The sequence below is a fragment of the Aotus nancymaae genome, unplaced genomic scaffold (genome assembly GCF_030222135.1).
Source record: "Aotus nancymaae isolate 86718 unplaced genomic scaffold, 86718_ANA_hifiasm-v0.15.2.pri h1tg000069l, whole genome shotgun sequence".
NCBI lineage: Eukaryota > Metazoa > Chordata > Mammalia > Primates > Aotidae > Aotus > Aotus nancymaae.
Window position 1 is genome coordinate 1221052 of NW_026988484.1, and position 65956 is coordinate 1287007.

General features: G+C 44.3%; 2 protein-coding genes across 2 annotated transcripts; one reads left to right on the plus strand and one right to left on the minus strand.

Annotated features, from left to right (window-relative positions):
- Positions 1 to 2034: 2034 nt before the first annotated feature.
- DUXA (double homeobox A) lies at positions 2035 to 14594 on the minus strand. Its single transcript, XM_021673481.2, has 7 exons — positions 14574 to 14594; positions 14141 to 14192; positions 9141 to 9295; positions 7687 to 7798; positions 7075 to 7220; positions 2912 to 3014; positions 2035 to 2105 (listed from the first exon to the last, which is right to left on the minus strand). Exons 1-7 carry the CDS (start codon positions 14592 to 14594, stop codon positions 2035 to 2037), a joined length of 660 nt encoding a protein of 219 aa, XP_021529156.2.
- Positions 14595 to 27643: 13049 nt separating this feature from the next.
- Positions 27644 to 51135, plus strand: ZNF264 (zinc finger protein 264). Its single transcript, XM_012465349.2, has 4 exons — positions 27644 to 27724; positions 29603 to 29729; positions 42773 to 42868; positions 48163 to 51135. Exons 1-4 carry the CDS (start codon positions 27692 to 27694, stop codon positions 49788 to 49790), a joined length of 1884 nt encoding a protein of 627 aa, XP_012320772.2. The 5' UTR covers positions 27644 to 27691; the 3' UTR covers positions 49791 to 51135.
- The last annotated feature ends 14821 nt before the right edge of the window (positions 51136 to 65956 follow it).

Sequence of the window (65956 nt, forward strand, 5' to 3'; positions counted from 1 at the left end):
TCCCACCTCAGCCTCCCAAGTATCTGGTGTAAGGTCTGTTCTCGCCAAGTTTAAAGAGAAGAAACTGAGGCCAGCACAAGAAGATCTGATGTGAAGGAATTTAGTCAGGCTCCCGGACAAGGTTCTGCGGTCCTACAGGAGGGGCCAGAGAAGTCGCCTGGACTTCTCTCAGACGTGGGGTTTTTATAGGGAGTGGAGGCGTTTGATTGGCTGTGCCCAAGGTGAGTGGGGCAAAATGGTGGGGAGTGGGCCCGGATGGAACAAAATGGCAGGGGGTGGGGCCCAGATAGGACAAAATGGTGAGGAGTGGGGCCTGGATGGGACAAAATGCTATCAGGTAGGTCCTGGTGGGGCTTTTTTCCCGGGCTCCCGGTGGGGAGGGGGCGGTGTGTCCGAGCTCCCAGCAAGGGAAGGAGGTATGTCCGAGCTCCCCGTGAGGAAGGGGGGTGCGTCTGAGCCCCCCGCGAGGGAAGGGGGTGTGTCTGAGCTCTCCGCGAGGGAGCGGGTGTGTCCGAGGTCTCGGCAATGCAACCAGCCTTACATCTGGGACCACAGGTGCACACCACCATGCCTGGCTAATTCATTTTTATATTTTGCAGAGATGGGGGCCTTGCTATGTTGCCCAGAGTAGTCTCAAACTCTTGCCATAAGCTCCCAAAGTGCTGGGATGACCGGCCTGAGCCACCGTGCCTGGCATACTAACCAGCTGCCCTGGCAAGTCCCCTGATTCTCCTCTTATTTCAATATCAAGTGCCCTCAAACATGGCTTCACGCATTCGACAAACTTTTTTTTTCTTTTTCGACAAACATTTATTGAGCACCTGCTGTGGGCCACACACTGGCAATGAAGCAAAGGTATATTACTTCCCTGTTTACTGCTGTATTAACTCACCAAAAACTTTGTGCCTTAAAACACACACTTATTATCTTATAGTTCTGGCATGCAGAAGTCCTGAAATCAAGGCATTGGCAGGGCTGCTTTCTCCTCCGGAGCGTCTAGAGGAAAACCCTTGCATCTTCCACTAGTGGCCCCCAATGCCGGGACGTGCCGATATTCACTGTATACAAGGCAGGGGGTCAGGATAAGGAAAGTGACTCATCTGACATGATTGACAGGGTCAAGCAAATCACGTGCTTACAGCGCAGGGGGCCCCTCCCTCTCAGGCAGCCGCTGCAAGGACGGGAGGCACAAATGCAGCATCTTTCTATGCACTTATCAGAAAGATCAAAGGCTTTAGGATTCTTCTATTCTTACTTCTCACGATTCCTAAGGAGCACTGGGTGGGAAAGCAGAACATGAGAGTGGACAAGGATGGTGACCACTGGAGCACAGCACCACAGAGAGGCATTTAAGTCCCTGGATGTCTGAGCAGGCCTGGCTAATGTCAGGCCTTCCTCAAGAGCTGGGCAGAGCAGTGTTCTCTGAACTCCCCCAGTGAAAGGGAAACTCCCCTTTGTGGCCTGCTAAGTAACGGGGCGCCTTCCCAGGCGCTGGCGTTATTGCAAGGCCCGACTGCTAAGTAACGGTGCCTTCCCAGGCGCTGGAGTCACCGCAAGGCTCTCAGTGTTGCTTCAGGATCACTTCTCCCAATGTCCGTTCAGTTCCTAATTATATTTCATCCGATTATGTCTATACTATAAGACTAAAATGATTCTATGCTATAAAACTAAAGCAAACATTAATAATAGAGAATTATGATTTAATAAGATTGATTATATAATTGATTATGTGACTGTTTCCAAATCTATCTGGTGACATTGCTATAACTAAGTAAGCAGTGAATATATTTGGTTTCATTGCTATGACTAAGTAATCAGTTATTTATTTATTTTTTATTTTATTTATTATTTATTTCCTCTTTTTTTAATTGACAGTGGATTTTGCATCAAGACGTGAGTAACCAGTTGTTTATGATACTGGGACAAGATTGTGCCTTCAGTCTCTTGCCTGGCACCTGGGTAACTTTCTTCCCCCAGACTGCGAGAGATTTGAGGCCCGACTGATAATAGAAAGTACGCTGAAGTTGACCGTGTTCACCATGTTCTGGCTCTAGAGGAATGAGAGTCGCTAGGGAAGTTGGTGCCATTTTGTGTGTCTTCTGCACCTAAGGAGGAAAAATATAAGAGGTCAGTTTATATTCACAAACACGGAAGTCAACCTTTTCCCACCTTTTCTTTTTCTTTTTCTTTTTCTTTTCTCTTTTTTTTTGAGACGGAGTTTCTCTCTTGTCACCCAGGCTGGAGTGCAATGGCACGATCTCGGCTCACCGCAACCTCCACCTCCTGGGTTCAGGCAATTCTCCTGCCTCAGCCTCCTGAGTAGCTGGGATTACAGGCAAGCGCCACCATGCCCAGCTGATTTTTTGTATTTTTAGTAGAGACGGGGTTTCACCATGTTGACCAGGATGGTCTCAGTCTCTTGACCTCGTGATCCACCCGCCTCAGCCTCCCAAAGTGCTGGGATTACAGGCGTGAGCCACCGCGCCCGGCCCTTTCCCGCCTTTTCAATCCAACATGGAACCTACTACTTCCATGGAAAGCCATGCCCCCTCTGCCCCTGGCGGGACACATCTGAGGATTCATTCCTCCACTCACTCAATCACACCTTCAACAGAAGTTTATGGAGTGTTTCCTTTGTACCAGGTACTGGGGATACATCAGTGAACAAAATTTGTATCCATGGGGTTGCTGGACTCCAGCTGGAAAGTGGGCAGTGGAATTCTTTAGAAAGTCCACAGACCTGGGAAGAGTCTCCAGGGACTGTGACCAACCCCGTGATACTGTGGCGCATGTGGGTGGGAAGATCTCCCGCCTCCCAGGAGGAGCTGTTGACTCCACCATGACGAAGCACTGGCACTGACCATCCACGAGCTCCTCTTGGGAGCCAAAGGGGAAACAGCTGGCTCGTTACCTTGCAGTCCCTCAGAAATCTTGCCCCGGTCTTCTGGTTCTAAGGACACAACTTCCCCTTTTCTCCGGAGATGAAATCTAGATCTTCGATTTTGGAACCAAATCTAAGTGGGTAAGACAAATAAATTTAAACAAAGAATGTTGTGTAAAACTCATCTTTGCTTTCTTCTCTTTTTTCTTTTTTTTTTTTTTTTTGAGACCGGGGTCTCTCTCAGAGTAGCTAATCCTATAGCTGTGCATCATTACACTAGGCTGATTTTTAAGTTTTTTGTAGAGACAAGGTTTCACCACGTGGCCCAGGCTGATCTTGAACTTCCGGGCTCAAGCAATCCTCTGAAGTAGCTGGGACTAGGCACACTCAACTGTGCCCAACCCAAGATTATTACTACATTTTACGACATTCGTGAGAGTCTATAAGGCCTGAAGAGAATATCCAAAATTCTGAAACTCACATCCAGTCCCTTTGTGATAGGTTTTATATCCTGAAAGCTCCCAGGTCCACCTCAGAAATACTGGTCTTTCCCTAAAGTGACGTCCTATATTGCAGCTCTTCCCTCTGCCTGGAATCTTTTCTCTCTCTCTTTTTCTTCACCTCAGAAATGCCATTTTACTTCCAAGACCCACAATAGAGAATGTCTAGGACGATATTCTTCATCTCACAAGACAAACTTAGTTTCTGTTTCTTCTCTGTGTCTACAAATTATACACATATGCGTGTAAAATTTATGCATATATACTCACATATATAGTGTAACTTGAAATATCAGTTCATATATACTTATATGCACACATTCACCAAACCCCTTATCTTCCAACAGCTACTATTTTTTTTTAAACAAAACCTCACTGTCACCCAAGCTGGAGTGCAGTGATATGATCATAGTTCACTGCAGCCTCAACCTCCTGGGCTCAAGTGATCCTCCTGCCTCAGCCTCTGGTATAGCTGGGACCACAGGCATGTGCCAGCACACCCAGCTAATTTTTACTTTTTTTTGTAGAGTTGTGATCTCCCCGATCCTTCTGCCTCAGCTTCCAAAAATGCTGAGCCACCAAACCCAGCCACAACTCTTAATAGTGTTACAATGGCAGTTAAGTTTCAACATTGGTTTCAGAGGAGACAAACATTCAAACCGCAGCAACCACTACCTAGTACAATACCTGGCACACAGAAGACGCTCCACTACCTAGTACAATGCCTGGCACATAGAAGATGCTCCACTACCTAGTACAACACCTGGCACACAGATGATGCTCCGCTACCTAGTACAATACCTGGCACACAGAAGACGCTCCGCTACCTAGTACAACACCTGGCACACAGAAGACGCTCCGCTACCTAGTACAACACCTGGCACACAGATGATGCTCTGCTACCTTGTACAATACCTGGCACATAGAAAACACTCCGCTACCTAGTACAACACCTGGCACACAGAAGATGCTCCACTATCTAGTACAACACCTGGCACATAGAAGATGCTCCACTACCTAGTACAATACCTGGCACACAGAAGATGCTCCGCTACCTAGTACAACACCTGGCACACAGAAGATGCTCCGCTACCTAGTACAACACCTGGCACACAGAAGATGCTCCGCTACCTAGTACAATACCTGGCACACAGAAGATGCTCCGCTACCTAGTACAATACCTGGCACACAGAAGATGCTCTGCTACCTAGTACAATACCTGGCACACAGAAGATGCTCCGCTACCTAGTACAACACCTGGCACACAGAAGATGCTCCGCTACCTAGTACAATACCTGGCACATAGAAGATGCTCTGCTACCTAGTACAATACCTGGCACACAGAAGATGCTCCGCTACCTAGTACAACACCTGGCACACAGAAGATGCTCCGCTACCTAGTACAACACCTGGCACACAGAAGATGCTCCGCTACCTAGTACAACACCTGGCACACAGAAGATGCTCCGCTACCTAGTACAACACCTGGCACACAGAAGATGCTCCGCTACCTAGTACAACACCTGGCACACAGAAGATGCTCCGCTACCTAGTACAACACCTGGCACACAGAAGATGCTCCGCTACCTAGTACAACACCTGGCACACAGAAGATGCTCCGCTACCTAGTACAACACCTGGCACATAGAAGATGCTCCGCTACCTAGTACAACACCTGGCACACAGAAGATGCTCCGCTACCTAGTACAACACCTGGCACACAGAAGATGCTCCGCTACCTAGTACAACACCTGGCACACAGAAGATGCTCCACTACCTAGTACAATACCTGGCACACAGAAGATGCTCCGCTACCTAGTACAACACCTGGCACACAGAAGATGCTCCGCTACCTAGTACAATACCTGGCACATAGAAGATGCTCTGCTACCTAGTACAATACCTGGCACACAGAAGATGCTCCGCTACCTAGTACAACACCTGGCACACAGAAGATGCTCCGCTACCTAGTACAACACCTGGCACACAGAAGATGCTCCGCTACCTAGTACAACACCTGGCACACAGAAGATGCTCCGCTACCTAGTACAACACCTGGCACACAGAAGATGCTCCGCTACCTAGTACAACACCTGGCACACAGAAGATGCTCCGCTACCTAGTACAACACCTGGCACACAGAAGATGCTCCGCTACCTAGTACAACACCTGGCACACAGAAGATGCTCCGCTACCTAGTACAACACCTGGCACATAGAAGATGCTCCGCTACCTAGTACAACACCTGGCACACAGAAGATGCTCCGCTACCTAGTACAACACCTGGCACACAGAAGATGCTCCGCTACCTAGTACAATACCTGGCACACAGAAGACGCTCCGCTACCTAGTACAATACCTGGCACACAGAAGATGCTCTGCTACCTAGTACAATACCTGGCACACAGAAGATGCTCCACTACCTAGTACAATACCTGGCACACAGAAGGTGCTCCAAATAATGCAAAATGAAACAAAAAGAGGACGAAAAATGAAAATTAAAGAAGGGAGGTAAAAGGAAAGGACCATCAGAACCACTAGTATGCACTACTGTCCTACTTACAGGATGGGACACTGGTTTAAATGCACACACACTCTGCACAGCAGCAGTCTGACACAATTTTATTCCATTTTCGGATGCATCAGGAATGAATCCTTGGGCAGACTGGAACATTTCTCTGAGTTAAACGTTAAATGTCTAAAGTGAACCTTATAATTTTTTTTCAAGATAGAGTCTCAATCTGTCACCCAGGCTGTAGTGCAGTGGCACAATCTCGGCTCACTGCAACCTCCGCCTCCCGGGTTCAAGTGATTCTCCTGCCTCAGCTTCCCAAGCAGCTGAGACTACAGGTGTTTGCCACCATGCCTGGCTAATGTTTGTATTTTTCTAGAGATGGGGTTTCACCATGTTGGCCAGGCTGGTCTTGAACTCCTGACCTCAGGTGATCTACCCACCTCAGCCTCCCAAAGTGCTGGGATTACAGGCGTGAGCCACAGCACCCGGGCTGGACCTCATAGTTCTAACCTCAGGGAATAATTCAAAGATCTGAAGGATACAGCAGACATAAAGTCTTTAATCAAATAGGCCAGGCGCAGGGCTCAACCCTGTAATCCCAACACTTTGGGAGGCCTAGGCAGGCGGATCACCTGAGGCCAGGACTTCAAGATCAGCCTGGGCAACATGGTGAAACCCATCTCTACTAAAAATACAAAAAAAAAAAAAATTAACCAGGCATGGTGGCACGCACCTGTAATCCTAGCTATTCAGGCAGCCAAAACACAAAAACCACTTGAACCCAGGAGGTCGAGGCAGCCGTGAGCCAAGATTTCACCACGCACTCCAGCCTGGGTAATAGAGTGAGACCCTGTCTTGGGGGGAAAGAAAAGGCTTCAGCCAAATGCCTGGCTTATATGAAGTGATAACGAGTATTCACTTACTCAACAAATTCTCACTGGGTGTCAAATGCTACACACTGTTCAGGGCCCAAGGAATACCACATGGTTCAGGACAGACGGAAAATACCAGAAGGGGATGTGAGACTGAACCCTGTGGACACCTGGGAGGGAACAGCTGGTGACAGACCCTGAAATGTTCCCAGCATGATGAGGAGCTGCCTGAGGCCCAGGTGGCTTCCCTTCCTGTGTACCCAGGTCCCTAGGAGATGGGACAGCCAAATACTTCTTATCACTCACTTGGACTCTTGACTCTGGAACACCAATTTCCTTAGCAAGTTGTTCTCTGTAATCAATCCCAGGGTACGGGTTTTTCATAAATGCCTCGATGAGAGTGCGTAATTGAGAGGTGCTGTAGATGGTACGACACCGTCTGGCTTCTCTACCTAGGGAAGGCATGAAAAGATTGACGGGGGCGGTCAAGGAATTTCAAGGGTCAGTTCACATATTCAAACACAGAATCACACTTGTCACTCTCCATCTCATTTCAATCCCGCTGACTCTTCCTGAGAGTCCCAGCTACTCAAAAGGCTGAGGCAGAAAAATCACTTGAATCAGGGAGGCGGAGGTTGCAGTGAGCTGAGATCACACCACTGCACTCCAGGCTGAGCGACAGAGTAAGACTCTGTCTCAAAAAAAAAAAGAAAGAAAGAAAGAAAGTAGGCAAGAGAAACACTCAGAAGGTCCAGGAAGAGGGCAGGGGAGAACTTCTAGGGAATGACGAACGCTTTGCCTCATAAGACCCTGAATAGGATGTCATCAGGGAATAGAGATTCTTTTCCCAATCAAAGTATCAGTTGGCTCTACCGCAGAGAAGCTTGGCTGGGAAACAGAAGCGAGAGGGTTATTTACTTTGAAACTCCGTATCGGGTTGGTCTTGCCCATGGCTCTGGTTTGATTCTAAAGTCTCAGGTCCCGGCCTTTTCTGGAATCCGAACCTAGCTCTTCGATTCTGAAACCAAATCTAAGTGAGGAAAAGAAAAGGAGAGAATTACCTGTTAATTTCAGATCCATCACTGCCTGTTCCCCAAGTGAGCAATTCTTATTGGTTGGCCCTAAGCCCAGAATTATTACTCATTTCTGTCACAAAGTCTTATTTTTTTTTTTTGAGATGGAGTCTCACTCTGGCCCAGACTGGAGTGTAGTGGCACAATCTTGGCTCACTGCAACTTCCACCTCCCGAGTTCAAGCCATTCTCCTGCCTCAGCCTCCCAAGGACTGGGATTATAGGCATGTGCCATCAAGCCCGGCTAATTTGTGTATTTTTCGTAGAAATGGGGTTTCACCATGTTTGTCTGGCCAGTCTCAAACTCCTGACCTCAGGCTCGGTCCACCCGGCTCACCTTCCCAAGCACTGGGATTAAAAGCATGAACTACCACACCTGGCCCATCTACCAAGTCTTAGGACAGGACTTGGCATTCACACCCAGGGCAACATAGTGTGACAACATGGTCCCTACTAAAAAGAAAAAATAATAACCAGCCGAGCGCAGTGGCTCACATCTGTAATCCCAGCACTTTGGGAGGCCGAGGTGGGCAGATCACGAGGTCAGGAGTTCAAGACCAGCCTGACCAACATAGTGAAACCCCGTCTCTCCTCTATTAAAAATACACAAATTAGCTGGTCGTGGTGGCGGGCATTTGTAGTCCCAGCTACTTGGGAGGCTGAGGCATGAGAATCACTTGAACCTGGGAGGAGGACGTTGCAGTGAGCCGAGATCACACCAGTGCACTCCACTCTGGGCGACACGGCAAGACTCTGCCTCAAAAAATAAAAAATAAAAGTAAAAAATTAGCTGTGGTGGCACGTGCCTATAGTTTCAGCTATTTGGGAGGCTGAGGGAGGGTTGCTTGAGCCCGGGATTTCAAGGCTCCAGTGAGCCGTGATTGTGCCACTGCATCCAGCTTGGGTGAGACAGCAAGACTCTGTCTCGAAAAGATGAAAACAAAAAATAAAAGATTTGGCACTCAGCACCTTCACAATCTGCTCCCAACATGATTTGCTCTAGTTATTAATATTTAATTGGTAAATAGCTGCTATAATTATTACATGTTTAAAAACCAGCTCAAAATCTCCTCTTTGAAGGTAGGCCTACACACGTCCTCCGGCTTCCTGTGAGCTCGGTCATCCTCAGTATCCACATCTGTGAAGTGAGGCTAAGAGCAGCACCTCTGTGGGTTTATTGAGGGTCGGTCGGGACACTCCCACAAAGCTCTTAGCACACAGGTACATAGTATGGGCTCTATTAATGGTTCTCCCTCCTACCTTCTACTTCCATTCCTGGAGATACAGAACTTTAACTTACCTGGATTCTGGACTCTTCTGTGTTGATTTCTAAAGCAAGTTTTTGTTTGGTAGCATAACCTGGGTAAGGCTTTTGATTGAAGGTATCGATGAGGATTTTCAATTGATCTTCTGTGAATTTGGTGCGACTGCGCCTATGATTTGCTCCTACCATCTCTGTAGGAAGATTACAAAAGAAGCAGCATTTAATAGGTTGATTTATTACATTCAAACTTCAGGTTCAAGCTAGTCTCTCGTTTCCTCTTCCCAAATCCACTGGAACTCATTGGGGGAGAACTACCCTCACACAGTCGTGGAGCTCTTGAACACACAATGGCGATTCTGCGGCTTCTTTAGCTTATCTGAATGCCATGACTAAAAAGTCAGGATCCTCTGTTTTGAAAAACCATTAAAAACCAATGTATATGTCATGAAGCTGCCAATTTTTTTAAAAATCAGTGTGTTCTGTTCATATGGATTAGAAACAATATAAATCAATAATGCATGTGATATATCGTTATGGTGATGAAACCACAGAAATGAAGAGTTTGTGATGCAAGGACCATTTTAACCCCTTTCCGTTTTTCAGGTCAAAATTCCTTGGTGCATATGTGTTATTTCTTCAGGCAGATTCTCACTCTTTTGCCCAGGCTGGAGTGCAGTGGCACAATCATGGCTCACTGCAGCTTTTACCTTCCCAGCCTCAGGTGATCCTCCTACCTCAGCCTCCCAAGTAGCTGGGACTGCAGGTGCACACCACCACACCCAGCTAATTTTTCTACTTTTTGATAGTCTCGTCACATTGTCCAGGTTGTTCTCAAACTCCTGGGCTCAAGCGATCCCCCAGCCTTGGCCTCCCAAAGTGCTGAGATTACAGGTATGAGCCATTACCCCTGGTTGGAACATACTTTTTAATTTGACCTCCATTGCTCAATAGCAATCACAGGCAAACAGTGTCAGTTTCCAAGATATTTTTTAAAACACCACAGGGAGGACAAAATTAACTGGAAAAGGAATTTCATATTTTCAGTAGAATCTTCCAACAGGAAAAAATACTGCATCACATAATTTTCCGGATAGGACATCTCCTTGAAATAACCAAATCTGGAAAGCATTTTGGAACATACCATTTTGTAAAGGAATTAGACTTAGTGAATTGAGATAAGAAGTTACTAGAGATGTTACAGGTTCTGTTAAAAGCCCAACAGCTGTTTCGTTTGATCTTTGAATGCTTGCCCTTATCTTCAGTTTCAAATCCCCAGGGCCATTGTTTGTTATTGTTGCCATTTGAGAAGGAGTTTCGCTCTTGTTGCCCAGGCTGGAGTGCAACGGCGTGGTCTCGACTCAGGGTAACCTCCACCTCCCAGGTTCGAGTGATTCTCCTGCCTCAGCCTCCTGAGTAGCTGGGATGACAGGTGCCCGCCACCATGCCCGGCTAATTTTTGTATTTTTAGTAGAGATGGGGTTTTGCCACGTGGGCCGGGCTGGACTGGATGATCCACCCGCCTCGGCCTCCCAAAGTGCTGGGATTACAGGCATGAGCCATCACGCCTGGCCAATTTCTTAAACTTTTTTAAAGGGTGGTTGCCACATGGAGTCTGAAAACATGTCAGTGAACTTTTCTTACTGTGTTCTACTAAAATACATTTTTGTCTCTCATACTTTTTTCAAGTTTCCAACACATTATCTTACATTTTGAGTGGATCTTTTACCTATGCATGATTTTGTAGCCTCTTGCATTGATCATTTAAAATAACAGTTTAGGCTGGGCATGGGTGGCGTCACACCTATAATCCCATCACCTTGAAAGGCCAAGGCAGGTGGATTCCTTGAGTCCAAGAGTTCGAGACTATCCTGGGCAACACAGTGAGACCCCACCTCTATAAAAAAATAAAAAAAATTAGTCTGGCATGGCAACTACATTCCCAGCTATTTGGGAGGCTGGGGTGGGAGGATTGCTCGAGTTTTGGAGGAAGAGGTTGCAGTGAGCCAAGATCACACCACTGCACTTCAAAAAAAAAAAATTTTTTTTTAAAAAGAAAGAAATTTTTGTAATGAAGAAAATACACAAAATCAAAGAAATAAAAAGTTGGGTTATTGAAAAGATAAACAAAATTGACAATATTTTAGCCAGACTTAAAAAAGAAAGAGAGAGAATGGAATAGGACGGGGGGAAAAAAGAGAAGTCCTAAATAAATGAAATTAGAGATGAAAAGCAGACATTAAAACTAATACCACAGAAATTTAAGGGATTGTTAGAGGCTACTATGAGTAACTATATGACAATAAATTGGAAAATCTAGAATAAATGGATCGATTTCTAGACACATACAATCTACCAAGATTGGACCATGAAGAAATCCAAAACCTGAACAGACAAATAACAAATAACAAAATTGAACCCATTAAAAAAAAACTCTCAGCAAAGAAAAGTCTGAGACCCAATGGCGTCAGTGCCGAATTTTACCAGACATTTAACGAAGCACTAATACCAAGCCTACTCAAACTATTCCAAAAAATAGAAGAGAAGAGAATACTTCCAAATTCATTCTACAAGGCCAGTATCACCCTGATACTACAGTTCCTGGAAAGAGCTCTGGGGCTCCACAGACCATACCTTGAAAACAAGTGCCCTAAAATCAATCTTCTATTCTTCCATATATTTGTAAGTAACACCACCCCTCTCAAAAGATCACTTCATAAGATTTACATAGACCTGCCCTGATGCCTTCAGAAATTGATCCTGTCTACTTTTGTAATTAACTTCAGAAAGCCACTCCTGAAAAAAAAATCCATTTTGCTTTTCCTCAGCTTTTACATTTCTGGAGTAGAAAAATCTAGAGGTTTTTTTTTTTTTTTTTTTTTTTTTTTTTTGGTCATTCTTTGACTGAATTCTGATTTCTGACCCTTCACCCTTCTCCACACATCAAGCATTCACTTCAGGGAATGGCTAGGTAAGTCCTGGTAGAATTAACTAGAATATTTTCATCTAATTTTTCATTTGTTTCAAAAGTATTGAACACCTATTAAAAGCCGGACCCTATTCTAGGCAGCATAAACACAACAGTTAAGATACACTTGGCCGGGCGCGGTGGCTCAAGCCTGTAATCCCAGCACTTTGGGAGGCCGAGGCGGGTGGATCACGAGGTCAAGAGATCGAGACCATCCTGGTCAACATGGTGAAACCCCGTCTCTACTAAAAATACAAAAAATTAGCTGGGCATGGTGGCGCGTGCCTGTAATCCCAGCTACTCAAAAGGCTGAGGCGGGAGAATTGCCTGAACCCAGGAGGCGGAGGTTGCGGTGAGCCGAGATCGCGCCATTGCACTCCAGCCTGGGTATCAAGAGTGAAACTCCATCTCAAAAAAAAAAAAAAAAAGATACACTTGACGTTAAGAGGAGCTGAAGGATATCAAGCAAATGAGTAAAAGGGGCAGTGTATCAGATAGTGAGTATTTCCATGGCAAACGATGAAGTGGGAAGAGCAGAGAGTTCGGGGTGAGATCGCAGTTTTAAGTGCAGTAGTTAGGGATGGGCTCACGAGAAAGCATAACATGAACAAAGACTCGAGGCAGATTAGAGAGTGAGCGATGCTGATGTTTGAGAGACACGTTGCAGAAAGAGGGGACAGGCCCTGGGCTGGGACGCTGGCTCTCTTATTTCACATAAGGCAAGGAGGCCAGAACGTCTGGAGATAAAAGAAGAAAAAGGAAGCAGATGAGGTCACAGACCATCCCGGGCTCCAAGTTATCTAGGGCACAATAGGGCCAGGTGCCTTTTACTCTGAGTGATGTGGGAAGTCATTGAGGGTTTTGAGCAGATAAGTAAAATAATTTATTTTATTTTATCTTATTTTATTTTGAGACAGAGTCTTGCTCTGTTGCCCAGGCTGGGGTGCAGTGGCATGATCTCAGCTCACTGCAACCTCCACCTCCTGGGTTCAAGCAATTCTCCTGCCTCAGCCTCCTGAGTAGCTGGGATTACAGGCACGTGCCACCATGCCTGGCTAATTCTGGTCTCAAACTCCTGACCTCATGATCTGCCCACCTCGGCCTCCTCAAATGCTGGGATTACAGGTGGGAGCCACCTCGCCTGGCCAACATGATTCAATTAACAATTTAACAACATCACATGAGGTATAGGGCTGAAAATAGATTGGTGGAAGCAGAGAGGTCAGTTAGAAGACTGCAATATACAGTGAAATAAGCACAAAAAAGAAAAAGAAAGAAAGACTGCAATAATCTTATGCAATTGACCTATAATCTAATGACATGGATTAGATATCTAATCCAATGGATTTATAATCTAACAAGATGGACTAATAATCTGATGAGAGAAACCAACAATCTGATGACATGGACCAAGAAATGGTCAAATTCCTTAAATATTTGAATGTTAAAGCCATCAGAATGTTCAGCCTGAGTAGATAATGTTATGAGGGAAAAAACGGAATCAGGGTGTTTTCTAGACGTGAGGCACGACCTGGCACCTCCTGAGCTGGAGAAAACAATGGGAGGAATGGTTTAGATGTGAACATCGAGAGTTCAGCTTGGAACACGTTGAGTCGGGGATGCCTGTTAGAGACAAGTAGGCAATTAGATGAAGTCCAAAGTTGAGGAGAAGAGTTCAAAAGTTCTGCAGAGAGAAATCTGGAAAGAGCTTTGATTCCAAGGATATTCTGAGCTCTAAACTTTGTGATATCTCCCATGGCTGCTTTTTCGGTGTCTGTCTCACGCTCCTTTTTCTCGTTTCTGTTCCTTTCTCCTCTCTTCCTTCTTGAAGCTCAAATATGTCTTCTTTAGTTCCTGAATATCTGTACCTTTCTGAAATTCCTAATGCTCAGATGCTGAAAACAGCCTATTTTCATAATATCACGTCAGAGAAAATGGTTTTCCCTTATCCAGATGCAGTTGTTTTAAAGTTTAAGAATGGAACTCTCACAACTGCTAACAAGACCACTACTTTTTAGCCCTACTTTTCCCCCAAACCAACAAGAGCTCAGTCAAGCACAGGGGAACTTACTGTGTGCAGAGGTGTCTTCGGCCACACTGGAAGAGTCCTGGAGGCTGAGCCACTGTCTGGGAGAAGAGCTGAGAGGAGGCTGGCTTTTACATGTTGAGCCAGGCTGCCCCGCCCACTTTTTAAAACCATTTACATGATTCTCTAATTCCACCCTTAGTAATTGTATCACTCCTTAGAAACTCCTTAGAGGCCAGGCGCAGTGGCTCACGCCTGTAATCCTAGCACTTTGGGAGGACAAGGTGGGTGGATCACCCGAGGTCGGGAGTTCAAGACCTGCCTGGTCATCATGGTGAAACTCCATCTTTAAAAAAAAAACTCCTTAGAAACATGTACCCTCCATCTGAAAAGGACTAGATAGGACTCCTTTTCAATAATTACCAATCCCTGCACCTAAGCCATCACAAGAAGAACGTTTTGCTCCATGCCAACTCACATACAGAGAGTCATGCTCCATGGCTCCCCCAACTCCCTTTGGGAAGACAATTTATCTCAAGTCACTGGAACCTGAACGGGGAGACAAGCTTGCAATAGTTCCCAGTTTTTTAAAAAAGAATATTTTTGAGTACTATTCTGCTTACATATATTTTGTAATGCTTGTTGAAGACATATGTTCTTTTTTAAATGAGGTTTGTGTGCTCTCCACCTATCTGTTGACATAGTAGCCTTTCCTTAATAATTTAAGTGTTATTTCTAATTAGTATCAAATAAGAGTGACGCTAGTGAGACAGGAACAAAATTGAAGGGGATGCTAAAAATTCTGTGATCAAGATAAATAATATTTGAATGCAATGTATTTTTAAATAATGTAAAAAGTCCATCTTGACAAAACATAAATATTGTAAATAAAAAGATCCTACCCTGCACGTGCATGACCCTGCAAGTTATGCAAGTGACGGTACCTGTGCATTGAAAAAGACATCTCACCATTGACCAGTCATTGATCAGTCATTGATCAGTCTTGAGAGAAGTTGACTGGTGGTTTTCACTGTTTGTAGCTGTAATCTACAATACTACAGAATGAAAGGGAATGTTTTATTACATACGTATACTCGTGTACTTTTAAAAATGTTATTAAGAGCACATACAGAAGTGATATGAATTTCATTTATTGATATATTTGACCATCCACAAACAAAATTTGGCCAGATGTCAAGCCATTTTTGATAAACAATTTTGAACCAGGAAAATAACATGAAATAATGTTTGAGGAAAATTTTACACTTTATTTAAATAAAACAATGATAAATTGTTTTCTTTTTCTATATGACATTTTGTCACAACATTTTTTACACCAAATTTGTTTGGAAATCTAGAGCACAATTTTCCACTGTTTATATTGATGTTATTTTGATATAAATTATATGCACATCTACTTGAACATTACATATTACAGTTATAAATGTGTTTTAAGTTAATTGATACAAATTGAATATTCACAAGGAGTTATAATATATTATATAATATTAATAAATACTATAATATTATGTAATACATAACATATTATCTGTTATATATTAACATATATGATATAACATATATATTATATATAACATATACATTATATATGTTATATATTACATAATATATTTACTCCAATTAAATATTGTATTTACTTTTTAGCTTTATTGAGGTACAGTTGACAAAAATGATACATATTTTAAATACGCAATTTGAATTTTGATATACACATATAATTACCATAATCAAATCAAGCTGATTGATGTATTTGCCACCTCAAATCACACCCTTTGTGTGTGTGCATTACATTATTTTTACTCCAATTAAATATTTTATTTACCTTTTAGCTTTATTGAGATACAGTTGACAAAAACGATATTTTTTTGTTTGTTTTTGAGACTGAGTCTCGATCTGTCACCCAGGCTGGAATGCAATGGCCAATCTTGGCTCACTGCAACCTCCACCTCCTGGGTTCAAGTGACTCTCCTGCCTCAGTCTCCTGAGTAGCTAGGATTACAGGCACCTCCCACCACGCCCAACTAATTTTTGTATTTTTAGTAGAGACGCAGTTTCACCATTTTGGTCAGGCTAGTCTCAAACTCCTAAGCTCGTGATCCACCCACCTCGGCCCCCCAAAGTGTTGAGATTATAGGAGTGATCCACTGTGCCTAGCCAAAAATGATATGTATATTTTAAATATATTATTTGAATTTTGATATGCACATATAATATGATTACCATAATCAAATCAAGCTGATTAACGTATTTACCACCTGAAATTATATCCTTTGTGTTTGTGTGCATATGTGTGTGGTCAGAACACTTTTTTTTTTCTTTTGAGACAGAGCTTCACTCTTGTTGCCCAGGCTGGAGTGCAATGGCATGATCTTGGCTCACCGCAACCTCCACCCGCTAAGTTCAAGCCATTCTCCTGCTTCAGCCTCCCAAGTAGCTGGGATTATAGGCATACGCCACCATGCCCAGCTAATTTTTTATATTTTTGTTAGAGAGTGTTTCTCCATGTTGGTCAGGCTGGTCTCGAACTCCCGATCTCAGATGATCCGGCCGCCTCAGCCTCCCAAAGTGCTGGGATTACGAGTGTGAGCCACTGCGCCCAGCCAGAACACTTTTTAAAAAAACATCCTTGGTCAGGTGCGGTGGCTCACGCCTGTAATCCCAGCACTTTGGGAGGCCAAGGCACGTTGATCACTAGGTCAGAAGTTCGAGACCAGCCTGAGCAAGACAGTGAAACCCCGTCTCTACTAAATATACAAACTTTTTTAAAAAAATACAAAAATTAGCCAGGCACGTTGGTGGGCACCTGTAATCCCAGCTACTCGGGAGGCTGAGTCAGGAGAACCGCTTGAACCCGGGAGGCGGAGGTTGCAGTGAGTCGAAATCACACCATTGCACTCTAGCCCCAACAGAGCAACAATCCATCTCAAAAAATAAAAATAAAAAAATTATATCTCCCCCATGCAGAATAATACTTAAGATCTATCCTTGTAGCAAAAAAAAAAAAAAACCTCAGCAACTATCAAGTAGTATGGTTTGTTTCTGAACATCCCATTTTAAGATCTTTTTTTTAGTTTGTTAACTATGGCACATAATGTCACTATGTACATATGTCAAGCACCATCACCATGTACATTAAATCCCCTAAACTTATTTATCTTGCAAAACTAAAACTTTGTACCTCTTGAGCAACATTTCCCCATTTCCCCTTCACCCAAGCCCCTGGCAACCACCATTCTACCCTCTGCTTCTGTTAGCTTGAGTATTTTGAATTTTGTTTTTTGTTTTTCTGTGGGTTTTCTTGGAGGCAGAGTCTTGCTCTGTCACCCAGGCTGGAGTGCAGTGGCTCAACCTTGGCTCACCGCAACCTCCACCTCCTGGGTTCAAGCAATTCTCCTGCCTCAGCCTCCTGACCAGCTGGGACTACAGGTGCAAGTCACCATGGCTGGCTAATTTTAATATTTTTAGTAGAGATGGGGTTTCACCATGTTGGTCAGGCTGGTCTCGAACTCCTGACCTCAGGTGATCTGCCCGCCTCAGCCTCCCAAAATGCTGGGATTACAGGCGTGAGCCATCATGACCGGCCGAGAGCAGTTTCTTATAAAAATCTTTTGAATTCAGCTGTAAAAATGGCAACCCGCCCAGGACCCCTCTCCTCTGCGGAGTGCTTTCTTCTTTAGCTTCTTAAACTTTTATGCTTTGTGTCCACACTCAATTTTCTTGGTCATGAGACGATGAGCTTAGATAACACCTTAAACAATGAGACCAGTGACCCTGACCTGTTTCAGTTTATTTAAAATATTTTTCTTACTTTTTACTTATTTATTTACTTTGACAGGGTCTTGCTCTGTTACCCAGGCTGCAGTGCAGTGGTGCAACCATGGCTCACTGTCGCCTCCAACTCCTGGGCTCAAGCGATTCTACCCCTTAGGCCTCCAAAAATGCTCTGAGAATAAATGCATGAGCCACCATGCCCAGCCAACAAATTTTCATTCATTATAAATCTTATAGCTGGAAATAATATCTTATTGCATTTTTTTTTTAAGACAGGATTTCACCATGTTGGTCAGGCTGGTCTTGAACTCCCGGCCTCAGGTGATCCACCTGCCTTGGCCTCCAAAGTGCTTGGATTACAGGCATGAGCCACCACACCCGGCTTGCTTTATTTTTAATTTGAGTACTAGTGTGTTTGAACAACTTTAATCAAATGTATTTGCCATATTTTATTTTTCTTATCTTTCCAATTCTTTGCTTCTTTCTTAGGTAGAACATTTCTTTGAGGCTTAAATATCATGCTGCATTTGTCTTATGTCCTGCAAGTGTTTTCTTAATTCAGTATTTTAAAATAATATTTTGTTTTATGTTTCGTGTATCTTTATAGCATTCTTCTAAATTGGATCTATGTTTATTTTAATTGTCTAACTGGTTAAAGTACTGACAGCGGGGAGTGCACTTCGTGAAAATGGAGAACAAGATGTGATGCCTTTTAGTAAATGTTTACCAAACGACACAGGTAGGATTCCACTTCCAACCATATATCCAGAATCTTTAAAATTGTACATAAAAATGCAGGTGAAGTCGTGCAGAAGGGAGGCCAGCAATGCGCAGGTGGAGCCTCTGGGGGAAGAATCAGAAGTCATTCTGCATCCTAAATTTCTGACCTGACCTTTCTGCAGGGCAGGTATCTGACTTGTGCTACACCATCAACAATACAAAGAAACCTTGACGAGCTTTTATTTCTTTTTATTTTATTTTATTTTTTTTGAGACGGAGTTTCGCTCTTGTTACCCAGGCTGGAGTGCAGTGGCGCGATCTCGTCTCACCGCAACCTCCACCTCCTGGGTTCAGGCAATTCTCCTGCCTCAGCCTCCCGAGTAGCTGGGATTACAGGCACGCGCCACCATGCCCAGCTAATTTTTTGTATTTTTAGTAGAGACGGGGTTTCACCATGTTGACCAGGATGGTCTCGATCTCTTGACCTCGTGATCCACCCGCCTCGGCCTCCCAAAGTGCTGGGATTACAGGCGTGAGCCACCGCGCCCGGCCCTATTTCTTTTTATTTTTATGTTTCACTCCAGTTTTCAATTTCATGATCTCAAAACCCGGGATGTCATCTCCAGTACCACTTTTCAGCCTCACCTCTGTGCAGCTTTGCAGGTGTATAGATCTTCCTGGGAGGGTGGGGCCTGAAGCCTGCTGGAAGCAGGTGCTCTGAGCTGCCACGTCCACCCTTTTACCCACTGGGGTGCAGCCAAGGGAAATCCGTTAGGGCGGGGCACGCTGAGGGGGCGGGGCGCTGAGGGGGCGGGGCGCTCCAAGGGGGCGGGGTTTCACCACCTTGGCCAGGCTGGTCTTGAACTCTTGACCTCAGGTGAGCTGCCTGCTTCAACCTTCCAAAGTGTTGAGATTACAGGCATGAGCCACCATGCACGGCCCATCCCATCCTTTTTAAGTTAGTTAATTATTTTAGAAGCCACATGGACTCAAGGATTCTTATCTGCTGCATTATAATCCATTTCTATCATTGTATTGGTGCTCACATTAGCCAGTGTTAGCCTCTCCAAACTCAAGTAGGCTTAACTTTCTAACTTCTATCACAGAGCTCCTAAAACCCTTGGAATTTCCTGTGTGTTGAAATGTCTTTTATTTGTAATGACTTTTTGATCAGATCTCAGTTTATACCAATGAGATGGCTTAGGATGGAGCCCCTAGACATCCCCAAGATGAAGCTGGTTACCAGAAAGATTAGGGAGTTGAAACTTTCAGCCCCACTTACCAACCTCTGTGAAGGGGAAAGGGTGGGGTAGCTTGACATGAAGCTCTATAAAAACTCTTGGACAACAAGATTTTCGCTTTCCAGATTGCTGAATGTAGGGCTGATGGCCCCACAGGGTCGTGGGGTGTCCCTTATGCTGTGCTGAGGTGCAGGATCCAAGAAATAAAGAGACAGGACACAGAAGTACAAGGAAAACGCAGCTGGGCTCGAGGGGCCACGCCACCTATGAGTGGAGTGAGGCAAGGCCCCGAATGTCTAGAAGCGTGAGTATTTATCGTGTGTAGGTTAGTGGGCAGGGCAGTAAGTGAAATCATCTTTAAGGATAGTGATAGGGTTGTGAGCAATAAAACAAGAGGTCCACCCCCATTAGATCACCTGGGCCAGGAGGTGGACAGTGCGCAGCAAGGGGTCCATTCCCATTAGGTCATTGAGGCAAGGGCCATGAGCAATAAGGGTTCAACCCCCATTAGGTCACCGAGGCTTGAAGGTGGGTCGTGTGCAGTGAAGAGGGTGTAGTGTGCAATACTTCTATCTATGGGCAAACTAATTCTAAGAAGATTTATGGGGGGATGCTTTAAGTCACACAGTAGTGACAGAGCTGTCAGGGTTACCGCTACCTACTGGCAGCTTCCAGTGAGTTCTGTAGGAAGATGCTTTTCGAGCAGCACAGTAACAAGAGCTGATAAAGTTCACAGTCACCAAGGTGTGATTGCCGGTCTGAGGGCAGCCTTCCATAAGAACTGGAGTAGGCTGGGCGCGGTGGCTCACGCCTGTAATCCCAGCACTTTGGGAGGCCGAGGCGGGTGGATCATGAGGTCAAGAGATCGAGACCATCCTGGTCAGCATGGTGAAACCCCGTCTCTACTAAAAATACAAAAAAATTAGCTGGGCATGGTGGTGCGTGCCTGTAATCCCAGCTACTCAGGAGGCTGAGGCAGGAGAATTGCCTGAACCCAGGAGGCAGAGGTTGCAGTGAGCCGAGATCGTGCCATTGCACTCCAGCCTGGGTAACAAGAGCGAAACTCTGTCTCAAAAAAAAAAAAAAGAAGAAGAAGAACTGGACGCAAGATCCTACAACTCCTTTATCGGGAGGAGTGGCTCTTGCCCCAAGCCTGCCATACAGTGAGTATCTTTACAATACTGAACACTCCCGCCTAGGCCATGGATTCTTGTCCTGGTATAACTGTTTTTCCCTTAAATCATGCTCTGCACTGTGTCTGCTCTAGGCATTCCTCCGATTATAAGCTGCTTATTTCTTAATTCATGCTCTGTACTATGTCTACTCTAGGCATTCCTCCGATTTTGAACTAAGATATAATTATACATATATGTAGGGAAATATTCTTTAGGCACTCATACTATGAACTATTATATGATTATATAGAGAGGATTATATAAAGGGAAATAACTGGGTAGTAACATTATAAACTGAGATAACCTTCAAGCCCTAATTCTATAAACTAATATACGATTATATAAAGGGTTATATAAAAGGAAATAAGTGAGTAGTAACACTATAAACTGAGATAATCTTCAGGCCTTAATTGTGCCAGGGTTCTGCTTAGCTCTCCTTCCTCGGTGACTATGGGGTTACCCACAGCTGAACACATTGAATGTGCCTGGCGAAGGCATAGAAGCTCCACACCTCTTCTCACATACCTTGCCCTATGTATCTTTTCTATCTGGCTGTTCATTTGTATCCTTTGTGATGTATTTTATTGTAAAACAGTAAACATAAGCAAACTGTTTCTCTGAGTTCTGTGATTCATTCTAGAAATGAGTTCCAGGGGGTTGTGGGAACCCCAATTCTAATGTAGTTGGTCAAAAGCACAGGCCACAACCTGGTGATTGTGATTGGCATCTGAAGTGAAGGGCAATTTTATGGGACTTAGTCCTCAACCTGTGGGATCTGACACTTCTTTCAAGTAGATAGTGTCAGATTTGATTCATAGGACACCTAGTGATGTCTCCTGGAGAATTGGGATGGATGAAAACTCCACTCATTTGGTCACACAAGTGTTCTGTTTTGAGTGAGTTGAAAGAAAATAACAGTTTGCTTTTTCCTTTAGACGTGGTGTCAGAAATGGGATGTTGAGTGATTGTGTAAGAGTGGGAACACTTATAAACATTTGGAAATTAAAATAGTGCCTTTTTTTTTTAAGATGGGGTTTCACCATGATGGCCAGGCTGGTCTTGAACTCCTGACCTCAGGTGATCCACCCACCTCGGCCTCCCAAAGTGCTAGGATTACAGGTGTGAGCCACCACACCTGGCCAAAATAGTTCCTTTTTATTTGCATTTTTAGATTTTAAAAAATAATTATGGAGCTGCAGAAATTATAAAAAATAGTGCAGAGTTCTGTGTATTCATCATCCAGCTTATTCAAATGATGACATCTTTATATAATACAAAGTCAAAACCAGGAAATTGACATTGCTACAATCTGTAGTTCTTATTTAGATTTAACCAGTTCTCTACATCTCTCTTTTGCATGTATATATGTACTTCTATGGCAATTTTAATTTTTTAAATGAAGCTGTAAAGGGAGACTTAGACAGTAGTATCATGTCCATTATTAGGAGCAAGGGAAGGAACAGTACATCAATTAGTCAAAGGGCAAACAAAAGCCAAGTTTGATGATCAGGGAAAACTCTGCATCCCCAAATGCTTGTTGAATAAAATGAAGGTCTACCAGTCAAAACACCACAATAAACCAGAAGCTGGAAAAAGGATGATGATATGGTTTGGCTGTGTCCCCACCAAGTCTTACCTTGAATTTTAATAATCCCCATGTGGCAAGGGCAGGGCCAGGTGGAGAAAATTGAATCATGGGGATGGTTTCCCCCATACTGTTCTCATGATAGTGAGTGAGTTCTCATGAGATCTGATGGTTTTATAATGGGCTTCCCCCTTCACTTGGCTCTCACTTCTCACGCCTGCTACCATGTAAGATGTGCCTGTTTCACCTTCCGCCTTGATGGTAAGTTTCCTGAGGCTTCCCTAGCCACGCAGAACTGTGAGTCAAACCTCTTTTCTTTACAAATTACCCAGTCTCGAGTATGTCTTCATAGCAGCATAGAAACAGACTAATATAGATGCCATGCTCCTCTAATACCAATGTTGCTCTGTGCATGTGTCTTTGTCTATGTGAGAAAGAACTGAAACTGTTCCTGTAGTTTGGATGAGTTTGGAGGGCTGATACAATAAAAGTGATCTTACAGATGAGAGTAATGGATTTAGAAAAAGAAAGTTGTTTCTAGTGTACAGGTTGAATTAGAGGGGAAGAAGTCAATAAATAAGGTTTTAGCCTGGCACAGTGGGTCACGCCTATAATCCCAGAACTTTAGGAGAACAAGACAGGTGGATTGCCTGAGTTTAGGAGTTTCAGACCAGCCTAGGCAACATGGCAGAACCCTGTCTCTACAAAAAATACAAAAAAAAAAAAAATTAGGCAGGTGTGGTGGCAGGCACCTGTAGTTTCCAGCTACTCTGGAGGCTGAGGTGGGAGGATCGCTTGAGCTTGGGAGGTAGAGGCTGCAGTGAGCCATGATCATGCTACTGCATTCCAGCTTGGGCAACAAAAAACAAGAAAAAGAAAGAGGGTTTTAGGATACCATTATAGTAGCCTAGAGCCCTAAACTCTGATCTGCTTCCCCTTACCTAATCCTTTCTTCTTACTTTCCTTTAACCCAGAGTTTCTCAGTCTTGGCACTGTTGATATTGTGGGATGCATAATTTTTGGTTGCAGTGGGAAATCCTGTGCAATTTAAGAACTTTAACAGCATCACTGGCCTCTTTTTAGTACATACCAGTGAAGCAGGATAGGTAGTCAAGGAGTGACCATGTCCTCAGGACACGGCAACCATGGTGTCCATACAATCATACAATGAACACAATACGCCTCAGCATTCAAATTGTAGTTAACTGCATTCAAACAAAGCTATCACAGAGACTGACCCTCCCACTCACAAAACTTGAGAAAAGTACATTTGTCATATGTCATAGAAATAACCAAATTTCCTTGTCCGTTTTTTAAAACTACGGTTGTCCTAAGACTTCTGTCACCCACAATTATTTGGCTTTGATTCTTCTCCAAAAAGTGGCTTACAGTCAGCTACACAGTTCAGGGCTTCTTTGGGAGACTTCATAAAAAGGACTCTTGAATGCAAGTTTCTGGTAACTTTGGAGATTTTTCTATTGGCCTAGAGTGAAAACTTCTAGGACTTTAATTAGAAGGCTGATCTATTCATAAAATACATAATTATGTACATATATATTTATCCAATATGTAGCAGAGCAGGAGTTGATTTCATGGACTGTACTATTATAAATAAAAAATATTTTATTACATAGTATATTAAGCAACGTTAGAAGTCACTGATGATTTTTTTTTCTCCATTAACTGTGGAGCCAAGAGGATAAAAAGTATCTTTCATGAGTTAAGGATTCATGCAGTTGAGAAACGGAATTAGGGAGAAATGGAATAAACAGATACTCACCCACACCATCACCCAACCCACACCCACACACAGATTTATTCCAAGGACAGAATTTATTATTTTTGTTTGTTTGAAACATTGCTGATTCTTTTTGTTTTTGAGTCAGGAGAACTTTTTTTTGAAATCTACTTTCTGTCTCTATGAAACTTTTTTCTTTCGAGCTATTTATAGACTTCAACAATTGAGTATACACTTGTAAACAGAATTTGAGGACTATTTCTCTCTCTGCCTGATTTCTCCAGAATTCAGAAACTATTTGTGAATATTCTTAATTCATGGCAATGTGGTTGTTTGCATATGTTCAATAAGAATCTGCTTTCTAGCTAGGTGTGGTGGCACACACCTGTAGTCCCAGCTACTTGGGAGGCTGAGGCAGAAGGATCACTTGAGCACAGGAGTTTGAGGCTGTAGTGAGCTATAATCATGCCACTGCACTCCAGTCTGGGTAAAAGAGCAAGACTCTATCTCTTATTTTTAAAAATCCACGTTCTTTTATAACACAATTGCAGGCACTGGGTATTTTCCCAGGGCTTGACTGGAATGGTATGTTCTTAAGTATGAGCAGACTGCTTTGAGGAATTAAGACTGACTTTGTGGAGCTAATGGGAGCCTTTGGAAGGACTGGCCTCGTATCTTGTGTACACAGTTCCTTTGCAGGGTTCCTGGCCTGTAGTAAATACGGTGCCATATTCTGATAGGCCCAGGAACCTCAAGGTGTTTTGGAGCCTTAAGAAAAGGGGGTTTCACCTAATTCATGCAGGTATCTGCAGGTGCAGACGAACCTTTGGCTGGGCTTGAGGGGTCTTTGGAGGTCAAGTCTGAGAGATTCCTTGTGAGGGGTTCCAGCAAGGCCAATTTAGGAAGAACTGTATAAACAGTGATTCTTGCTGCACTTTGTTTGGGTAAGTATAGTGGGACAGAAGCTTGTTTTGCAGATAGGTTGTTCCTACTATGATTTGCCTTTGATGGAAGTCAGGGACTGGAGAGAGAAAAACTGTGTTTCCAAAGAAAACTACAGTGCTGCCAGGTGTGGTGGCTCACTTTGGGAGCACTTTGGGAGGCTGAGGCAGGTGGATCACGAGGTCAGGAGTTTGAGACCAGCCTGGCCAACGTGGTGAAACTCCGTTTCTACTAAAAATACAAAAATTAGCTGGGTGTGGGGATAGGCACCTGTAATCCCAGCTACTAAAGAGGCTGAGGCATGAGAATCACTGGAAACCGGAAAGCAGAGGTTGCAGTGGGCCGAGATTGCACCACTGCACTCCAGCCTGGGCGAAAGAGCAAAACCCCATCAAAGAAAAGGAAGGAAAGGGAAAGGGAAACAGAAGGAAAGGAGGAAGGAAGGAAAGAAAAATATAGTGTTAGATTAACCTTTGGGTTAGTCTGAGCGGCCACATGGTCATCTATAGTATGGAGCTGCCCACAATAGCCCTCCTCAGCATAAAGCAGCCAGAAAGATCAAGTCCAGATTCCCCATGATTGAGGAATTGATAAACAGAAAGAGGGAACTGAAACCAACTCCAATGTCCAAAAAAAACCTGATATTTATGGTTTCTTTTGAATAAACACATTATAGACATTGAGCCTCCCATTCCTAAAACTAGAGACACTTAGAGTTGCCTAATCTGATTTCCTTTCTCAGGAAACCAAGCATCAGGCCTCCCAGATAGTATCAAGAAGTTGAAACTTACTGGATTACCATATCTGGAAAATGAGATGCTGTACCCCTTACCCATCATGATCGCCTAATTAACCGTCTGCTGCTTGTTGACCCATTCCTCTTCCTGACCCCTTCCTAATTCCTGTTTTCTCACACATAGTTACACTTCTTCCCAATGTATAAACCCCTAGTTTCGGTCAGTTGAGGAAAGGGATTTGGAATTAATCTCCCATTCTCCTCAACTGCAACACCAAATAAAGCTTTCATCCCTGGCAACACTCATTGTCTCACTGATTGGCCTTCTGTGCAGCAAGCACCTAGATGTAGTCTGGCCTTTCCGATAATATTGTCATTAACCACTTAATGATGTAGACTTGGTCACCCGCTCATGCTCTGTCTATTCTCTTCTCCATCTACATTTATTGCCTTGATGGTCTCACTCAGTATCATGACTTGAAATAAGTGTAAGATAACAACTCCTAAATTCATATATCAATGTCAAACCTTCTTCCAACACTCAGTCGTAAGTTGAATTGCCTGTGACAGAGATACTTTGTGGTTTTACAGACATTTCAAACTAACCATCCTGAGTCTACGAGCCTCCTCCACTTGCAGGCTCCCCACCTCAGAAGTGGGCAAATCCACGTTTTGTGTGGTCTGGGCCAACTACAGGATTCCCCGCATCGCGTGGAGGCTGCGCTGGTCCAAAGAAGGCCCCAAACAGGGCTGTTTGCACACACATGTCGGGGCAGGGCTTCCAGACGGTCACCAGGCTATTTTTGTGTGGCTTCCAAGAAAATGATCCGGGGAGGAGGCATCTGAAAGAGGGCCAGTCGCCAAGCGAGCTGAGGACCCGGTTCTGCGCCTTTGCCTGTGCCCCGACCAGAACGAAAGTCCCTGTCTCCGGAGCTCCGATCTTCCCGAGGGAAGGAAGCAGGCTAACCCTCTGTCCCTCGGTTCCCTCCCTCCATCCTTCCCCTCGAGTCGTGCCCACCGCAAAGAGGCGGGTCTGGAGCGTCTCCTCGGGTCCTCGAGGGCCTTTTCCTGGGCGGACAACTTGAGCCTTGAAGCGCTCCTCCCCCGGTTGAACACATCAGGAAACCTACAGTCCCTAGAAGTCTGTGAATTTAGCTTGCAGCGGGAGCTGGGCCAATGGTGGCCCAGGACGGGGACGTTTCCGGCGACGCACATCGGTGGGGGCGAGACTTCCGGGTTTTTCGCGGCGGACGCCATTTTTCTCTGCGCTTGTGTCCGGACTGGTCCGGAGCCGCTGAGGACCCCGGCCAGGGCCGCTTTCCAGGGCCCTAGTCAGGACCGGGGAGGGGAGGAGAGTAGGAATCCCCGCCGCACCTTTGTACGAGCTTGACCGAGCCTCAGCGGGCTTGTTCCTGGGTCGCCGTCAAGCCGCGGTCTCTCCTCCCCCGCCCTTCAGCCCTGCAGTCGCCAGGGGCTGCGCGCTGGGTCTGGATCGCCTTTACCACCGAGGAGGCGGCGCCCTGGGTCTGGGACGCCTTGGCCACCGAGGAGGCGGCCCCGAGCGCGGCTAGAAGCCGCGGGCAACCGGCCAGGGCCGGGCACAGGTGGGGTCCGCCGAGCCGCCCGAGGCTTTTCTGTCCCAGCTCTGCGGCCCAGGGGGTGACGTGATGGCGGCAGCGGTGCTGACGGACCGGGCTCAGGTGAGTGGACGGTGGCTTCGCCGTTGCCGCTCCCTTGCCAGCCCAGAGGCGGTTCCCGTAGTGGGTGGGAGCCCAGGTAGTCCCTGCATTTGTCTTCGCAGTAGTCGTTCGCTTTGGTGTGTAGAGCTGGTTCGCCACTTAATTTATACCTGGTCCTAAGGGGTGTTGGGCCTCCTGGAAGGAGCTTTGGAGGTTGTCGAGCTGGGACTCCCATCATCCTTGGCCTGCAGGCGTCCACTCTGGTGGACCAGGTCTCATTCTAGCAGGAAATTGGGGATCTGAGTGGGGAAGTGGAGGGCAGGGCAACAACAGACCGACTAAAGTGCGTGGACAGCGACAAGGTATATTGTATGTTTAAGGAGGCCCAGGAGGGCCTGTGAGGTTGCCCTGGTTTTCTGCGGCTGCTGAGACAAGGAGGGAAAGAGTGTGTGGTCTTTTCCTGGATGTTCCACCCATTCGCAGCTAATATAGACATTGTGGCCAGTCAGAGGCCCTTATTCTCATGGCTACAGCCTGCATTATCCTTGGCCACTCGTGTTCCGTGGGCTCAGAGTATGCTGGCGTCAAGAGAGAAGTTATGTCGGAACTTCCTTGGCGGGGGGCGGGGGGCGGGGAGAGTGAGTTGGGAGACCCGGGGAGATCCCAGAGGGCATGGGAAGCTGGTCTGGGGCCTGTCGTTCCCCAAGTAGATGCAAACCCCTCCAGTGCCTCTCATGTGGGGTCAGTGAGGAATGCTGTGCTTTCTGTGCCCGTGTTCACAGATAGCTGTTTTGTTTTGTTTTGTTTTGTTTTGTTTTGTTTTGTTTTGTTTTGTTTTGTTTTGTTTTGTTTGTTTTGTTTTGTGACAGGGTCTCCCTCTGTCGCTCAGGCTGGAATGCAGTGTCGCAATCTTGCTTCACTGTAGTCTCTGCCTCCTGGGTTCAAGCAATTCTGTCCCAGCTTCCCAAGTAATTGGGATTACAGGCATGTACCACCACACCTGGCGAATTTTTGTATTTTTAGTAGAGATGGGATTTCATCATATTGGCCATGCTGGTATCGAAGTCCTGGACTCAAATGGTCCGCCCATCTCAACCTCCCAGAGTGCTGAGGTTACAGGCATGAGCCATCATGCCTGGCCCACAGATAGGTTTTCAGGGCTAATTGAAATGGATTTAAAGGCAGAAATGAGTGGAAATGCTTTATAACTTCATTGCATTAGATTTGCTTTGATGAAGTGTTGGAGTTACACTGTTAAGTCACTGACTGTGAAGGTAATGATGGTGTTGATTGCAGGGGCTGTGGAAGGATTAATAAAAATCCCAAAGCACACTGAGTATTGGATAATTTCTCTTTAAATTTAACAGCTGTTACTAGTGGGAAGTATTATTGTATTGATCCAGAAATCAAGGCTCAGAGAAGTGAAATGATGTTTTTGAGGTAACAGCTGTCAAGTGTCAGTTTCACATGTTTGGAGCTGGGGACTTCTAGTCACTTTAACACAGGATGTGAAGCATTCGACATGGGGCAGGCACCTAGCTGGACCAGTGAGACTCAGGTATTGCTGTTGTAACCATAATTGCTATTATTACCATTTCCTCATTTCCCTGTCGTTTTACAACCCTTAGTATCTGTATCTCACAGTCCACAAGTTGTTTCCATTGTCCTGTGTCATTCTCTAGTGGCTCCTAAATAGGAGACTTCTCTCCTTTACTCTGGTATTATCCTCAAAGCTTGAGGATAATACCTTCCCTCTTGAGCCCAGCACAGAGCTAGGCCCTCAGGAGGTGCTCTGTGCTTCAGGCCTCCATCTCTCTGCACCTTTTCCAGTGGAGCACAAGCTGTGATCACATTCAGCAGCTGAAAGGCCAATACTACTACTTCTATTTGACTTTCCAGGTTTCTGTGACCTTTGATGATGTGGCTGTGACTTTCACCAAGGAGGAGTGGGGGCAGCTGGACCTAGGTCAGCGGACCCTGTATCAGGAGGTGATGCTGGAAAACTGTGGACTCCTGGTGTCTCTGGGTAAGGCCTTCCCTCTCCACGATGCAAGGGACCTGCCACCTCCTTTATTTCACCTTCTGATTCCAGGCCTGGCTGCACAAGAAGGCCTCTGGAACCTACCTTGCCTCTTTCCCACAGCTTTAGTCATTTTCTATACTCACCTCTTCCTGTCTGGTCTCCCTGTATCTCTTTGGGCTAAAGACAGAGTACTCTTTGGCTCCCAGCCGAAGGAGAAGAAGGTGGTAGAAGGAAGTCGGGTGTTTTGCAGAACCCAAAGGTAGAATTTCCAGTTGTGCTTCATGAGGGGCTGGTGTAGGAACTGACAACCACCACAATGGTATCCTGGCTTCTCTGTCTGGGTCTGCTCATGTCACTGTCTATTCTCTATGGCTTTTTCTGCCTTAGTGAGTTCAAGACAAGAATGACCACCTGTATTAGGGTTCTCTAGAGGGACAGAACAAATAGACATATATAAAAAAGGGAGTTTATTAAGTAATATTAACTCACATGATCACAAGGTCCCACATAGGTCGTCTGCAAGCTGAGAAGAGAGCCTGTCCGAGTCCCAAAGCTGAAGAACTTGGAGTCCGATGATGGAGGGCAGGAAGCATCCAGCATGGGAGAAAGATGTAGGCTGGTAGGCTAAGCCAGTCTAGTCGTTCATGTTTTTCATGTTTATTTTCTGGCTGTGCCAGCAGCTGATTAGATGGTGCCCACCCAGATTAAGGGTGGATGTGCCTTTCCAGCCTACTGACTCAAATGTTAATCTCCTTTGGCAACCCTCACAGACAAACCCAGGATCCATACGTTGCATCCTTCAATCCAATCAAGTTGACGCAGTGTTAACCATCAAGTCCAAAGCTTGTCAACTTGAACCCATACACATCTCCTGAGATCATACATAATCTTCAAATAAAGACAATAATAAGGTCATAATTATGCCTAACATGATACAACTATTCTTACAACTGGAAACACACCAGTCTTCAACCTAAGTGCTATTACATAAAGGTAACAATACTTAAATGCTGATATGAAGTCAATAAATCTTATATTGCATGATAAATGAAATAAAATGCAGATGTTTTCTTAGTACAAGTGTATACATCTCAAACATGTTTTTAACAAAAGAAGGAGGAAATATGGCAATTGTAGTCCTCATTTCTGCAGCTGGCCATGTGGTTGTAATTGGTATTGATGACTACCTTCTTTTACCCATTCTGTGTTCACTTTGCTGTCAGCAAGCACCTCAGCAGGTCGTTTTTTTTTTTTTTTTCCTGGTAGAGTGACCCAAACCTTCATTCCTGAAGGGTCTGGACCATTTTTAGTCTTGCCTGGATTGGGCTGTTTTGATTCCCCATTGACCTTAATCACAGGGCATGAATCCTGGCTATGGGAAAAACAGTACCATATATTGGATGCTAATTCAGAGCATACATGGCCTACTGGAGAACTTTGCCCCAGCACTGCAAGGTATTGTCAGCTAGTTGGTATTGTAATTGTGACTTCAAAAGGCCATTCCACCATTCTATCCAGTGAATTCTGTGAGCATGAGCCCACTGCTGCACTTCCTTAGCCATAAGATGAGTGCCTTGGTCAGAGACAATGCTGTGTGGAATACCATGATGGTGGATAAGGCATTCCATGAGTCCATGAATGGTAGTCTTGGCAGAAGCATTGTGTGCAGGATAGGCAAACCCATATCCAGAGTAAGTATCTATTCTAGTGAGGACAAACCTCTGCCCTTTTTGTGATGGAGGAGGTCCAGTGTAATCAGCCTGCTGCCAGGTAGCTGGCTAATCACCCTGAGGAATGGTGCCATATTGAGGGGCTCAGTGTTGGTCCCTGTTGCTGGCAAATTGGGCACTCAGCAGTGGCCACAGCCAGGTCAGCCTTGATGAGTGGAAGTCCATGTTGCTGAGCCCCTTCATAACCTCAGTCCCTGCCACCGTGGCCATTTCGTTCGTGGGCCCATTGGGTAATGACCAGGGTGGCTGGGGAAAGAGGCTGAGTGGTGTCTACAGAATGGGTCATCCTATCCACTTAATTATTAAAATCCTCCTCTGCTGAGACCATCTGTTGGTGAGCACTCACATGGAATACCATCCACATCCCTCTTCCCAGATTTCTTTGTCACCAACTTTCCAATCATGCTTCTTCCAAGTCCCTTACCATCCAGCCAAATCGTTGGCTGCAGCCCATGAAACAGTATATAATTGCACATCTGGCCATTTCTCCCATGCAAAGTACACCAGCCAGGTGCACTGCTTGAAGTTCTACCCACTGGGAAGATTTCCCTTCAAGGCTGCCCTTCAGAGATGTCCTAGAAAGGGGCTGAAGTGCTACAGCTGTCCACTTTGAGGTGGTGCCTGCATATCATGCAGAACCATCTGTGAACCAGGCCCTCGTCTTTTCTTTCTCTGTCAACTGATCATAGGGAACTGCCCAGCTGATCATTGGTGCAGGCTAGGGGAGGGAAGGCGGGGTGGCAGGAGTGTAGTCCATGGGCATTTGAGCCACTGCCTCATGTAACTTACTTGTGCCTTTAGGACCTGCTCAAGCTCAGTCACATATGATACCACTTTCATCTGTTGATGGAATGCTGCTGTGCATGACCCACTTTATGGCTAGCTGGGCCAGAAAGCATCCAGTTCATGATAGGCAGTTCAGATCACATGGTGACTTGATTACCCATATTGTAACAGGCCAAGAGTTGTCTCTCAAAAGGAGAGTAGTTATCTCTGCAGAAGCTGGCAGGGCCTTGTTCCAGAATCCTAGAGGCCTCTGCTGTGACTTGCCTGTGGTCCTGCCAAAGGCTCCAAACAGCATCCCTGTCTGCCACTGATACCTCAAGCACCATTGGATCTGCTGGGTCATTTGGCCCAAGTGGCAGAGCAGCTTGCACAGAGGCCTGGACCTGTCTCAGAGCCTTCTCCTGTTCTGGACCCCACTGAAAACTGGCAGCCTTTCAGATCTCTCAATAAATGTGCCAGAGTAACACACCGAAATGAGGAATGTATTGCCTCCAAAATCCAAATAGGGCCACTAGACATTTTGCCTCTTTCTTGATTATAGAAAGGACCAAATGCAGCAATATGTTCTTCACCTTAGAAGGCATATCTCAACAGGCCATACACCACTGGACCCTTATAAATTTTACTGAGGTAGAAGGTCCTTGATTTTTTGTTAGATTTAGTTCCCATCCTCTGGCACACAAATGTCTGACGAGTAAGTCCAGTGTGTTTGCTACTTCTTGATCACTGAATCCAATCAGCTTAATGTCATCGATGTAATGGACTAGTGTGATATCTTGTGGAAGCAAAAAGCAATCAAGTTCTCTCTGAATAAGATTATGACACAAGGATGGAGAGTTGATATGCCCCTAAGGTAGGACAGTGTAGGTATATTGCTGGCCTTGCCAGCTGAAGGCCTGTTGCTTCTGGTGGGACAGGAATGGAGAACAAGGCATTTGCCAAGTCAATGGCTGCACACCGGGTACCAGGAGACATGTTGGTTTGCTCAAGCAATGAAACCACATCTGGGACAGCAGCTGCAGTTGGAATCACCACTAGGTTAAGCTTACAATAATCCACTGTCATTCTCCAAGATCCATCTGTCTTCTGCACAGGCCAAATGGGAGAGTTGAATGGGGGTGTGGTAGGAACCACCACCCCTGTGTCTTTAAAGTCCTTGATGCTGGCACTAATGGCATTTCCTCCAGGCATGTGATAGTGGTTTTGATTTACTATTTTTCTAGGTAGAGGCAGCTCTAAAGGCTTCTATTTGGCCTTTCCTACCATAGTTGCCCTCACCCTACCAGTCGGAGCCAGTGTGGGGGTTCTGCCAGCTGCTAGGTTTGTCTATGCCAATTATGCATTCTGGCACTGGGGAAATGACCACAGTTTGAGTCCGGGGACCCACTGAACCCACTGTAAGTCGGACCTGAGCTAAAACTCCTGACCTCCATAAGCCCCTACTTTAATTTGAGGACCACCTGGAATCAGCATCAGCTCAGTCCCTGTGTCCAGTAGTCCCTGAAATGTCTGATCATTTCCCTTTCCCCAGTGCACAGTTACCCTGGTAGAAAGCCAGAGGTCCTGGGGAAGGATGGGAGAAAGATTAACAGCGTAAATTGTCAGTAGTATAGTGGGATCCTTCCTCAGGGGACCTGACCTCCCCTTCATTCAAGGTGTTCTGGGTCTGTAAACTGGCCCAAGTCTGGAAATTGATTGAGGGGCCATGATTCTCTGCTTTTGTAATTCAGATTAGTCTTTCGTCCATTTGACCTGGAAGTTCTCTGCTTATGTAAATTAAGTAGGAATGCAGTAGGCTTCCTGTCAGTTTGACTTCTAGGAACACTGTGATTAATTAGCCAATGCCAGAGCTCTACATGAGTCAGACTATTCTGATTGCTGCTTTGCCTGCTGTCCATTATGATAGCTATGCCCACCTTGTCTTTGTTGGCTGAGTGCTGCCACTTGGCCCCTGCCCCTCGGAATCCAATTATTTTCATTGTATTTAAATTTTTGTAGATAGTGACTTTGCTTCCCTCTGCTAGATCTAACATACAGAGAAGAGCAATTACAGGGCTCCTCAAAGATGCAGGTGTGCTTTGCAAATCAGTGGTCAAGGGTATATCTTCTGGACCCTCCCAGCTGGGATGAGTAGGTCTAAAGTGACTAATCCGCTCCGCCATCCCAATCTCCCTAAGCCTTTGGATGCCTTCCTCTACATTAAACCAAGGGAGATCAAGCATTTCTGGCTTCCTCACAGTGGGCCATCTTTTAATCTGTATTTCAGCTAGCCAAGGACATAAACTATTAGAACCATTTTTAACTTCCCGAGCTGCAACATTAAATACAGTATCCCTACTTAGTGGGCCCAAATCAGTAAGTTCAGCCTGATCCATCTGCGTGTTCTTTCGAGCATTGTCCCACACCCTTAGCGTTCATTCCCATGCCTGTTCTCCAGATTTCTGCTTACATAAATTGGAAAACTCAAGCAATTTTTTTTTAAAGCGATTCTTTTTGAGTGTAGCTCACCTCCCCGTGAGTCACGCACTGAACCTTACCTCTGTGGGCCCACCGTAACTTTAGTTATAGGTCTAGAAGCAAACAAAGATGTCGCAGGTGGCTCCTGAGGAGAATCAACATTATCTTGCCTAGCAACTGCCTCAGGCAGCATAGGGTTTCTCGCCTCAGACAAAGGTGGGAAGACTGGTGGCCGCATGGGTATGGGAACACTGTTTCTTCTGGCAAAAAAGGTTCATCAGAGTTTATTAACACAGCATCCCCAACTTCATCAGGGTCCTCCCACACGTCCCCGTTCCAAGTTGTAGGGTCCCATTCTTTTCTTATCAATGCCCTCACTTTATTTATTTATTTTTATTTTGTTATTATTTTTTAATGCCCTCACTTTAACAGTAGACACTTGGCAAGGCTGTGCAAGCACATTTCATCGCAGGTCAGCCACCCACATGACAAAGAACTTGTGTCTGTTTTTCCACAATTTCAGCTCTTTCTGTACAGGACCTAAGACTCACTCAGGACAATCTAGCAGATTTGAGGCTCAATATCTGCTCCTGAAGCCAGGAGTTAGAATCCCTGAGTTCATCTTTTTTTTTTTTTTTTTCTTTTTTGAGGGAGCGGGGAGTGGAGGTTTAACAGGCAGAAGAGTAAGGAAAATGGCTCTGTCTCTAGTGAGAGAGAGAGAGAGAAGACTTCCGAGAGGAAAGACCCCTGAGTTTATCATTTTATTTCATCACTTTGTCCAGTGAACTTAGGAGCAACCAACCAACTTCATTATGTTCGTTGGTTCTCCCCATACAGTCAAAGGTATTATATAGACTCACTAAACTTCCCTCGTGCGAGCTGTGAATCAGGAGTGTCAGATTCATTTATTTTGCGTAACTCTCTAAACAGTGTACTCCAAGGACTATCGGTGTTCTGCATACTGTTAGAATCATTAGTATTTTGGGGTCTAATCATATTAAGCAGCCAACTCCAGAAACCCCAAAACCAACAAAAGAGCGCCATCCTTAATATTCTGTTCTTCTAGAACCACTCCTGGTACCAAAATCAGTCAGAGTTCTCTAGAGAGACAGAACTAATAGGATAGATAGATAGATAAAGGGGTTTATTAAGGAGCGTTGACTCATATGATCACAAGATCCCACAATAGACCGTCTGCAAGCTAAGGAGCAAGGAAGCCTGTCCAAGTCCCAAAGCTGAGGAGCTTGGAGTCTGATGTTGGAAGGAAGCCAGTCCAAGTCCTAATGCTGAAGAGCTTGGAGTCCGACGTTGGAAGGAAGCCTGTCCAAGTCCCAAAGCTGAGGAGCTTGGAGTCCGACGTTGGAGGGAAGCCAGTCCAAGTCCCAAAGCTGAGGAGCTTGGAGTCTGACGTTGGAGGGAAGCCTGTCCAAGTCCCAAAGCTGAAGAGCTTGGAGTCCAACATTGGAGGCTAGGAAGCATCCAGCACGAGAGAAAGGTGTAGGCTAAACCAGCCTAGTCTTGTCACATTTTTTCTGCCTGCTTTATATTCTGGCTGTGCCGGCAGCTGATTAGATGGTGCCCACCCAGATTAAGGGTGGGTCTGCCTTTCCCAGCCCACTGACTCAAATGTTAATCTCCTTTGGCAACACCCTCACAGACACACAATCAACACTGTATCCTTCAATTAAGTTGACACTCAGTGTTAACCATCACACCACCTGGGCTTTACTCTCTGTGACCCCGTGGATTCCTTGTCTGTTTTTCTGGTCCCCATGAGGTATGCTTGAGGCAGCAAGTGCTGTCCCCGTCTCCAGCTCATATATCCTTTGGCCTCTCACCCAGTGCCCAGCATAGACTGGCCTCTGTCTGCAGGTTTGTTGCTGTTGTTGTTGCAATTCCAGAGAGGCGTCTGACTGACTGAGGCTGGTTGCTGCATGTATCTGATCCACCCCAGTTAGTGGTGTCATGGGTGATGGGGTATTCTCTAAAAAAGGGTGAGTCAAGCAGGCCCTCAGGAGACTTACTTTCAGTTCCAGGGGGTAATTGGGTTTTTTCCCCCCCTTAAAGGAGGTGAACAACCAAGTATTGTTCTGAATGACACAGTCTCAATTATGAGGCTTATTTATCCTCATGTGCCTTCATGATTTCCTCTTTTCCTAAGTCCAGGACCAAAATTCACTGCTAGTAGAAGAGGAAAGTTTACAGCAGCACTCCTCAACAATCAGTGGTTTTTCCCCCAGAAGACATTGACAATGCAGTCATTTTTCCTGTCACACCTTGGGTGAAGATGGTACTGGCATTTAGTGGGTACAGTCCAGAGATGCTGCTAAACCTTCCACAGTACATAAGAACTAAACAAAGAATTACCCAGTCCTAAATCACCATACTCCATTTAGCTTGGAGGAAAGGAGAGTTTAAATCCAGGCAATTCTTTAAACAGTTTAGGGTAAGACTTGCTTCTTTTTAGGGAACTGGAATGACATTCTGTGTTAATAAGAAGAGAGAAAGCAAAGTTAGAAAAATGTTACAGGGGCCAGGTGCACTTTGGGAGGCTGAGACAGGTGGATCACCTGAGGCCAGGAGTTTGAGACCAGCCTGGCCAACATGGCGAAACCCCTCTCTACTGAAAATACAAAAATTAGCTGAGTGCTGTGGTGCCCGCCTGTAATCCCAGCTACTCAGGAGGCTGAGGAGAATAATCCCTTGAACCCGAGAGGTGGAGGTTGCAGTGAACCAAGATCACACCACTGCACTCCAGCCTGGATGACAGAGTGAAACTGTATCTCAAAAGAATAAAAAATAAAAACAAAAAATGTTTTAGGTTTAGGTAGTTTGTAAAGTTATTTAAAACTCTACTAATCTCTTTAATCACCTTCACATCTTTTCATCCTGAGCTCACTCTGCTGCAGCCTTTCTAGGCTTCTTGCTATTTCCCCAAGTGCGCACTCACCTCAGCCCATTGCATTTCTTTGATGAGTGTGCTCAGGGTAATGCAGCATTTCGCATGGCTGCCCCTTCTCAGCACCATCATTGCCTCCTCACCCAGCCCTTCCCTGACCACTGAATCTCGGGGAGACCTCTTTCTCATCTCACTCTCCTCCCTTTACCTTATTTATGTCTTTCTAAGCTAGTGGTTCTCAAGCAGGGACGATGTTGAGCTTCACTGGACACTGGACAACGTGCAGAGACATTTTGGTTTTTATTTTATTTTATTTTTGAGATGGAGTTTCGCTCTTGTTACCCAGGCGTGCAATGGCGCGATCTCGGCTCACCGCAACCTCCACCTCCTGGGTTCAGGCAATTCTCCTGCCTCAGCCTCCTGAGTAGCTGGGATTACAGGCACGCGCCACTATGCCCAGCTAATTTTTTGTATTTTTAGTAGAGACGGGGTTTCACCATGTCGACCAGGATGGTCTCGATCTCTTGACCTCGTGATCCACCCGCCTCGGCCTCCCAAAGTGCTGGGATTACAGGCATGAGCCACCGCGCCCTGCCTTGGTTTTTAAAACTGGGATGATGATATTGACATCTAGTGGGTAGAGACCTGGAATGCGGCCAAACATTCTTAAAATGCACAGGACAGATTCTGTCTCTTCTGGTTCCTTCTCCCTCAAACATAAATCTATCTGGACCTAAATGTCAATTGTGCTGAGGTTGAGAAACTTTTTCAGAGTGCTTGGACACTTCATCAGCTGGCACTGAGAAACACCCAAGGAGTCTGTTCTTTTATTTCTTCTCTTCCTGCCTCTTGAGTGTTTGAGGGAAAGTCTGGTTTGGCTTAGTACAGAGTCTTAACATCCTGCAAACTGTTGGTAATTTCCTTTTTTCCACAGCAGGGCAGCCTTAGGCTCACAGCCCTGGACAGGCAGCATTGTTTTGATTTATTGCTGCATTTTCATGGTGACCTGCCATCAAGGCAAGTGGCTCTAGCGTTTTCCATTTACAGAGTGATGAGGATTGCCTTTCTAAAGAAATCTGAGAAAAATAAAAAGTGGATCACTTTTAAGAAAAGCTGTTAATAGTCACATTCCAGGTCCCCAGAGCACCGATTGGGTGTCAGGCCTGTTCCAGGCACTGTCCATACTCCACTCATTTAATTCTCACACAACTTTGTTGTGTGTACTCAAAGGATTTCAATTTATAGAAGTGTCTGGGTGACAATAGAGAGAGGTTAATGCTGTTAAAAGAAGAATCCTGTTAAGAATATAAAAGTGTTGGCCAGGCGCGGTGGCTCAAGCCTGTAATCCCAGCACTTTGGGAGGCTGAGACGGGTGGATCACGAGGTCAAGAGATCGAGACCATCCTGGTCAACATGGTGAAGCCCCGTCTCTACTAAAAATACAAAAAATTAGCTGGGCATAGTGGCGCGTGCCTGTAATCCCAGCTACTCAGGAGGCTGAGGCAGGAGAATTGCCTGAACCCAGGAGGCGGAGGTTGCAGTGAGCCAAGATCACGCCATTGCACTCGAGCCTGGGTAACAAGAGTGAAACTCCATCTCAAAAAAAAAAAAGAATATAAAAGTGTTATTGCATGCATCTTTCAGGAGTCTGGCATTGTTTATTTTGAGAAGTGAAATGTGTGCCTTGGTTATTATCAGTAATGTCTGTAACTCCAAAGAGAATAAAGAGTGTCCTGGCAAGGCTTTGTACTGTGGCCTTGGTTGTGTAGACGTGTGATTTTTATTTGTTTTTTTCAGTGAGGAAAGAGATTCTCAGAATTCTTTATGTGGAAAGGGACAATTTTTAGGCAGTCAGCAGTGTGCAGTAAATTTGAAGATGGGACACTCGGTGCCAAGTTGACTGCGAAGTTTGACCAAGTGTGTTGTTCTTTGGGTCCCACCCCTTCTCACAGACATCCTGGCTAAGGGACAGAAAGTAGCAAAGTCTACTGGGCTTCTTCACTTGGGTACCAGTGCTAACCCCGTATGTCGGGGTGCCCTTAGTCCTGGTGATGACGAGGGATTGCTAAAAGGAAATAGAGACAGAGACACAAGAGTAGAGTTTACAGCGTTGGTCCCCTGGACCCAAGCGTTGGCCCCGAGCTCTGGACTCCAGATACTTTTATTATGTGCATAATCTCATTGATCTTATAGGCGTGGAAGGGGAGGGTGAAGGGGTCTTACGAAACATGCTGGGTTTTGTCCACCGTTCCTGGTTCATAACCCCCATAGCCCTTTCATTAAAATGTTGGGTGCGTTAGGCCTTGGGGACAGGACTCTGACCTTCTCCTGCCTTCCTTTCACTCTAACGTTCCTCCACTTTTCTGATTGTGGGTCTTATGAGTGGGCCCAACCCTAGATCCTGGGGAAGGAATGCTGATGTTAAAGACTCAAGAGGTCACAGTTGGCTGGGCATGGTGGCTTACACCTGTAATCCTAGCACTTTGGGAGGCCAAGGTGGGTGGATCATGAGGTCAGGAGATGGAAACCATCCTGGCCAACATGGTGAAATCCCATCTCTACTGAAAATAAAATTAGCTGGGCATGGTGGTGCGTGCCTGTAATCCCAGCTAGTCGGGAGGCTGAGGCAGGAGGCAGGAAAATCCCTTGAACCAGGGAGCTGGAGGTTGCAGTGAGCAGAGATGGCACCACTACACACTCTGTAAGAGGTCACAGTTCAGTGAGCTTCCAGGTGGTCCCCCCAGGAAGGGCGTGGAAGCTCTGTGCGCCTTCACCCACATCTCACCCTAGGAGTCGCTTCATCTGTATCCTTTGCAATATCCTTTGTAATACACTGGTAAACATGAGTGTTTCCTTCAGTTCGTGAACTGCTCCAGCAAATTAATTGAACCCAAAGTGGGTCTCGGGAACCCTGACTCACAGCCCATCAATCAGACATTTTGGAGGCCTGGACTTGGGACTGGTATGTAGGGTGGGGCAGTCTTGTAGACTCAGCCCTCAACCTGTAGGATCTGAAGCTATCTCTGGGTGGACTGTATGGGAACAGAATTAGAGGACACCCGCCCCGCAATGGTGTCCGCTGCTTGGAGTCTGGGGAAAAGCCCACACACGTTTGGTCATAGAAGTCTTGTTCTGTATTGATTGTTGTCACGGTGTGGCAGTAGAGGAAAAACATGATTAGAGAGAGTTTTCCCTTCATAGTGGGGTTTCTTCTGGAAAAGCAAGACCGGGCATAGGAAACAGTTTAGGGCTGGCTAATTTGAGTAATTTCAGTGAGGTTTGGGGCATAGGGACTATCTCTAGTTGTCTGGCACCTGGCCCTGGGTTGATTTAGGGCAGAGGAAATACTTGGCATATGAGAGTTTGTTGAGGAAGTGGTTGGGGGTATGGTTTGGGATTAGGTGCATTGCACATGAAAGGCATGTGCTTGTTTCCAGGGGAGTTTGTTATCCTAGAAATTACCTGTCCCTGAGAGAAGCAGTCTCTCCCAAGGTCTGAAAAGCCTTCAAGATGTTCTGAGCAAAGTCAAGAAAATACGACTACTGTATTTTGGTGTGAATGAACCTAAACTTACTCGGTTTAGAAGGTAAATCTTCATCTGTGAAGCTGTCCTTTGTGGGTTTTTTTTTTTTTTAATTAGAAGTTCTCTTTTTATACAATGTTGAGAGTACACTATTTGATGTTTCTGTAAATGTCCTTATCCTATCACAGTAGAATGTTCACTTTTTAAAATTTCTGGTGGTTCATGAAATACTGAGGTCTGGAGTCCCTGAACCTGCCCCTCTCCCTGGCTGCCGGTCCCTGAGGATGAGTCCTCCAGCTCACATCTCTGCATCGTCGTCACCACCACCACGTACTCTGTGGTGCTAGTAGTTTCCTCCTCAGTGCAGTGTTTGGGATGGGAGCCAGAACCATGGTGTCCAGCCCCAGCTCTGCTCTTTAAAAGCTGTGTGGCCTTGGACAAGTCACTGACCTTGTCTGTGCCTCAGTGTTCTCACTGGTAAAATGAGGACTTCCCACATCTGCATCCCAGGGTAGAGTGACTGATACGGTTTGCCTCTGTGTCGGCACCCACGTCTCACCTTCAGTGGAAATAATCCCCCTGCATTGTGCCAGGTGAGTCAATCACGCGGGTGGTTTTTCCCATGCTGTTCTCGTGATAGCGAATAAGTCTCATGAGATCTGATGGTTTGATAGAGGGGAGTTCCCCTACTCATGACCTCTTGCCTGCTGCCCTGTAGGATGTACCTTTCTTCGCCTCCTGTCATTATGGTGAGGACTCCCCAACCATGTGAAACCGAGTCCATTAAACCTCCTTTTCTTTATAAATTACCTAGGCTCAGATACGTCTATTAGCAGCGTGAGAACAGACTAATACAGTTATTACATGAAAAGGGCTCAGAACAGCACCTGGGAGACAAGGCTGTGTGCAGGGAGCCATTGCAATCTCTCTCGCCACCAGCACTGTTAACTGTCATCTCATCACGATAACTGTCATTGGCATGCCTGGACCTGGCACTTTCTGGGCAGTGTTGTGTAGCTTTGTGGTTAAACAGCACCGACAGAGGTGGCAGGAGCAGGTGCTTATTGACTCAGCCATTCACCAGTTCTGTGCTCTTCAGCAAATCACTTTACCTCCTGAGCCTGGGTTTCTTTGTCAGTAAAATGGTGTTGATCATGATGTGGACTTCCTGGGGATGCTGTGAGAAAATCCTCAGCTAGAATCCTCATTTTGTCTTTGGTCTACAGGAAGAGCATTATAAAACATTGCTTAGAATGCAAAAAAAGTAAGACTTAGATCAATGAAATCACATACCTTGTTTTGAATGAAAAGAGTCATTATTTAATATGTAAACATCAGTTTTTCTCTAAGATACTCCATAAATACTCACTCTTGGAATTACATAATGCATTTAACTTGTGTGGCCCAGTCCCCTGGACATGGTTATATCCTATAAGTACTAGCTTTTGACTTACTGTCAGGAGTAGAGACTTCATGGCAGCATGACATGGCCTGCTCTTGGTTTCCAGGTCACATGCCAGCTTTTTGTTCCCATGCACGGGAGCAGCTTCGTTCCAAGGTCTGGTCCCCATCCTGAAGTCCCAGACTAGATTGTAGGTCTGTATTTCCTTTCACCAGCATCCATGTGTCCACTTTCTTTCTCCATAAACAGGGTGTCCTGTTCCCAGACCTGAGCTGATCTACCACCTAGAGCATGGGCAGGAGCCCTGGACCAGGAAGGAAGACCTCTCCCAAGGCACCCGTCCAGGTAGGAGCCAAGATCTGGGCAAGTGGGAATCCCTGCAGGTTTGAGACTGTGAGGAGACCACTGGCCCTGGGATCTCTTGGGAAGCTTCTCACTGTGGCCTCTCTGTGTATAACTCTTACAATAAATCACAGTAGAATGTTCCATTTAAGAGCCATGGAGCCGTTTGACCTGTGGTTCCTCTGTCCTCCCAGCCCCATCACACTTGTCACCATTCCTGGGAAGGAGTGGGATTTACAAACCAAGATGTGTGTGGGGGTTCCAACTGTGTGGGCCTGGAATGTGGCTTGCCAATCACCTGCTCTGTGGCCCTGATGAAGATGCAGGATCTCCTGTCTTTATATATAACTTCAGCTAAGTTAACAGTAGCTGCTATTTCAGACAGACTCTAAAATCTCAGTGGTTCACATGTGAAAACTCTCACTCATACCAAGGTCTGTGTGGGTCAGCAGGGAGTTCTGTACCACAGTTATTCAGGACTCAGTTTCCTTCTGTCATCAGCCTGTCGCGTTAAGATTATCCTAACATCCTTGAGCAGGCAGAGAATTGAGAGAATAAGGGAAGTTACACCCCCTTCCAGAAATACCAACTCCCCTTACATTCCACCCACAGGAACTAGGCGTTTGGCTTGGGTCCATGGGCCTGGGCAATGTGGCTGAGCTGCATGTCCAAGGAGAAGAGCAGATGGTTTGGTGAGCACCTACTCAGTCCACTACACTAGGTCCGTTCCTGAAAAGTGTTACCAGAAATTATTTTTATGTCATTGGGCAGTTTGAAGATGTAGTCATGTGATACATTAATGCATAAACCTGCATAGTTTACCTTACTCTCCCAATGTCTGTTTCCAGTTATATTCTGCCTACCAGCCTTTCCCACCTTCTCCTTCCACCCGTCCCCTGAGTGTCAGTCAGACACTAAGAAGCAGTCCTTTTCCCATGTCTTCCTATATCTCCTGTTTTCCAAAACCCTCAGGGTGACATATGACCTCTGTCCCACACTCAGGCTGCTGAGGGCACTGGGGTCATCTGTCAGGCGTGTGGATTGGTGCCACTGCAGAGCCTAGGCCTCTGCCTGCATGGGTTCCTTGAGCTGCTCATCCAACCCTGAGTGTCTGTGCAGTCCCTGTTCAGCCCTCAGAGTCTGTTCCAGACTGTTCCCTCTTCAGTGTCACATCTCCACTTGAAAATCTCAAAAACACAAAACTCAGCATGCCTAAGAAGGAATCCATGATCTTGCTGACTCCTGCCGCCTCCCAAGTTTCTGTGAATGCTTCTGCCATCCAGGCAGATTAGGAGACTCAAGACAGGTCAGCCCCACCATTCCACGAGTCCCTGCATCCAGCCAACCAGACAGTTAGTCTTCAGGCACAGATGTCTCAGCATATGAGTGCTGATGTATCAGCATGCTTTCATGTTAAAACAATGTCTGCTGTCTTGTATTGCTTGATCAGCAGCCGTTACCCGTTCATCTCAACTTCTTGTATTGATAACTTCCCTTTTCCTTACTGGACAAGGTCTTGCTCCAGCCATGGCCAATTCCTGTACCAGGGTCTAGATCACATTCCCTTTCATGGACATCCTTTCTTCATTTATATTCTGCTTGCTTTGTAATTTCATCCTTTCTCTACTCAACATAAAAATATGCTTGTTTCTTTTTTTTAATTTTTCCTTTTTTTTAAAGATAGAGTTTCACTGTATAGCCTGGGCTGGAGTGCAGTGGTGCTGTCTTGGCTCATTGCAGTCTGTGTGCCTCAGCCTCCCAGGTAGCTGAGATAACAGGTGCATGCCACTACACCTGGCTAATTTTTGTATTTTCATTTTTATTTATTTATTTATTTTTGATATGGAGTTTCGCTCTCATTGCCCAGGTTAGAGTACAGTGGCACGATCTCAGCTCACTGCAACCTCCGCCTCTGGGTTCAAGCAGTTCTCCTGCCTCAGCCTCCCTAGTAGCTGGGATTACAGGCATCTGCCACCAGTCCCGGCTAATTTTTTGTATTTTTAGTAGAGACAGGATTTCACCATGTTGGCCAGGCTTGTCTCGAACTCCTGACCTTAGGCGATCTGCCTGCCTCGGCCTCCCAAAGTGCTGGGATTACAGGCATGTGTCTGCCTGTATTTTTAGGAGAGACAGGGTTTCACTGTGTTGCCCAGACTGGTCTCAAACCCCTGGCCTCAAGCAATCTGTCCACTTCGGACTCCTGAAGTGCAGGGATCACAGGCTTGAGTCACCATGCCCGGCCTCAAGTTTCTTACACTTGAAGAAAAAACAAATGCTTGTGGCTCATGACATATTTATATATTCATTGATATATTTGTTTACTATGTGGGCATTTAATTGTCTGATTTGGCTGGCCCAGTGGTTCATGCCTATAATCCCAGCACTTTAGGAGGCTGAGGTGGGAGGATTACTTGAGCTCAGGAGTTTGAGACCAGCCTGGGAAACATGGCGAGACCCCATCTCTACAAAATTTTAAAAAATTGCTGGGCATGGTGACTCTTGCCTGTGGTCCCAGCTATTCAGGAGGCCGAGGTGGGAGGATCTCTGGAGCCCACAAGGTTGAAGCTGAAGTGATCTTACTCATGCCACTGCACTCCAGCGTGGGTGACAGTGAGATCCTATGTCAAAAAAATAAATAAGTAAAAATAATTCATGAGAGACCATGAACTAGAGGCAAAAACTAATAATAATAATTGTCTACGTTTCATTCACAAAAACAGAGATACTGTGGACATTCATATATGTAGTTCATTTTCCACATGTGTAGGTGTGTATTTTTATAATTCTTGGAGTGAAATTATTGGTTTGTAGGCTATGCAAATGCTCAAGTTCGCAAGATCCTTCCCATTGTTTTCTAAAGAGCCTATGCCAGTTTGCACTTAACCAGGAAAGTGAGAGGTTCTGTTGACCTTTTCATTATAAGGCTTCTCAATGTTTGTTCATTAAATGAACACAGAATAGTCTCATGTGCTCTCGATTTCCTTTCTTTTGCTGCTGAAATGTTTTAGCAACTTACTGTGATTTTTTAGTTCATTTATATTTTCTTCTGTGAAAATACAAATCGTTATTTATTTTACAATAAATTCGTGTTCCATTAACCTGTTTTCCTTTCTTTGTTTGCCTGGTAGGGATTCTCTCTACATTTCTTATGCTTACCTTTTATCACTTACATATGCTGAAAAATATATTCTAGTTTTAAATTTTGTCCTCTTACTCTCTTTAAAGTATCTTTTTCACCAAAAGATATTTTTCACTTAATTTACTGTAGTCTAACTTATGACTTTTCTTATATAATTAATGACTTTTTGTCTTATATAAAAAATGTTGATTTACTTAATATTAAATATATATTTTATTCTAAAAGTTTTAAAACTTGGCACTTGACATTTTTTCAGTGAGGTTGATTTGGACTATATAGTGAGATAGCAATACAGTTATTTTCATTCTCCATGTGGCTAGCCAGTTTTTCTAGCTTCATTTACTTAATTTGACATACCATCAAGTTCCATAATTAAGTATAGTTGGTATTTTACAGGGAATTATATTGAATTTATATAATTTGGGTCAAATTGTCAGTTCATATTATTCAATTCTTCATTGATATAGATCTTCTTTATTATCTTCAAATAAGATTCTATAATTTTCTTCATCTTAATTATGTGTATTTGGGGTTTTTTGTTTGTTTTTAAGAGACAGGGTAGTTTGCCCCACCATGCCTGGCTAATGTGCTTTTGTTTTTGTTTTTAAAATTTTTTTAATAGAGATGGGGGCTTGCTGTGTTTCTCAGAGTGGTCTTGAACTTCTGGGCTCAAGTAATCTGCCCATCTTGGCCTCCCAAAGCAGTGGGATTACAGGCTTTGGGAGGCTGAGATGAAAAGAGTAGCACCATACACAGCAGCCTGACCACTGATTATGTGTATGGTGCTGCTCTTTTTACCAGGCTGTTCCCTGGGCATATGAGACTGTGTGTCAAGCCAGGTCCTCGTACCTCTTTCCTTATGAGCCCTGGATTGATAGTAGCATTAGTCACATGACCTTCACTGTCACCCGGCTCAGAATCATGGCAGTCAGTTTCCCCTCTGTCCCCGGATTGTCATCAACACCATCCTGCAGTTTCCTTGTATTGTCTCCTAAGACTACAGTGTCCTTCCTGCTTTCTCTTTGTGGCAGCTCTTCATCACAAGCATAGGACTCACTTCATCGAGCACTTCTTATGGGAAAACTCTGATTTCTTCCTACCCAGGATCAGCTGAACTCAAGGTTAAGGACACAATCCTCTAAAACTACCAGGTCTGTCCAGCTCTTCTGACACCAACTACAAGTTTGGATCCCAAAGCAATTGTCAGGTTTACTAATTAGCTAAAAAGACTCACAGAACTTCTAAAACCTATTTTAGTTACAGTCATATTTATTACAGACAAAGGGAACAAATTAGAAGTGACACAGAATGTGAACTTGGAAAGGTTCCCAACACAAAGCCTCAGTATCTTCAGGAACTCAGTCTGGCATATGGCAGTATGAGCTTAGAGTGTTGCCAACCCAGGACACTCACCAGCTATTCATTGCCCAGAATTGTACTGAAGCCTCATTACATAACCACAGTTGATTGTATCATCACTTGTGTGGCTCAGTTTCCAGCATGTCATCCTTTCCAGAGATTCAGCGTTTATGTTATATTAAGCCCGAAGCGTCTAATCATGTGGTTTAGTGTTCTGGTGTGGCCTGAGTCAGCTCTTCAGGATAAACTGTGGAGGGATCCATAATGAGTTACCTGCTTGCATAAACTGTCAGTTAGGGCTATTGGGTCCCACATGAGTAAAAACATTTTGGGATTGTTTACAGGTTACTTTCCATGACTTCACACAACAAGCATACTTCTTTTTGGGAATTAATTTTTGTTGCTTACTTCCTGTCCTCCATGTGGACTCATGAGGTGCTCCTTCCTCTTGTTCTTGTAGAAACACAGAACATCCTTGCTTAGTTGCTTAAAGGAAGCTTACCATGCACAGTATAATCATTACCCTGTCCACCCAGGTCCAATGTGTAATTGTGAAGGTGGCCCCACTACAAACTCATTGTCTCCTGACCCAGCCTCTCCCCACTAGGTCTCCCTTTCAGGATATCCTGAGTCCAGGGACCGGAATAGAAAGAAATTACAAACCCAAGAATTTGAGATACAGAAAATAGCAAACACAGAGCCAATATTTTTATCCATGGTTTTTCACAGAAATGGTAATATTGTTTTTTCCATGGTGTCCTTTACTAACAGGCCCTTTTGTGCACTGGATTTCTTTCAGGTGACAAAGGAAAGCCTAAGACCACAGAACCTACTACTTGTGATCCAGCTTTGTCAGAAGGAGTCTCATTTCAGGGACAACTGACACAAGGAAACTCAGTGGACTCCCAGTTGGGGCAGGCCAAGGATCAGGATGGGCTATCAGAAATGCAGGAAGGACACTTCATACCAGGAATAGATCCACAGCAGAAACTTCCTGGGAAAATGAGCCCTGAATGTGATGGTTTAGGGACAGCTGATGGTGTGTGTTCAAGGATTGGACAGGAGCAAGTCTCTCCAGCAGATACAGTTCATAGCCATAACTCATGTGAATCAGGTAAAGATCCCATGATTCAGGAAGAGGAAAATATCTTTAAATGCAGTGAATGTGGAAAAGTGTTTAACAAGAAACACCTCCTTGCTGGACATGAGAAAATTCACTCTGGAGTGAAGCCCTATGAATGCACAGAATGTGGGAAAACCTTTATTAAGAGCACACATCTCCTGCAACATCACATGATCCACACTGGGGAGAGGCCCTATGAGTGCATGGAGTGTGGAAAGGCCTTTAACCGGAAGTCATACCTTACTCAGCACCAGCGGATTCACAGTGGAGAGAAGCCTTACAAGTGCACTGAATGTGGAAAGGCCTTCACCCACCGATCCAATTTTGTCTTGCATAACAGGAGACACACTGGAGAAAAATCTTTTGTGTGCACAGAATGTGGGCAAGTCTTTCGACATAGGCCAGGTTTTCTTCGGCACTATGTTGTCCACAGTGGTGAGAATCCCTATGAGTGCTTGGAGTGTGGCAAGGTCTTCAAACACAGGTCATACCTCATGTGGCACCAGCAGACTCATACAGGGGAGAAGCCCTATGAGTGCAGTGAATGTGGGAAGGTCTTCTTGGAGAGCGCAGCCCTCATTCATCACTATGTCATCCACACTGGGGAGAAGCCCTTTGAGTGCCTCGAGTGTGGGAAGGCTTTCAACCATCGATCATACCTCAAGAGACACCAGCGGATTCACACTGGGGAGAAGCCTTTCGTGTGCAGTGAATGTGGAAAGGCCTTCACCCACTGCTCTACTTTTATCTTGCATAAGAGGGCCCACACTGGAGAAAAACCTTTTGAGTGCAAAGAATGTGGGAAAGCCTTTAGCAATCGGAAGGACCTCATTCGACATTTCAGCATCCACACTGGAGAGAAGCCCTATGAGTGCGTGGAGTGTGGAAAGGCTTTTACTCGCATGTCAGGCCTCACGAGGCACAAGCGGATTCATAGTGGAGAGAAGCCTTATGAATGTGTTGAGTGTGGGAAATCTTTTTGCTGGAGCACAAATCTCATTCGACATGCAATTATCCATACTGGAGAGAAGCCCTATAAGTGCAGTGAATGTGGAAAGGCCTTCAGTCGCAGCTCATCCCTCACTCAGCATCAAAGGATGCATACTGGGAGAAATCCTGTCAGTGTAACAGATGTGGGAAGACCTTTCACAAGTGGGCAGACCTCAGTTACCCTTCGAGAACTTCTTTTAGGGAAGGACTTTTTGAATGTAACCACTGAGGCAAACATTTTGCCAGAGGAAACATCTTCCTCTACATCTGATCAACCATACCAAAGAGAAACCCCACAAGTGTCTTCACTGTGAGAAAACATTCTGTTGCTCAACATTACATGTGATCTGAAGAGTCATATTAGAAATTCATTCTGTCTAGAGCCTTATTCTCCATCTGATAATTTATCCTGGAGAGAGACCTGGTGGTTATTGTGCACATAGGAAAACCTTCAGCTGCATCTTTCTCCTTAGTTTACAGTGCAATGTTATCTCAGGAATCATTTTTAAAAGGAGGAGGAAACAGAAAAAAGTGAAATGCAAGCACACATCTTTTCAGACTTTACCAAGCCTGCAGCGCTTTGTCATAGATTCCTTAGTCTATTGGGGGGAAGGGAAATGTTTCAAGGTAAAGGGCCTTGACCCTTTTTGTGTCTTGTATATACATTTATTGCTCTCCAGTGTCAGAAGAGTTAGTTTAGGAAAAGTCTGCAAACTTTAATTGCACATCTTCTGTGTTCCCAATAGTACTTACTCTTGAGAAGCATAACTCTATGACAATTTAGGGGGCTTGAGCCATGAAATACTCAACATTAAATCAGTAAGGTTACATGTCTTAACACTCAGGCTTTTTCTTGATGCCCATCTTTTGGTTTACTTTCATTACTGTAGCTATATGGTAAATTTTTATTTGTTAAATTTTTTAAAATTATTTAGCTCAAAATGTCAATGGTTAATTTTTTTTTTTTTTTTTTTTTAATACGGGGTTTCACCATGTTGGTCAGGCTGTTCTTGAACTCCCGACCTCAGGTGATCCGCCTGCCTTGGCCTCCAAAGTGCTTGGATTATAGGCATGAGCCACCACGCCCAACCATTGGTAAATTTTTTAATTGAGTAAAGTGATTCTTTTTTGCTCCTATTTAAAATTGACTTCGCATTTTTAGTTCCTTTGACGTTCCATATAATTTTTAGGATTAGTTTATACATATTTACAAAACAATCTTGCTCACATTTTCACAGAAATTGAATTGAATCTGTGGATTAATCTGTTAAGAATTGGTGTCTTCACTATGTTGAGTCTTATAGTTCATGAGTTCAGTAGGTCTCTTAATTTATAATAGTTAAGCGTTCCTCAAAGTATTTCATGAATGTTAAAATTTTCAGCTTATAGATCCCTATGCATTTTTGTTAAAATTTGTATCCCGTGGTGCTTTTTCGTGTGTGTGTGTGATTTGAGTGATTGTAAATGCCATTGATGTTTAAACTGAATTGCACACAACTTTTGGTGGTATACACAAATATAATTTTTGGACATTGTTTTTCTACCCTCCAACCTTGGTGAGTCCACTTATTTTTAGCAATTTCTTTTGACAGAATCCTTGGAGTTTTCTGTATAGAAACATTATCTGCAAATATAGACTATTTTTTATCTTTCATCTTATCTGTATACTCTTATTTCCTTTTTGCTGGTCTTTTTGCATTGCACAAGCCGGGACTTTCATTATAACGTTGAATAGGAGTAATGAGAAAGGCCATCCTTACCTGGTTCCTGATGTTATGGGGGAAATGTTCAGTTGTTTTGTTTGAGACAGGATCTCACTTTGTCACCCAGGCTGGAGTGCAGTGGCACGATCTTGTCTCACAACAGCCCTTACTTCCCAGGCTCAAGTGATTCCCCCACCTCAGCCCCTGCCAACCCCCAGTAGCTGGTACTACAGGCATGCACCATCACACCCAGCTAATTTTTGTATTTTTTTGTAAAGACAGGGTTTCACCATGATTCCCAGGCTGATCTCAAACTCCTGGGTTCAAGCTGTCTGCTTGCCTGGGTCTCCCAAAGTGCTAGGATTACAGGCGTGAGCCACTGTGCCCAGCATGTTCAGTTTTTCATCATAAAGTATAATGTTAAGTCTTACAAAGCATATGTTCTCTATAAGTATAAAAAATTTCCTCTGTTCACAGTCTTTTGAGTTTCTGTGTTGCTATGAATGAGTTGAATTTTGTTCAATGCTTTTTCTCCACTGATTGATAGCATCATGCCATTATCCTTCCACATCCTATTGGTAGAATGTATTGCTTTGATAGAGTTTTGAATATTGAGCCAGACTTGCATCCTTAGAATAAACCACACTTGTTTGTAGAGTCTGATTGTTTCTATATATCATTTGGCATTATTCCCTTTGTTTGTATTTTGTTGAGGAAATATTCCTCTAATTTATTGCCTAATAATCTTTTTCTTTTTCCTTTTGTTTCTTATGTTCCAAATGTCTTATATGTGGTTTTGATGTCTCGGTGATCATGACCTTTCAGCATGAATTGGAAGGAGTTCTCTTTTAATTTTTGGAAAACTGTGTAGAATTGGTGTTATTTGTTCTTGTCGTTTGATGACCTCTAGTCAACTATTGGGCCAGAGATTTTTCTTCTGGAGGCTTTTAAATTACATATTTATTTTATTGGATAGATAGAACTATTCAGAGTATCTATTTCTTGTGTACTATTTTTGATAGTCTATCCTTTTGAAGGAATGTTTCATCTAAATTTGTAGCATTCCCTTATTGTTTTGATAGCAGGATCTGTACTTACATAATTTTATTTTTAATATTGGAAATGTGTGTACTGTTTTTATGATCGTGAGTCTTCTTAGACATTAATCAGTTCTATTGTGCACCGTGCTGAAAGATGTCCTTTTTGCTTCATCTCTCACTGCAAAGAACTAGCACTTTATACTATTGATTTGTCTCTTTCTGTTCTGGATTCCTTTGATTTCGGCTTTGATCTGTATTATATTCTTCCACTTGGTTTGGTTGTATTTGGCTCTTTGTAAGTTTTCAAAGTGGGTTTTTAGATTATTTATTTGAGATTTTTTTGCTTTTTTAATGTAAGCATTACATTCTATAAATTTACCTAACATCATAATTAGTTTGATCCCACAAGTTTAATGTTTTCGTTACATTTTACTCAATTCTAATATTTATATTTTTTAAAACATTCTCTCTAAGCCATGAATTATTTAATATGTTTAATTTTCTAGTGTTCAGTGTATTTGTTACTGTTTTCTCATTTGTTCCGTATTTGATCTGACCATTTAAATGTGTTAACATTTTTTTATGACCCAGGATAGGGTCTATCTTGTTCCATATGGCTGCTTGAAAAGAATGGGCGTTCTGCTGTTACTGGGTCGAGTTTCTATAAATGTCTATATGATCCTGCTCATTGTTAGTCAGGTCAGCTGTGTCCTAGCTGATTTTCTGTCTGACATTTCTGTCATTTGCTAAGACTGATGTTGAAGTCCTGAACATAGGCTGGGTGCGGTGGCTGACACCTGTAAACCCAACACTTTGGGAAGCCGAAGCAGGCGGATCATCTTAGGTCAGGAGTTTGAGACCAGCCTGGCCAACATGGCGAAACCCTGTCTCTACTAAAAATACAAAATTAGCTGGGCATGGTGGCGCATGGCTGTAATCCCAGCTACTGAGGAGGGGCTGAGGCAAGAGAATCGCTTGAACCTGGGAGGCGGAGGTTGTAGTGAGCCGAGATCATGCCATTGTACTCCAGCCTGGGCAACAGAGCGAGACTCCGTCTCAAAAAAAAAAAAAAAAAAGTCCTGAACGTAATTGTGGAAGTATGTTGTATATTGCTCTTTTAAGTTCTATCACTTTGTTTCGCAAAGGTCAAAGCTGTATTATTTGGTACATACACACGTAGATTTGCCAAATCTTCATGGTGAATTGACTTTTTCTCCTTATGTAATGTCCTTCTTTTGCCTTTTAATAGTCTTGTCAATACTTTAACTGATATTTTTATAGTGACTCCTGCATATTTTGATTAATGTTTGCATGGTTAATATTTCTTCGTTTTATTTTAAACCTTATCTGTATCATTACTTGTGAAGTCAGTTTCTTTGAACAGCATATACTCAGGCCATGCATTTTGCTTATTTCTCTCTTAATTGGTATATTGAAATCAGTTAAATTAAAATAACTAGTGATATTTTAGGGCTTAAGTCTGCCCTTAAATGATTTTTTTGTGTTTTTTTTTTTTTTATTGTTCCTCTCCTTGTTATTTGGGGTTGTTTTTTTATCTTCCTATAGGCTACTTCACCTTTTTTTCTTAGAATTTGATTTGATATATGTGTAGTGTTTTTTAGTGTAGATGCTCCTTGTCTTATGATGGGGTTATATCCCAACATATCCATTACAAGTTGAAAATATTGTCAAATATGTATTTAATACACCTACCCTACCAAACATCATAGCCAGTCTTGCCTTCACCATGCTCAGAAAATTTACATTAGCCTGCAGTTGGGTAAAATCATCTAACACAAGGCCTATTTTATAATAAAATTACTACAAAGAATTTTGAATAAAAATACAAGTATGGCTTCTACTGAATGCATGAAGCATTTGCACCATCGTAAAGTCAAGTAATAAGTTGAACCATCGTAAGTCAGGGACTACATGTATCCGCGTTTTTTAGTGATTGTCCTACTATAGCAGTGTAAATCTATAACTTATGACAGTTTAACAAGTTATCAGCAATTTGATAATTGTATCACTGATACAATTGTAATATTGTAATTGCTGATGTAAGTATGAACAATTCAGCACTTCCGTTGGGCCCCTTTACCTTACCTAATAATTTAACTATCTTAAGTAATTCCTCTTCAAAAACTGAGCTCTATGTTGCATGATGTAATTTTTGCTTTATCTTTCACATGTTTTACAAACGGTCATGAGGAGCATTGGCTCTTGACCTCTTTACCCATTCCATTGTTGGTTCTTCCTTCCTGAAATCCCAAGCCGCCTTCTGTTAACATTTCCTTTCTGTTACACACTACTGAACTTACTGTAGCCTTGCTTCTAGGGTAACAACTGTTCTTTGTTTTCCTTCCTCTAAAGGTATCTTTATGTTTGCTTCATTCCCAAAGAATATTTTTGTGGGGTGTAAGATTCAGAGTTGTCAGTTGTGTTCTTTTAATACTTGAGAAACATGTCTCTCTGTTCTGTCCATTATGTTTAATATAAGAAATCTACCATTCAAATAATCCTTCCCTATTTTGCAATGCATCAGTTCTGTTGAGCTTCATCCAAAGTGTTTTTCCTTGTCTGTAATGTTCAGAAGTTCGACTGTGATGTGCGTGGCATGGAATTTTTTGAGTGTATCTTACTTGGTGTTCCCTGGTGCCTGCCCAGCTTTTTAACCTATAGGATTATGCCTTTTGCTAACTTTGGGGGATCTTCAACTGTTATTTCTTCAAATATTTTTTTACCCCCAGTCTTGTCTCTTTTAGGGACTCCGATAACATGAATGGCAGATCTTTTTTTATGCTCCCATAGGTCCCTCAGGCTTGCATCTTTTTTCTTTTTCCAGTCTGTTTTCTCTGTCGTTAACATTAATTAATTTCTGTTGACTGTCCATGGTCCTCACTGATTGTTTCCTTTGTCATACCTAATCTGTTGAGTTTCTCCAGTGATTTTTCATCTTGCTTTTGTATTTTCCGATTGCTTAATTTCCATTTGGTTCTTTTGTACACCTTCTGCTTCTTTGCTTAGTTTTTATTGCCAAAGAAAGACTCTCAGAGAATAGACAACTGTATTCCAAAGTCATGGTTCTCTGGTGGTTTGTCTTGACATTTGAATAGAAATGTTAAACTATCTGGGGGAATAGAAAGCCTGCAGTCTTCTCAGTTGTGCTGCACAAAGATTTCTATGAACAGCTCTTACAACTGAGGGGGATCTGCAGATTGTTGAGAGTCATGTTGTCCATGGAACGTTTGTAAAATTCCCTAGCTCTCTAAGCCTTGTTGTACCCTCAGGAAGGAGTCACTTCTCTTCCGGGATCCCTCTTGCCATTTGTTATTGGACACATTTTCCCACTTCCTGCCCAGTTGTTTCTAGGCCCCTCTGTCATACTTCCTCGCTTAGTCTTCAACTTGTCTGTAACAACTAGATTTTTCCCCCTTAATCTGTATCTGTGTTCAAGTCTCTATCCTCATCCCCAAACTGTTTCCACCTTGCTTGCCCATCAGTCTCCCCATTTCTTCTGTCTCCTGCAGACGCAGACTGTGTAGTTGTTCTGCACACTACCTGTTCCCTCCCATTCTCATTTCTTTCACTCCACGGGCAGCTACAGAAGAGCTTCCATCATTTGTCCTTTTACTGCCTTATTAGACCTTTGTACTGCTGACCACCCCTCTGACCTGAAGGTTCTTTCCTGGCTTCTCCAAGTTGCTGTCTTTCTCCTCCAGAGGGTCTGTATCTTCCTTCCAACTCTTTTTTTTTTTTTTTAAGATAGGGTTTCACCATGATGGCCAGGCTGGTCTTGAACTCCTGACCTCAGATGATCCACCCACCTCGGCCTCCCAAAGTGCTAGGATTACAGGCGTGAGCCACCGCCCCTGGCCCTTTCTTCTAACTCTTAAACGTTTTTGTTTGCCAGAATCCATCATTGGTTGTTGCTGTAAGCTCTGTGAATGAGACGGTTCCTGCTGAAGACACTTTACATCAATAATCTACAGAATTTCCCCAAATCCATGTCTCCAGACCAGACGTTTCTCATGTCTGTGACCCAGTGGCCGTGTTTCTACACTTTCTCTGTATTTGCAAACACGGAGCCTGTATGCGTGTGCCATGTGGCCATGGCCCTGGCTGTAGGGATGCCGCATAATTATCATAAGAGCGTGCAAATGTAGTGTTGCTGTGTATCAGACGTTGTGAATGTTTTATATGCATCAGCTCTTTTAACATTTACAGCATCTCTGTGCAGTAGGTAATGCTGTTTCCTCCATTTTACAGATCAGAATATAGATAGACTCAGGTTAAGAATTTTTCTGGCTGGTTGCAGTGGCTCACGCCTGTAATCTAACACTTTGGGAGGCCCAGGTGGGTGGATCACCTGAGGTCAGGAGCTCAAGACCAGCCTGGCCATCAGGGTGAAACCCCATCTTTAAAAAAAAAAAAAAAAAAAAATTTCCAAGGTATAAGAAAGAGTAGGCAAGGTCATGAAAAAAGACAAAGATAAAAAAAAGAATTTTCCCAAGGTTACACAATTACGAAGTTTGGGTTTAGAAACTGGAGGCCACAGACTGGCTTCAGAATTCATGTCTAACCACTTTATTGCTTCTCATAGGATGGAATTTTGTTTTCTGGTCATCATTTTTACTAAAGTTGATTCAACAGTGCTGTAATCTACTATCTTCATTTGACAATACATCTTGGCTATTTCTTCAACTTGAGGAAGGTAAACCAAACCCACTGTTTAATGAGTGCAATATGTGTTGTAATTTTGTAGAAAATACAGTATCTGGGTTGAAGGAAAATGCAGTGGGAAAGAGAAGTAGGGAAGCGGTAAGACATGCATTTGGTTTTAGGAGTGTTTGAAGTGCCTAAAGAAGATCAGGCTGAATTTCCCACAGTTGAATTTTGTTGCCCCAGCCAAACACATTGCAACCATCTCTTCTTACCTCATCCCCACACCCAGTCACAGCCCTATTCTGTTCATTCCACCTTTTTTTTAATAGACCCTCCATATATGTGTGTGCTTTGGTAAATGGCCACACATAGCAAAGTATTTTTATTGCAAGTTTGTTGTGGTGGTAGTGGTGGTTTGAGATGGAGTCTCACACTCTGCCACCCAGACTGAAGTGCAGTGTTGCAATCTCAGTTGACTGCAACCTCCACCCCGCTCCCACAAGTTGAAGCAATTCTCCTGCCTCGGCCTCTCAAGTAGCTGGGATTACAAGCATGTGCCACCATGCCCAGCTAATTTTTGTATTTTTTTGTAGAGACAGGGTTTCACCATGTTGGCCAGGCTGGACTTGCACTCCTGACCTCAGGTGATCCACCTGCCTCGGCCTCCCAAAGTGCTGGATTACAGGCGTGAGCCACTGCACCTGGCCTTTATTGCAACTTTTGGTTCTCTGACAGAATGTTTGCCACGAAGCTGTGCATATAGGTGGCACCTTATATGGCATTCCTTGACCTCAAAGAGAATCTACCTGGGCTTTTTTGGACAGTTGTACATGATTTTAGAAATTGTTATGAATGACTGTCTTGGGATCCTCAAGAGCACCTCCAGGCTTTAGTTACATCACGAGTAAAAGAAAAAAGAAAAAAATTTAAAAAAATAAAATAAAACACCCCCAGGCTTGACAATTTGCTGAGAAGACTCAGGACTCGGCATTCTGTCATACTGAACAGCTAAGATTCACTACAGCGAAAGAACACAAAGCAAATTGTAAGGGAAAAGGCTGAAATTCAGAGAGAACCAGGCACAGTCTTTTGAGTCTTGTTTCGGTGAAGTCACACAGGATGTGCCTTACTTAATAGCACCTAAACACGGGGCACGGAGCTACTGCTGTTTTTGGGTGGGTGGAGCAGTAGTAAACCTCCCAAAATCTAAGGTCCCACACTCCGGCAAGGGTGAACCTTGCAAACTCAAAGGATAGCAGCCTCCCATCTGCTGTTTTAACTTTTCTGCAGTGACTTAAATGGTACTAAAAAAAACTGTATACGTCAAATTTATGTTAACATTAAGCAAATAATTTTTTTTCAGCAAAAAAATAATGGTCATGACTTTGTGGTGACGGCTTATATAATGATTGTAATAAATCCAGACCAGGTGAGGTGGCTCACACTTGTAATCCCAGCACTTTGGAGGCCAAGGCAGGTGAATCATCTTGAGATCAGGAGTTTGAGCCCAGCCTGGCCAACATGGTGAAACCCCGTAACTACAAAAATACAAAAATGAGCCGGGCATGGTGGTACATGCCTATAGTCCCAGGAACTTGGGTGGCCGAGGCAGTAGAATCGCTTGAACCCGGGAGGTGGAGGTTACAGTGAGCCGAGATCATGCCACTGCACTACAGCCTGGGTGACAAAGTAAGACTGTCTAAAAAAAAAAAAAAAAAAAATTGTCCTTTCCTCAGTTTTGTTGAAAGGAGAAAGAAAATCCTAAGTTGCAGTGGAACTTATGAACAACCTAGCCTAGAGGTTTAATTTAGCTATGACGAGGTACAGAGAAAGTCTTGTAAGAAAGGACCTAGTCTGCTGTGTGTGTGTGTGTGTGTGTGTGGACCACTTCAAGCTATATATATATGCACACACATACATGTGTATGAATACATAAATATGGCTACAAGTGCTGTGATTTGCAGGTGCTCCCTTTGTTCACCTTTGTAAAGATGTTACTGCCAGATTAATGTGTATTTCTATGGTATCTATACAATTTGTCATCCTATTGTTGCTGCTTTTATAACTAGTCCATGGCTTCAGTGGGGAGAGATTTAAATAATATGAGTTTATAATAATTTCTACATTAAATGCAGATGACTTGGGATTAAAGAGTATGTTATTGGAATCATGGATGTCTGAGCTTACTTCGGAGGAGTAGACCAGCTGACTCAAGCCACGAGGTTCTCTGCAGAGGCGGGATCCTGGAGACCTATGAGACTCTGGCTTGTGGGAATTGCACAGCACACCTTTTTATCATACTCACCTCACCATGGCCTTTGCTTTCTCAATTGTGGGAAGCTGGAGTGTCTCTGGAATGCTCAGTAGTGTCCTTGGGTTTTGAGTGTTAAAAATTTTTAATCTATTTGCCACAGGCATGTTATACATCTTACAGTTGTGTGGTCTCAACTAAACTGCTCCAAGAAGAAATACTCTCTTGAGGCAGTGTTATGAGCCGTGGGCCTTGTATTGACTGGTCAGGTGGCTTTAATGAAATCCTGTCACCCCGGCTGGAGTGCAGTGGTGCAGTCATAGCTCACTGCCGCCTCAATCTCCCAGGCTCAAGTGATCCTTCTGCCTCAACCTCTTGAGTAACTGGGATTACAGGTGCTTGCCACCATGCCCAGCTGATTTTTTTTTTTTAATCTGGAGGTGAGATCTCTGTGTTGCCCAGTCTGGTTTTGAACTCCTGAGCTCAAGCAGTCCGCTTGCTTCACCCTCCCAAAGTGCTGGGATTACAGGCATGAGCTACCTTGCCCGGCTCAGCATGTGTTTTTATTCTGATGTTTTGACAGATGGGAGCTTGCTGATCCTGGAGACACTGCTCCTCTTAGAGGTAGCAAAAGTCTCCCGCGCTAGCTTGCCTTTCACATGCAAACCAGCCAGTCCACAGCCTTACCCCTCAACTGTCTTTGGCAAGTTCTCACATGTGGAGCTACGATTCCCCTTCTTAATCACCTCAGTACCAGTTAGCAGCTAAAAGTGCTCCATATACTCTCGAGCTCCCTGAAATTATTGAAACTAGCCAATTCATAACTTGTTTATTCTGCCTTGCCCATTTCTTTGCTTGAAAATGGCAATACAGCCCTGGTGTGGTAGCTTAAATCTTTAATCGGACACTGGGCACCCAAGGCGGGAGGTTCACTTGAGGCCAGGAGTTTGAGGCCAGCTTGAGCAGCATAGCCAGACCCCATCTCTACAAAAAACTTAATTCATGGAGCACAGTATTGCATGCCTCTAGTTCCAGCTACTCAGTAGGCTGAGGTGGGAGGATTGCTTGAGGCTGTGAGTTTGAGGCTGCAGTGAGCTGTGATTAAGCCACTGCCTGGACAACAGAGCCAGACCCTGACTCTTAAAAAAAAAATGAAGAAATGATAACACAGGCTTTACCACACTTTCCCCTTGCTCCTCTCTCCTGACCGACTGTGAGGCTTCCCTGTTTAGCCCTGTGCAGCTTGCTATGACCCCTCTTCATGGGAACTGTGAGTTACATACTCATCAGCGGCAATCTCCTGATCTGTTGGCATCTTCAACGCTAAATAACAGAATCTACATTTTAAAAAACCTACCTGAAAGCACTCATGGATTTCAAGAATTTAGCAAAGCAAATCAGTCATTTCCATGTCATTTCCAAAGAACTGTGTCAGTGTCCCAAGCCAAATGTGATATTCAGCTTGGAACTCAGTAGAGAGCCGTGGATGCAGGAGGGGAGCAGTGCCAAAGAGGGGCTGTCCCTGTGCACTGGTAGGACCTGGGCGTTTGAGGGACCACCGTGTCAGTAAAATAACGACCTGAGGGGTTGGGGTTTTAGGAAGGCAGCTCCTGATGCACTTTTCATAGCCCAACACTCAAGAAAGCTCAAGCACGACTGATCGAGGGCCCAAAATACACCAACGATGCCTTCGGATACCATCCTCCCTGGGTCCTTTCTCGTTGTTTCGAGGTTTAGAGGATGGATGTTGTCTCCAAGCCCCGACTACATGGTGTTTTCTTGATTATTCTCCCTTTCATGGGTATCCTCCCCTCTTTCTTAAGCCTTTAGCCATTTGTAGCTGTGTGGTCTTTCAACATTTCTGTATTATTGTTCTTCCTAGTTCCATTCCATGTCCTGGCTCTCAGGTTTAAGAACTCACATATGTTCAAAGTGTGTTTCTTGATCTTTGAAATTACGCTTCAGCAGTGATTGTGCTCTTTTCTTATCTCAGTTTCTTGACTTCTGGCATACATGTCATTTCAGCCACCTACAAGCCTGTTTTCCACCTGCATGTTCCTTTGTGTGTGTGTGACACAGGGTCTTGTCCTGTTGCCCAGGCTGGAGTGCAGTGACACGATCATAGCTCACTGCAGTCTTGACTTCCCAGGCTCAAGTGATCCTCCCACCTCAGCCTCCCAAGTATCTGAGACTACAGGCGCACACCACCATGCCCAGATAATTTTTTAGTTTTTTGTAAAGATAGGGGTCTCCCTGTGTTGCCCAGGCTGGTTTCAAACTCGTGGGCTCAAGCAGTCCTCCTACGCCAGCCTCCCAAAGTGCTGGGGTAACAGGCAAGAGCCACCACACCTGATTGTCATCTGCATGTTCTTTTGTCATTTTCAAACCCGTTCTGAATTATGCTCACACTTCCTGAGTGTCAGGCATCACCAGTGTGATCTTCTATATGTCCCTGTGTGTGTTTGGGCTTCTCTAGCTTTGAGTTCTTTGTCTTTTCCTCACTCTCTTCCTTTAATGGAGGAGCTTCTTGGGGCTCCTTACTCATGTCATGTTCCCACTACGTCTTCCTTGTGTTATTTCTCTCCATTTCCCACACCTCTCCTCTCCTCTCCCTGTAAACACCCGACTACAGCGCCACCTTTCTTGCCACTCTGGTGAAGGTCAGCAGTGGCTCCCTGTTTACAGATCGTAAGTTCTTGTCTTTTCTGGGCCATGGACAGGACTTGAAACTGTTATTGTCCACTCTTTTCTCCAGATGTACTTTGCTTCTGTAAGGTTATGCTCCTGGTTTTCTCCCCCGCACCCCCTCACTCCTTTTCCCCTTTCATGTTGGCGCATCCACGTGTATGTTGAAATTTCTTTCTTTCTTTTTTTTTTTTTGAGACAGAGTCTTGCTTCATTGCCCAGACTACAGTGCAGTGGCACGATCTCGGCTCACTACATCCTCCACCTCCCAGGTTCAAGAGATTCTCCCACCTCAGCCTCCTGAGTAGCTGGGATTACAGGCACCTGCCATAATGCCTGGCTAATTTTTGTATTTTTGTAGAGACAGGGTTTCACCATGTTGGCCAGACTGGTCTTTAACTTCTGACTTCAGGTGATCTGCCTGCCTCGGCCTCCCAAAGTGCTGGGCTTACAGGCATGAGCCACCGCGCCGGTGCTGAAATTTCTAAGGCTTTGTCCCAGGCCTCTTTTTCCTCTCACTGGCCTCTCCCCACGCCTCATCTGCACTCTTGGGGTCAGCTACCTACTTTACTGTCAACATCCTAAACCTTATTTCACCAGCCCTCACCTCACACAAGTCTTACTGCTCTTTGCCTTTCACCCCATGCTTCCCTTTCCTTTTCCCATCTAAGATGGAGCTTCCACCACCCGCTCTGCCCAGTTAGCGAATATGTATCCTTCATTTTGTCCCAGAGAGCACACCGTCACAGAAGCCCACTAGAGCACCCAGCTAGGTCATACCCATTCTTTCATGACTATCTGTTTGGTTATTGAATAATGACTGTCTCCCCAACTCAATTTCCAGCTTCAAGAGAGCACAGACCTTGATCTAGAGCTTCTCCTAATTATTTGTTCCACATGCATAGTTTCTAGTCAATAGTATATATTCAGATATTTGTTAGGTGAATGAGCCCTAGTCATTTTTGACATTTTAGGTTATGTGACATTCCCTCCACAGTACCTCTTCAGGCTCGATGATTTGCCCGAAAGTCAAACAAAACTCAGAAAAGAAAGTCACAAAACTCAGAAAAGCTGTTATACTCATGATTACAGTTTATTACTGCAAAAGGATACAGACCAAGATCACCAAAGGAAAAAGGCACATAGGAGGAAATCTGTGAGAAACCAGGCGTAAAATTATTTTATCTTTCTTTCTTTTTTTTTTTCTAGATAGAGTCTTACTCTATCGCCCAGGTTGGAGTGCAGTGGCGTGCTCTCGACTCACTGCAACCTCTGTCTCCCGGCTTTGAGTGATCCTCTGCCTCAGTCTCCTGAGTAGCTGGGATTACAGGTACATGCTACCACACCAGCTGATTTTTGTATTTTTAGTATAGATGGGGTTTCACCATGCTGGCCAGGCTGGTCTGGAACTCCTGACTTCAGGTGATCCACCGCCTCAGCCTCCCAAAGTGCTGGGATTACAGGCACAAGCCACCACGCCTGGCCCAGGAACAAACTTAACAGCTGTTCCTTCCCAGTGCAGTTGCACAAGGGCACACAGCAAAGTTGTATGCAAAACATTCACAGTATTGCCAGCCAGGGAAGCTCACCCAAGCCTTGGTGTCCAGGGTTTTCATAAGGATCATTCATGTAGGAATGCAGAACCCACATGGATAACCAGAAATACCCAGTCTACAACCCTTGCAGAAAGCAAACATATAGCAAAACTCCATCTGAAAAAGAAAAAAATCCCCCTCCAACTGGGAGCTGGGAGTGGGGGAGCCCTGTATTTTTATCTACACCACCGTGGAGTAGTTTCCATTTTGTTGAATTAGAGAGTTCAGGGCAAGTGAAGGACTAGTTTTTTTTTGTTTTTTGTTTGTTTGTTTGTTTGTTTGTTTGTTTTTTGACGGAGTCTCTGTTCCGTTACTATATTTAGGATCACCTAAATCAAGTGAACCACCTGCCTTGGTCTCCCAACGTCTTGGGATTATAGGCCTAAGCCGCCACACCTGGTGACTGTAGGACTAATATTGTTTGTTTTGAGAACATGTATGTAATGGGTTTTATCGGCTTCAGAATACGAAAGGGTGAGATTTATTTCTCTGCTCACTGCAACCTCCAACTCCTGGGTTCACGCAATTCTCCTGCCTCAACCTCCTGAGTAGCTAGGACTACAGGTGCACACCACCATGCCTGGCTAATTTTTGTATTTTTTTTTTTTTTTTTTTTTTTTAGTAGAGATGGGGTTTCACTATGTTGGCCAAGCTGATCTCAAATCCCTGACCTCAAGTGATCCACCCACCTCAGCCTCCCAAAGTGCTGGGATTACAGCGTGAGCCACTGCACCCAGATGGGACTTGTTTCAAATACTACAGATTTGCTGTTCTCATAGAGTTATATTCATTTCTTGAATAAATATTTCTTAATTTGCTATATAAGTCTAGGACCATTTCCAGAGACATTAAATGTTTGCATTTGTGTTGGTTAGCATATTTGTTAGCTTTTTTAAAGGGGTATCACTACCTGGTTCATGTATGTTTTTAATAATTTATTTTTCTAATAGAGATGGAATCTCACTTTGTTGCCCAGGTTGGTCTTAAACTCCCGGACTCAAGAGATCTTCCTGCCTTGGCCTCCCAAAGTGCTGAAGTTACAGGAGTGCCACCATGCCCAGCCTTTTAAGTATTTTCACCACTTTCACTGGGGAGTGAATCTACAGGGCACTTCTCACTATAATTATGGAAGTCTCTCCTTGTTATTGTTCAAATTTTAACTTTATTATTTATTTAAATAAATAAATACACAGGGTCTTGCTCTGTTGCCCAGGCTGGAGTGCAGTGATGTGATCATGACTCACTGCAGCCTCAACATCCTGCACACCTGCACTCAAGTGATTCTCCCACCTTGGCCCCCCAAGTAGCTGGGACGACAGGCATGTGCCACGACGTCCCCCTAGTTTTTTTTATTTTTTGTAGAGACAAGGTTTCACCATGTTGCCCAGGCCGGTCTCGAACTTCTGAGTTCGAGTGATCCACCTGCCTTGGACTCCCAATGTCTTGGGATCATAGGCCTGAGCCACCACACCTGGTGACTGTAGGACTAATATTGTTTATTTTGAGAACATGTATGTAATGGGTTTTATCTGATGGAGAATATCAAAAGGTGAGATTTATTTTTCCCTGTCTTTGCTTTTTTTGTTGTTTTATATTTTCTGTTTTTCTGTCTTTGCAATGTCTTACCATATTTCCTGTAATGCACATCACATTCTGGTTTGATGTTTATTCAATAAAGGGCTTTCTGGGTTGGGAACAGATTTTGTTTTGAATTATGTTTTCCCAGATGAGTGACGACACCCAAGCACTTTCTCTTGCCACTTTCTTCTCTATTCCTCTGAGCACTTATTATTACCCTAAATCATCTTGCTATATATGGTGAGGTTTTGTGGATTCAAAGATTTTGTTTTCAATTACATATATATTTTATTTATTTATTTATTGAGCAGTCTCACTCTGTTATCCAGGGTGGAGTGCAGTGCCATGATCTCAGCTCACTGCAACCCCTTCCCCCCAGGTTCAAGTGACTCTCCTGCCTCAGCCTCTCAAACAGGTGAGATTACAGGCATGCGCTACCACACCTGGCTAATTTTTGTATTTTCAGTAAAGATATGGTTTCGCCCTGTTGGCTGGGCTGGTCTCGAACTGCTGACCTCAAGTGATCTGCCCGCCTCGGCCTCCCAAAGTGCTGGGATTAGAGGTGTGAGCCACCACGCCAGGCCTTCTATTATGTTTATGCAAGATCTGTTCCCTGTCTAAAAGAATTCAATTTTAAATGTTTTCGAAACTTCTGTGCTTGCTAAACAAATAAATACGTGGGCTGATATTACGATCTGAGGCAAAAACCACAAATTGATGTAAGGGTCCAACACATATTCAGCAAGTAGGAGGGGAGGGGTAGGTGAGCTGGGCTCCAGGCGCCCTGGCTGTTAGCAGGCACAGCCACGGGCTTCAGTTTAAAAGACATTTAAATTTGAATACTTTTAGACAGGGAACAGGTGTTGCGGAAATATAATTGAAAACCTGGCGTGGTGGCTCACGCCTGTAATCCCAGCAATGTGGGAGGCGGAGGCAGGCAGATCACTTGAGGTCAGCAGTTCA

Bases quoted from the DNA above. Each gene is read 5' to 3' on its own strand.
- ZNF264 (XM_012465349.2), top strand. From the start codon at position 27,692: ATGGCGGCAGCGGTGCTGACGGACCGGGCTCAG. The intron at 27,725-29,602 runs GTGAGTGGACGG...TTGACTTTCCAG, and splicing joins TGCTGACGGACCGGGCTCAG to GTTTCTGTGACCTTTGATGA. The intron at 29,730-42,772 runs GTAAGGCCTTCC...CTCCATAAACAG, and splicing joins TGGACTCCTGGTGTCTCTGG to GGTGTCCTGTTCCCAGACCT.
- DUXA (XM_021673481.2), bottom strand. From the start codon at position 14,594: ATGGAGCATGACTCTCTGTAT. The intron at 7,799-9,140 runs GTAAGTTAAAGT...TTCCTCACTTAG, and splicing joins CAGAAGAGTCCAGAATCCAG to ATTTGGTTTCAGAATCGAAG. The intron at 7,221-7,686 runs GTAAATAACCCT...TGCCTTCCCTAG, and splicing joins ACCCGATACGGAGTTTCAAA to GTAGAGAAGCCAGACGGTGT.